Source organism: Lactuca serriola, chromosome 4, assembly GCF_051521515.1.
Source record: "Lactuca serriola cultivar US96UC23 chromosome 4, Lser_US96UC23_V15, whole genome shotgun sequence".
NCBI classification, from domain to species: Eukaryota; Viridiplantae; Streptophyta; class Magnoliopsida; order Asterales; family Asteraceae; genus Lactuca; species Lactuca serriola.
In genome coordinates this window covers 284506815-284578903 of record NC_136411.1, presented here as the reverse complement: position 1 = coordinate 284578903, position 72089 = coordinate 284506815, and the positions used below count along the sequence as shown (strand labels likewise).

Here is a 72089-nt window from a genome sequence, read left to right as displayed (position 1 = left end):
ATGATTCAGTCAATGCATCAATACAATTTCTTTGAGTTGAATGGCTTAGTTTCTCATGCCAATATGCCATCTTTACATCAACAATTTCAAAATTTTCTTAAGACACTTTCTCAAATTGTTGTTCAGCTCCTCCAAGAAGGTGAATCCCTTGTGTTTTTCTCCTTCAAATATTAACTATCACATGACCATCTGACTGGATTTCATTTTCAGTTATTATGGACTTCATGAAGGGGTAGATGTGATAGAAGTCATGGATGGAAAGTTGACTACACTATTAAACTATTAAGTATGGTTACTTAAATTAATTGGTAATGCGTTACAAGGGCTTTCTGGGCTATATTTGCAATTTATGAGGGGCCAAAGATCCTAAAACAAATCCCAACAGGGAATGGGACAAGCAAAAGGAAAGGGTAAAACCGTAAAAGATAGAAACAAATGGAGAGATTAATTTTGAAAGGAAAAGGGTAAAAAAAAAATTAAGTAAAAATAGATTGTGAAAGATAACCATTTCTTAAAAATTCCTTTATATAGGAGTGTCCAAAACGACCGGGTCAGACTTGAGCCCGGAATAACATTTACTTTGCCAGTAAATATAAAATAGATTATCTTTCTTAAATATAATTAAAAAAATATATGGTTAGTTTAATTAATATCCCTAAAAAAACATCCCGTGTTACTAAATAGTAAATACTAACATAGGCACATGAGAGTGATAGCACTCATACTGATTCATCCATTATTGCTTATGGGCTTAAATCCTATTTCGTGGCCCATTAGTTATAAGCAGGCATCATACAAGCATTATCTAGATTCTGTACCCTAAACTCTTGGTGTAGTCACCTAGCAACACATTGAGTAGTTTATTACCAAGAGAATATTAATATACTTGTATTCGACAATCATTTTGTTGCATGACATACAGATTTAAATGGCATTGATCATTATCGATTCATTTGGGCACATTAGTCAGTCTTAATTGTCGAGGGTAAGTATCTCTCATATTGGGTGTGAAAATTATCATTCTAGTAATTATTATAATCAATACATTTTTTTAAGAGGTAACACAGTTTTGTCTACCTACCACAGGGTTTAAACCTTGAACTCAACCAATTGACTGATGAACACATTTCCACCACCTATACTAGTACCTTTAGCATCATAATAAATCTAAAACATAATAATAAAACGATCATATAATCATATGATACTAACACTAATTTTCTCGAATGGGACATATAATTCACATACAGATACAAACATAACAACCCCAGAGATACATTTGCTTAAAACATAGATTTTACTTTTTGTGATGATTGAGGACTAAAGAAATCAGCACCATTTTCCACATCATCGGTTTTGGTGGTCCCACGTTCAGCCATTAATATCCGGTAAATTCTCTTGGAACAAATCTCTCCTAATCTTCTGTTATCTCCAACCACTCCTTCCGTTTTCAAATTCTCAAGTAAAAACTCTTTCTCGTGCTCCTACATATGTTTAAAATGTTTTATAAAAAAACCGATATCAATTGGACAAAAAGTTTTATAAAAAAAAAAAAAAACATTTATTTGATACTGACTGATTTTGTTGGATCCATATACACAGTCAAGAGTGACTTCATGGTTGGATACTTCTTCCATATTGCTATGGCAGCACGTGGTTGTACCTTTGGGATAGCTATTAACGCTTTTAACCTACAAGGAAAACAAAAATTAAAACATTATAAAATAATAACAATCTACATATTACTATTTAATTTAAAGTATAATAAAAGTTGTTACCAAATGTTCTTTTTTATTAGAAATCGGTCAGCATCTTTGGGAATAAGGGTACCATTATTAGCATTGACCGATAAACGTGTAAGCTTCTTCCTAACATTTTAGACCAAAATATAAAAAAAGGACATTAGCATAAAATCAAATGAAATAAGTTTCTAATACTTATATAATAAATAATTTCAATTTTTTGAAAAAAAAAAAAATTTGAAGGAAAAGTACCTAAACTGGCAAGAGGCGAGGCTGGATGTTAGACCTACAACATGTTCAGCTAATTCGGATTCATCTGTGCATAATCTTGAATGGACTCCAACAAAGTGTGTTGTTAGATTTGACAACATCTGTGAAAAGTTTAAAAAAAAAAAATAATGTTTTTTTGTATTATTATATTGTATTTAAAAACTAAATTTCAATTAAAGGAAAGACCTGTTCCACAGGTGGACGCCTCCACCCGCTATGATTTCCAGGGTTCTTGTAGTGTTCTTGTTCCCTTGCAAACACAAAGACATCAAATAAAAAAATAACAAAATTTTTGTAAAAGTATAACTTTAAAGAGGAAAAAGAAAAGCATACACTTGGCTACATTTCATTGGAGCCCACTCAAGGATAAAATATTTTTTTGTATGCAATGGGACTATAATGATGAAGTGAAATACAGAAAATGACAACGTACTTTAGGTTAGGTTTTTTAATTTTTTAAAAAAAAAAATGAATTTTAGGTTAGGTTTGGTTTTTTACATATAAAAATTGGGGTTAATCTCATAAAAAACCTTATATTTTGTTTTTTTTTTCCCGATTAAACCTCAATTTTATTTTTTCCCCGAAAAAAAAAGCGTGTTTTTTCATTTTTTCTAAAAAAAACCCTCAACTTTGTCTTTTTTCCAATAAAAACCCTCAACTTTCAAACTGTTTCCAAAAAAACACTCAATTTTTTTAGTTTTTCTCGAAAAAACCCTCACATTTTACAAGTTTTTTCGGGGGTTAGTCTCATAAAAGACCTTATATTTTTGCGTTTTTTATGGATTAAACCTTAAATTTATTTTTTGCCTGAAAAAGACCTTGTATTTTTTCATTTTTTCCAATCTGGCCTTTTTAGTCATTTTTTTCCAAAAAAATGTAAAATGTAAGGGTTTTTTCACATTAAACCACAAAATTGAGGGTTTATTTGGAAGCCATTAGAAGGTTGAGGGTTGTTTTCGGGAAAAAAAAGAAGACAAAGTTGAGAGTTTTTTCAGAAAAAATGAAAAACACAAGATCTTTTCTAGGCAAAAAATAAATTTGAGGTTTAATCCGAAAAAAAAAAAAAAAGAGGTTTTTTATGAGATTAACCCTAAAAATTGAAGGAAAAAAAAATTCCAGAAACAACCTAGTTTTATATATATGTTTAATTGATTAAGTATGTTAAAAATTAAAACAACAAACAAGCATTTGCGGTTTTCATAAAGAGCATGTGTTTATGTCGCGTTGTATTTTTCTTAATACATCACTTTGTTTTTTGTTAAAATTCTAAATCAATAAATAAAATAGTTCCGCTTCAGCAGCCAATATCCAAATCCCTAAAATGGTGAAAGTAAATTGTGAAATTAATACCTCTTGTTGATGTATGACGTAAGCCTATTTGTGAGGTAACAAATGGTATGAGATGGATACATGGATTGAACACGTGTCACATGATCCATAAATGAAGAAGTTTCATCATCCATCACAAGTTTGCAAAACTCTTCAGCCTCAAAAATCACCAAAACATATGGGATTTCAGTCCCACGAGTCAACGCCTGTTAAATATAATATATTAAAACTTTTCAAATTTTCAAATCATTTACTTTTTTTTTTTTTTTGAAAAATCCATAAATTGAAATGAAGGATTTAATTACATGTGTGATATGTTCTGGAACAGACATGTTCCAAATAATCGACTTTTCAACAGCATTTGAAGTGATACGATATTGAATTCCTTTTTCAGCAAAACGTGTAAGCAGTTGTCCTAAACTAAGAAACAAGGCACATTATTAAATAATAAATACAACTTTATACTTTTTAAAAAATATAAAATATAAAATTCAATCTTTGAATTTACCTCCAATTGAGCCTTGTTCTATTACTTTAGTGTCGATTTGAGCTACAATGGATTTTTGAGCAAACTTTCCTTTTTCATAATTTTGAATGTCTTTTTGCATTTTCTTCATCTCTGCAGCTTGTGCCTTGAGAGCTAATTTTTGTAACTTCTCTTGCTTAAATATTATACAAGATGTATTATTTATCAGTAAGTTAATATATAATATTACATAAACAATTTTTATATTTTTTTTAAGTTAGGTAAAAGTAAAACACGAACCTCCTTTTGTTGTTTCTTTTCATTCATCAAACGAGCCTTTTCTTCCTTAGTAACTCCGCCATTACTCTTTTTCTTATTTACATTATTACCCTTTGGTTTTTTACCTTTTGGACTAATGTTTTTAATTGTCGAATTCTCAATGTCATCTTCTTCTCCAGAAAGACTGGAGACCTGAGTTGACTACCATTTCAAATAATTAATAAACTAGAAAAATATAGTTTATAAATACATAATATAAGAAAAGTCAATAAATTTTGAAAAAAGAAATTACCTGAGGTGGTTCATCTTCTAACATGTATGGGAAACAAGAGTTGTCTGCAAATATATATAGATGTCTTTGTTAATGAAAAAAGAACGATTTTATAAATAAATTTGTAGATCAGAATTAACCTTGTAAGATTGAGGATTTTGGACATGGAAGTGATGTAGATTCTTTTAATTTTTCAGGGAAGTTCTCAAATCCTTCGGATTCATCATCGGATTCTAAACATATCAATCCTGTAATACAATATTTCAAATTTTTAATAATGTGTACAAGGATTAAACTTGTAAACAACAAAGACTTTAGCTTAAGTAAAAAAGAATGATCAAATACACTGAATTTGGAATTTATAACTTTTAGAGAATAAAGATTTCATATTAAGAGTTTGAAAAATAAAGATTAAAAAGAAATGGTTTAGGATAAAAAGAAAAATATATATATATATAAGATTTAATCCAATATTTTCTCTGTAGTGTTTAACAACTTCTAGTCACCAAACTTGTTAATAGAAACAGAGATGCCTTCTTTGGAATAATTTAGGGTTCAAAAATTACATCTTGAAAATACCATATTTGAGAAAAAGAGGAAATTTCATGGTATTGAAGGTATGTTGCTATTTTGGGCTTATGGGCTAATTAAATAATTTTGTATTGGGATTAAATGTTAATATTGGACTTGGTTTACCATGTTAAAAGATTAAGAACTTGTTTAATTTAAGGGAAAATGACTTGTAAGGGTAACGAAGTATCAACATTATACAAAAAATACCATTAAACTTTTTTTTGTATACATATTGCCAACCAACTATAAAGTTTGTATACATATGACCATTAAACTTTATATTTGTTCAAAAAATACCATTGCGTTACCGGTGATAGTAGGTCAACCGCCACGTGTCATGCCACGTGGTTGCTGACATGGATTTTACTGTTTATTATGTACTCATTATACCATTAAACTTTTTTTTGTACACATTATACCATTAAACTTTTTCTTGTACATATTTTACCATTAAACTTTTTTGTACTCATTTTACCATTAATCTTATATAATTTATTCAAATAAAATAACATTTCAAAAAAGACATATTATTACATCAAAATGGGTTTTCCATCATTGTTACTCCTTGATTTTGTAAGGTTTGAGGGAGAGGGTTTGTTTTTGACAATGATACTAAATACTCCCTTTTGCAACAACATTGTACATTGTGTCATGCCACGTGGCGGTTGACCTACTATCACCGGTAACGCAATGATATTTTTTGAACAAAGGTAAAGTTTAATGGTCATATGTGTATAAATTTTATAGTTGGTTGGCGATATGTATACAAAAAAAAAAGTTTAATGGTATTTTTTGTATAATGATGATACTTCGTTACCCTTACAAGTCATTTTCCCTTAATTTAAATGGAAGAATTAGACTTTAGGAGATTTAATCAAGGTAACATGCTTTGTTTATATGATTATAATCTATTATTAGTATGTTTACTAACATTATAAAAAACTTAGGCTTTGAGTTTGCTTAATTGGTAGATAATCGCTTAACCTAGTTGATTTATGTTGGAAATTGACTCAAATGAGATAATTGAGTCTCTATTTTGATGGAGTTTGATAGAAAATTGGACATGCAATGTTATTAGAATGATGTTTAATAACCTACATATAACTTTAGGTCATACTTTTATGCTAAAATCTGTGATTTAAAAAGAAAGGCTTTATGTGTTTGTCTAATAAAAACAAGTGAATGCAATACTAAAGAGCAAAAAAGACATACCAGAGGGCTTAGGATTGGAAGATGACATAGAATTGTTGCATCTCACTAATGGAACATATGCTTTCAAGGATTCCTCCTTTTGTTGTTTCTTTTCATTCATCAAATGATCTTTTTCTTCTTCACTTGTCTTTCCTTCACTCCATTTCTTATTTACATATTTACCCTTTGCTTCACTTGTTGGATCCTCAATATCATCTTCTTCTCCAGAATGATCAGAAACCTGACTAGCCTTTCAAATAATTAAAAAACTAAAAAATATGCTTATAGGAAGAGAAAGAATTGGATATCTTATAGAACTTAAAATAGGTAACAACATTCAAAAGGAGAAAGTACCTTAGGTAGTTCTTCTAACATAGGTGATAAACAAGAGCTATCTGCACATTTATGTCTTGTATTACTTATTCATGACTAAAAGAAACACATAAATTAACAAACAATTTGTTTAGCCAATATTTTGAGAGACCCCTTCATAGAATTCCAATTAATTCTATATATGAAAGGTTAGGGATATATGATAAAGGGCTGGTTACAAAAAAACTAACCCTGTAACATAAAGGATTTTGAACATGTAGAAGGAATTTCTAAATTGTTTTCCACTTCTAGAGTAAGTGATGTTGACTCATTGAGTTTTTCAGGGAAGCTCCCAAACCCTTCACATTCCTCATCAGATTCTAAACATATCAATCCTGTAACACATGTATAAAGGCATTAAATAAAACAACAAACTTACCAAAGGTTCTTATAATACATTTACACCAAAAAACAACACTTAAATGGAACAAAAGGTATGGTTTACAGCATCCTACTCTTACACCTTTGGTTGGATGAAATGTAATGTTTAATGTGATCATCAGGTTTTCCTAGAACTTAATGTTTCAATTTTGAGTTTGAAAAGTATTGTGTTTCTTATAAGGCATTAGTGATTGGTGAGGACAAAGCTGGACAAAACTAACAATTTTATCATCAGATGTTTTCAACCACCTTCGGCTTTTCAAAACAAAGAACCCCACAAGAAGTTGCAGGAATAATTGAACAAATTTATATCAGAAAACAATAACTCAAAGCCACAGCAGGAACCGATTTCCATATATTCAATATCACCAGAAAAATCAAATCCCATGAAGCAAATGATACTCCCTAATTTGAAACCACAAAGGTGTATTCCCCCCCTAAAGGGCCAGAGAGACATACCTGAGGGCTTAGGATTGGGAGATGAAGAGAATCTGGGTTGGGGATCCGACACAGCATTGTTGCCTCTGACTATTGGAACATATGATTGTGGAGATTCCACCATGGGCGTCTCTGGAACAACTGAAGGCGTCTCCGGTGCAACTGATGGCGTCTCGGGTACGACTGAAGGCGTCGAAGCAGCGGAGGGACTTGGCGATGGCTTGCGAGGAGTTGGGTCGTCATCGATAATGAAGACTGTTGTAGCGTTCGAATCAAAACTAATTCTTTGCTTCTTGGATTTAAACTGAACTGGGGTTGTGTCGTCGTCGGAGATTATGTTCACCGGTATAGGGTTAGACATTGAGAAAGAGAAAACACTTTCGAATGGGTCAACTCAGCGGGTAATTTGATTTGTACAGAAAAGGTGTGGTTACATGAACACATTTACCCCCTATATTGTACTAAAGTTATATATTTAGTCCCCAATTTGAAGTTACATTTTGTTTTTGATTATTTATCGGTATTAGATATGGGTAGGGTTGTAAACGAACTGAACGTTCCGCAAACTGTTCGTGAACCGTTTGGCGGGAAATTTGTTTATGTTCGTTTATTTAATAAATAACGAACATGAACAATAGTCATGTTCGTTCAATTATGAATGTTCGTTTATGTTTGTTCATATAAATTCCTTTTATGTACTTATATGATTAATTCTGTTTAATTACATTACTATATAATATGTTCGTTTATGTTCATATATGTTCAATTATGTTTGTTTATCTTCGTTCATTTAAATTCGTTTAGTATGTTCACGAACATAGATGAACGAACATCAACAACGTAATTTGTTAAACGAACGAACATGAACAAGAAAGCTCGTTCATTTATCCGTTCGTGTTCATTCATTTGTTTGGCTACCTTAAACGAACGAACATGAACAAGTCAATGTTTGTGTTTGTTCGATTCGTTTACAGACCTAGATATGTACAACATGTTAAGGCATGTTATAACATCATTTTGATATCACATCATCCTTGGTGTTATAACACCAATTGAGAAAATGATCAATATGTTATAACACCCGCTAATTTTCACATTATAATTTCTTTTTTATTTATTTTTGTCGATTATTTTTTTAATATTTATAAAAACAAATGTAATTTAATAAAACATGTTATTTAAATAAAACCTAATTTTTAAATTAAACATAACATTTAAAAACTAAAAAAAACATTACAAGAAAGAAAAAATGTCATAAATCTAATAACTAATAAAAGACATTACAATAGGAAAAAAAATACATCCCCCCCCCCCCGCGGCGCTAAATTCACTATTTTTCATCTTTGTTACCGTCGTACATATAATCCGCAAAGTCTTCTCGAAGTTGCGTGTGTTTTCATGTAACTTTAATATCAATAACTTTATGTAAATATTTCATTGTCCTTGGTTGAAATTGCATATGTCTAGGTTTTGTATGCATATACTGTGCAATATTTCATCTTTATCTATAATCATTGTGTTATACATTATGATACATGCATCCATAATATCTTGTAGAGTGCATATCTCATATGGTCGCTCCACATGTTCACCTATATTTCACTTCGGCTTTAAAACTCTAAAAGCATGTTCTACAATCTTACATGCTCCTTGTCTCCTCTTGAAAAAGTTGTCTCTTGGTTCTACTAGGTGTCGAAATGTCTTCACGAATGTGGAATATGCATGATATATTCCATCTGTAAGGTAATACTCAAACTTATATTCATTTCCATTCACTGTTAAATGAGCATTCGGTGCCTTTCCTGACAAAAGATCGTTGAATATTAGTGGTTGATCAAGAACTTTGACGTCGTTGTTGGAACCCACAACCCTAAAATAAGCATGTCAAATCCATAAATCTTGTGAAGCAACAGACTCTAATATCAACGAAGGCATTCCATGATAACCACTTGCATACTGGTCTTTCCACACCACGGGACAATTGATGGGTTTTATAGGTTATAAACTGTCACACCCCCGGACCAGAACGGCGGAATCGTCCGGAGGCGGGTGACGTCATTGTGAAGTATCATAACGATTGTATATAATTGAAGCATAGCAAAATCCAAACATCATACATCAATATAACAAGCTTACATTGTTTTACATCATGTTTATGTTTTCAAGTTTATACAAAAGAAACATCAGTAAGCAAATTTCCAAAATACAGAAAAATAATCTTGAGTCCTCGATCCATAACCTGCTTATTGATTTCCTAAGAATACAAGTCGTTTGAAAAGCGTCAACATGAAATATGTTGGTGAGCCCATAAGCATTTGCGTATAAAAACTTTGATGATAGTTTAGAAATCCAGAAAATCCAATATTTTCTTATCAAATAGTTGTAATTCTTGTTTCAAATCGAGTATAGTTGCATGTGTGTCTTAATTCATTGTTTTCGAAATCGTACAAATCGTTTCCCCAGAAAATCCTATATTTTCTGATGGGTAAAATAGTAGCTTTGGTAAAAACATAACACTGGTGTGGAAAAGTCTCATCGAGATAATAAAAAAAAAACAATAGTTGATTTTCAACCGAAAGTGAAATTTGTATAAATACGTTTCTGATGTATTCTAATGAGTCGTTATAACCATACTAATACGACGGAGTGCATGTTATGACGTTCTTCAGGCGTCGGTTTTGTTTAAGACATTTGTCACCTTAGACTGGCCGGTCTAGCTGTAGCGAACAGCGAAGGTGCGGGGTGTCAATCTCGTATAGATCTATACACAAATTCCTGCCCTCCCTCTAGGAGACTGTAGTTATAACTCTTACAAGACTTAAAGCATACAATATTGTATTAATATATGTACTGTGAAGATTTGTCTGACTAGAATACTAACCGATCTTTGAGCAAATCGTGAAAATCATTATTTACTAAATAAATAATAATAATTGTAGTCGTAACTAGATATTTCATTTCGTTCGTTTCGTTTGTTGAAGTCAATCTGCTTTGAAATATTGATCAAAATGACCCAATATTATCAAAGCCGACAAACAGCCCCTTTTCTTTATAAAATACTACGTGTGACTCAATTTGTCGGAAAAATGTCAAGTTTTGATATATATATATATATATATATATATATATATATATATATATATATATATATATATATAACTTTGACTTGTGTGAGTTCATGACGGCAACTTTATGACATGCAATTTTTTTTTCTGTCATAAAGGCTTCATTTATGTATTTCCTTGGTGAAATTATTTATCAATATTTATAAATAATCCCTAATAGTTTGTAAATAGTCACAAAGTTCCCATTTTGGAAAAACTCTAGAAATAGTGTCAACTAAGCAATGTCCCTTTTTATAACTTTTACCTTTGAACATTAAAGCATACATAAAGGGGTTAAGTTGGACACAATCAAGAGTTGTGTAGCACCTGATCCCTGGTACACATTTAATTCAAAGTATTCTTATATTTTTCTCTGAGACTCGACAAGTTGGAGGCCCGACTTGTCGAGTAGAGTTGGGATCCGCAGACAATTTAAGTAACCTACTCGACGAGTCGGGAGACCGACTCGGCTAGTAGGTGTTGTACGAGTAAAACCCTAAATCTGAGGGTTTGCATCCTATTTAAACCACGTATTCAACCTCCGTCGTCCCTTATGCCCTTAGAACACCTCATATTGAAACCCTAATCATTTTTGTGAAGATCTAAGGCTTTTTTGGTGCATTTTGGTGACTTGTGAAGGTTGAGAAGAAGAAGGAGACTTGAGAGTTCAAATTGGGGCTTGGGGATTCAAAGATCTAGTACCATCTTCAGCCTAATCAAGGTAAAATACCCCTATCTTGGTCTTCCATTTGATTAATCATCTTTAGGGTTTAGATTTTTGGGTGCATTTAAGGCTTTTCAAGCCATTTTCGGGATTGTGAAGTGATTCATGGCCTACTACTTGATATGGGCATATTTAGTTATAAAATTCATGCATTATCTTAATACTTTATGTTGATTTTATCTCATTTAAAGAACAAAAGGTTCTTAATTAGTTTATAATTTCATTTTTCAGCAAAAACGACATGCTCGGATGGAAAAGGAATCAGAACTAGCGATTGGAGACCTGGATCATGGATTTTGAAGAAAGAAGGATGTTGTTGGACAGCTTGACCCCTCGTCATTGTTTTGGTCATATCTCATGAACCAAAACTCCGATTGACAAGATTCAAAATGTTTTGAAAACTAGACACAATTTCGGACGACTTTCGTGTTTTGAGAAAATGTTGATTCCAAACGGACTCGACGAGTTGGGCCTCAACTCGACTAGTCACTTCGAACTTTCGCGATTCTGGACTCGCTGACTTGCCGTACACGGGTTTTAAGTGACGGACTCGCCGAGTAGGTCACTGGACTCGACGAGTCACCTCTGTTTTGTGAAAATCTATATAAAGGGCATTCCTGCCCAATACCCTAGCATATAGATAAACCCTTGGGGGCCTATTGTCGACTAAAGGTGCTGTTGGAGCGTGGGAAGCAAAGGAATCAACCCTACATTCAATTTTAAGGAGAATCAAGGCAAAATCAAGTTTACTCTTTACCTAATCTCTTGTTTGAACTATGTTTTTACTAATTGATTTCGTTTTTGAGCTTGTTTTTGTTGTAATCATGAACTAAAACCCTTATCTTCTGTTTAGGGTAGATGATTTTGTGAAAATGGATTGATTTTATGGTTAGGATTAATTTTAATTGGTGATATTGTTTTGTTAAGTTTGTTAAAGAACCTCATATGTTAATAACAACTATTCTCTGTTAATAAATCAGTAATTAAGTTGTATGAACATCTATTAGTTATTAATTTCATATGATTTATGTGACCACATAGTTATATGTCTAGGAATAACGAATGTGAAACTAAAATTAACTAGAAGATAGGTAAGTTAATGTGTGAGCTTGTGTGATACACCATCAACAAGAGGTTAACTGAATCACCAATTTGATTAGCTAAGTACAAGTCTTACTTAACCTGAATCAATAAACTAGGAAATTCATTAATTTAGACAACTGATCACTACTTGAATTAATTTGTTTTCTAAGGATTAGTAATAGCGAATGTGAACCTAATCACACTAATCGATAGCCAATGCCAATTAATCCATTGCACTTGTCATAAAATCAACCATAAGAATAAATGATTCAAACCTAAACAGAAGTCTCCTCTATTATAGAATTTAGTTGATTTTTATTTGCTAGTTGCTTAGTTTGAGTGTTAGTTAAGTATTTAAGTTTCTAGTTTTGTAAAACTAGAGAAAACCCTTTTTTACTTGTTTTATTTAGATAATATTAGCATTTATTTTAATTGTTTACCGTTCCCTATGTTCGATACCCTACTTGCTTGAACTATATTACTAATCGATAGGTACACTGCCTTTCGTGTGTTTATTTTGTGTCTAAGTTAGTAGGATTAAAACTAGTTCGTTCCACACACATCACTACTTCAGATCTAAGTCATTGGAGGGGCCTCATGGCATAAAGGTGCCAACCTTATGGCCATGAGACCCCCATGCACCTCCTAGATCACTTTTGATAGCTTTTTGGGCCAAAGACCCCTTGTATGTGCACCAAGTTGGAAACTTTACGTGCAAAATGGACATTAGGGGACCAGATCTATAGTCTTGATGTGTTAAGACCCCTGATAATCGACTGTATGAAGTTGGACAAGGAGGGACTCGGCGAGTCGGACGCTTTTCCCCAAAATTGTCTTATGGAAACAATTTCGGTTGAGTGGATGGAACACTCAGCCTGCTAAGGGTTTGTTTTGGACCTAGAAATCATAGGACTCGGCGAGTGTATGAACAGACTCGGTGAGTCCAAGGCAATCTCCTAACTCTTGAAGATAGACTCGACGAATTGTTCATACAACTTGGCGAGTCGCAGACTGGACATGTTCTTAGGATGAAGGTGAACTCGATGAGTTGTTCATACAACTCGACGAGTCGGATGAAGGTCCATCTGATGTCGTTGTAGAAGGAGAACTCGTCGAGTCGTTGCTAAACTCGATGAGTAGAGTCGGGTGGGGGACAGATGAAAGAATAGGGACTCGGCGAGTTGGCGGCCCAACTTGGCGAGTCAGGTTAGCTGGAAGTTGACTCTGACCAGGATATTGACTTTGGCCAGGAGTAAAATAGTCATTTTACCCTAAGAGTAGTTGTCAGATATAAGCATACAGTCAGACATATCCGGGTACTGACCTACCCTTGGGTCCTAAGGACCACTATCAGGGAAACTAATCCCTACTATTCACATAACATTGATGGGTTTTATACAAACAATCTTATGTGTGCATGCAACCCTAGAGTTGGATCTATGTTTTCATTATTAGTTATACAATTTTTCGAACACAAAAAGAAACCTGGCATGCTAATACTATTTTCGAAATCCACATAGAAGAATAGAATACATACCTTTTGTTGTTATATAGTAATAACAACTAGTTCCTTGAATCTTCTTAGCTTTGAAAGCAAGTACCATAAGTGTAGTACCTCTAATGGCTCACAAACACCAAGAGCAAAAGGATGACTTAGGAAAGGAGGAGAAGCACCCAAAAACGTCTAGAAACCCTAAGGAAACTCTTGGCCACGTTTTTGGTGCTCTAGGGGTCCTTAAATAGTGAGGCTATCAGGGTTATCAAACAAGGAAACCCTAATTTGACTGCTTAGGCCCTAAGCAGCCCATGGACTCCCTTCTTAGTGGCCTTGGACGATTTCTAATGAGTTTCCCCATGAAATTCGTACACCACTCTAATATGGAGTCCATTAGCCCAATATTCAACTATCACACAATTGACAGTTCTAGTCCCCTTTATTTAATTAATGTCTTTTAGCCACAAAATTAATTTTTATTAATTATTGACTATTATTAATTAAACAATATGATTTCTCTTTTAATATATTATTCATATAATATATTAATAAATCATAATTAATCTTCTTTCTCCATAAATCATCCTATCAAGTTGCTTTGGTGAAGGCAACCCAAAATGACCATGCACTATCGGGTCAAGTACATACCAAAATAGTTATGGACTTAGACACTAATCCAACAGTCTCCCACTTGGATAAGTCTAATAACTATTTTGTGTATAACTTCAGATCCTGATTAGCAATCATAGCTTTCAAAAGTCGCTGTCAACTCTGATCTTATCAGAAGCATGTCCTTTAGATAATGGATCAATATTCCTCCATTCGAGATATCGTATAGACATGAGACATGGATTTTGATCATTCTCTCAGTCTATGTTCTGTTTCCCGATTTCCGATTTATGACGACTAACAACAGACTACAATTGAACACATCAACTTAAGCCCGGCTTGGCCAAGCGCTTAGGTGCCATCACTAAATCATCGAGGGGCCCACATATATCGCTTTTATCCCACTTTGGGTAAAAGGAATGGATAAACTTCAACTCATATGCTCGCTTGCATTCACTCATCGAATTACACATAACAATAAGTTTTATGACACCAAGTTACTGGTGCGTTTACTTATTATCAATGTGCAACCGACCAGCAAATAACAACTCATATGTCTCGGTTTCAAGAATATACAATATTACCGACTCACAATCACTCGTGATAAAATCCATGAAGTGATTCTTGTGAGCTTGGGTTTAATCCAATGCTCAAAATCATATGCATAAGCACTCACGAACGTTGCAACAAACCTTTGCTATGTCTAATACACTTTAGACAATCTACAAACCAGTTCATGACAGTCTTCATTCATACCTACTTCCAACATATGAACGACTGTGGACCATTCGAATAATTTGATTATTCTGAAATAATTAATTATTCAGGAAGTCAAAACATGCAAAGTGAAACACAAGAATAATACTAATCCTATATGGTCCCAAACTTTTGAGTATAAATAAAACACCTTTTATTCATCACCATATCGATTACTCATTATTTGGTGTTTCTGTTAATTAACTTATTACTTGAATTATTACTACAATTGTCCCATGCTCTTAGCATGCACACAATGTTTACCTATGGTCCTTACATTGTGAAATAGATCAAATAAACACATTTCCAATCATACTCATTTCACAACTCCCAATCCTTATCACAAGTGTAAGAATATCAAATTCTTGCCACTTATAGAATATGTTATATTCTAACGTTCATGCAACAATCCTTTCGTAATGTCACTGCACTAAAGTCACAATGACTATTGCCAATGAAATTACAAAGTCCTCTATTGGAGATTGTTACAAGACAATCCCATAGACGTGATGTCTCTCACTCAAAGTACATTCCTTTGAACATCCTTTTGCATAAAATTTTCTAATCTAGAACTCTCAACATCCAACTCCCAATATGGAAACATTTCCATATTTGCCATATGACAACTCATTCTTAATAGAATCTTATCTATTCATAATAATGTCGATATGGTCCATCCAATACCATACTTCCAACTACTCACAAGCGACCAATCCTCAGCGAACTTTGGATCGTCCTTTGATAGTTGTTTAATTATCTTAGTCAAAACCGATTGTTGTCCTTTTTCCCTCTTAATGCGCTAGACATTTGGAAAATTTTAGAATGGTCAAATATTATAGCACTTGCAATCAATCCTATACCCGAAGTGTATGGTACACGATGCATAATGTCTTACATAAAGATACAATATTCTATCAATCTTCTGCCATAATATTTTATCAATTCGAACTATGAAGAGGGATGTCGTAATCATAATCAAAATTTAAGAACACACTATGTATCCTTTGACTAAATTTATTAAAATTTCTCAATCTAAGCTTTAGATTTTGAAACGAAGTACAATATTCTCTCCCTTAATTATAGCAAAACAACTTTTCAACCCTTACGACTTTGCAAAGTATAACTCTTGTTTTCTATAATTAATATTGCTAACTTACAATACTTGACTTAATAATCCTACAAGCATAACAATTATGCTCCCACTATCATGATGATTATTATCATATAAGCATAACACTTATGCTCCCACTAGCTTTGACATGTATTCAGAAAACAGCTGAACTTCCAGAAAACAATACCTATTGAATTTCTTAAGTTCATATTTCTAATACCCAATTGCCAAATCTCATAATTTGAACTATGGAAAGGGATGTCGTAACCATAATCGAATTTGAGAATACAATTTTCACAATTGCTATCTTCTTAAAATCTCTCTTAGTGAAAGCATTTCTTCACAGTCATTTTCATGAAGGAGGGAATCTTATGACACTTAGATTTTATGGTGTATGTGTTCCTATCCATGTGAATTTGCCAAAACCAAAGTTTGCGACAAATCCAAACTCATATGGACCGAACTTTCTCAATCTTGATTTCTTGCCTTATGGTAACACGAGTGCCCACCATGTCTTCCAAGTAGTTTAACAACTTACCCTTACATATCAATGTACTTTCCATCGATCAAGGTGCTTTCTCTTTATGCATTCAAATGAGAACTCATAGAACTCACATGCATAATTAACTCAATTGGAATGGCACAAAAACAAAATAGTGTCAACACGATAGGTTGTAAACCTCAAGTCGTATGCTAGTGATGATTGATAAGGTTTATTCTTGATTTGTTCTTGAAACTTTTCAAGACCATTAAGACTCCCACTGACTCCTTGACATATAAGATTCTCTTGTCAAGAAACATTTCTTGACAAACAAATATTCAAGAGTTAGTGTAGCTTTTATCAAGACAAAACACTTCACAAAATTGGTCCTAGTTGGTCTTTGTCTTATCCAAGACATCACAACTTACCGATTTCAAATGTGCAAGAATAAGAAAACCTTTTTTCAAATTCCACATTTGATGAATGTTATAAACATTCTTTAGCCTTGTCACTCAATGTCACAATCTTAACTCTAAGACTTGTTTTTGGAACGAAGTATGATTGACTTCTTGATTTAACCATTTCTTCGATTCTCGATTTCTCTTCTCAGACATACAATTGCACTAAGACTCACTTAGAGGATCAATTGAGATATGGCTCTTAATCATTAAGACCTGTCATAAAACATAATCAAAGGTACTCTCCCTTCTTATTAGAATAGAGAAACTTTTATCTTTCTGCCTACTTAATTCTTCTTATTCGTTCTGCTATTGATTAAAACTCTTTCAATCAACTCAGGATTATACTCAATCTTATAAGTATAACCATATTCACTAAACTTTAGTAAATCATGACGACTATCTTTGTTACTCTTGTGGTAGACTTGATCAACGTACGACCTAGTGTATTCGATCTCCTAGTCCTTCAATTGACACCTTGTCAAGGAATTAGTCTAAATTTCCCAAATATGAAAGTTTTTCATTCATCATAGAATACTCGTTGCATGATTCCAAGTTTCTATCCAATTGAAACTTGGGCGATGAGAAACTCTCCTTATTTGGTAAATTCTTGTCATTTCCACAAACAACATAATTAAGAATCAAATCCATTATTGCTAATAATAGAAACCTTCAAACATCAATTTTTCATACACGCCATTGCAAGGATAAATAAATAATATAAAATCAAAATTTATTTTATTGTGGAATAATTTGTCCTTACAATGCAATTCAATTGAAAAACTATGTTAATACAGATTTCTTAGCAATCTATTCTAACTCCAAGTAGTAGCTCAAGAATCTAATCTTCAAGCAATGCGATCGAAATCCATTTCTTCACGATTAGATTCAGCTCACTTCTTCCCTTAAGCTTCCTCTCTTTTCTTCGATCCTTCAAAACATCAAAATGTAATCTTATCACATCATGTATTAAGAATCTATAATAAGAACTTAAAAGAGTTAGTTAATGGATCTTACCTGAAGTAGAGCCATACGTCTTGATCTCCCATCTCTTAGATCTCTCATGTAGTTAGGGCAGCTTCGTCTCCAATGCCCCTTCTCTTGGCAATAAAAGCAAATGGACTCCTTTGGCATAGCACATTGAACAATCATAGACTTAGTTCTTTCTAGACTTCCGATGTTGCCAGTGTCCATTGCAGTTTGGGAGTTTGACTCACCAGACAAATTTGCTTGACCAGCACGCCAAATCATTGCTGATTCAGCAGCTATAAGCAAATAGGTGAGATCAATGAGGGTCACATCGTGATCCATCATATAGTACTCTCTAACGAACTCACTATATGATTCAGGAAGTGACTGAAGAACCCAATCAACAGCCAACTCACTTGAAATCTTGACACCCAACATCCTTAACCTATCAATGTGTGACTTCATCTCTAAGACGTGTGCACACACACAGGTTTCCCATCTTCGTGTTTACTTGTCAAAAGGGCTTGAGTGAGCTTGAACTTTTCAATCCTTCGAACTTGTGGGTTAGGGAGAACAATTGGAGGAGGTGGAGGAAGTGAAGCATGATCTCTTGTTCCTCGATCATATCGTGGAACATCATCTTCATTTGGAAAGCTTGTTCCATGGGATTTGGGAAGACCATGATTGTCATAACTAGACATCTACAAAACAGGAGAAAATTCAAGTTAAGTTGATTAGAATCCTTGATGTGACACCCAAAGGAAACATCAAGCTAGGATCCAACACAATACTCTACAACCTAGAAGAGGGATGCCGTAATTTAGTTGCAGAATATTTGAAGGTAGGTAAATGACGATTTACCAATTTCCACCATGAAAAACGAAAAGGAAATTTAGGTTTCAAATCTATTGAAAACTCCTAGATCTTTTGAGATTCATTGAACTTTACAATGGCATGTTTAAATCTCGATATGCCCCTCGATTTGTGACTGGGATGCCGAGGATCACAAAACAGGGTGTGAATAACCATGCAAACTTACATGGTGCCCCCAATGCTACAGTCACCTATTCGATGTGCCGGTTAACCACACACGCTCCACCGAACTATGACAAACATTAAGTCGCCCTTTGCTACCTTTGCTTAGAACCATTTAGTGTGCCGGTTAACCACACATGCTCCATTAATGTCTTCGCAAGGGCACAAAGTGTAATTTCATGGAATTGCATCAATTCACTTTTGCCTAAAGTAACTAAGATTGGGAATTTTGTAAACATTTAGTTACTTTATTATTCATTATACTTTTAATGAGGAGAGGGTTTGCCCTATCCTAGCCGTTTGGCTAACGACCCTCCACCAATCAAGGAAGCGGTGGGTGAGAGTGGACACCCATTAAACGGCCATTTTATAGGCCATAACCTTATACCTCCCTTATAGATCGGCTTCGTGAATGAGGCCTACTAACGGTAAGACTAGCAGTATAAGTTATACATATATGATATTAAACTTTTAATGTTATATATAATATAAGGTGTATTTTACACTTTTAAAATACTAGGTAGTTTAAACTATTAATTATACCTTTAATTTAATTAGTCTTAAACCTTTTAATTTATGGCTTATCAATTCTTTCTTTTAATTAAACTTGTAATTAAATCAATAAACCACAAGGGTGTAAATTTGAACCTTTCAAAATTAGGGTTTTTAGAATTTAGACTTTCAAAAATTAAACTTTTAATCAAAATTTAAATTCCAAAACGTGAGGGCAAGTTTTGAAACTTTTTCAAAACATAAGCAAGAACATTCTAGATCAAATTACAAATAATAACAATTAACCAATTAATTAGTAATTATCTAAATATGACCTAATTCAATTTCTTGCAAGATAATCTATCAAATAATTCAAATAAATCAAGTTTATCACATAAGGAAATGATTATCTAATTAATTTGACAATTATCTTTTATTTTGGTAAGGATATCTTTTAAATTAAACAATTAATTTAACATAATCCCTTAAATCCCCTAAAATTCGAAATTATGGGATGGGATAATTCAAAATCTTTAATACCAAATTTAAACATTTAAAGGATAATTACAAGATATGGCATTATCCAAATACCTAAAATTTAGGATCTAATCTTAGGGAAGGAGGCAATTTCGAAATTCTAGGGTTAGACAACCCTAAAATCGAAATCTTGGGGCCAAAGAAAAAGGTTTAGGAAATCTTACCAAAAATTTCGAAATCTAGGGTTTAGAACCCTAATTTCGAAAATCAAGCCTCCAGGGTTTATTAGCCATAAACCTTAATTGTCATATTTATACATTTGTATCAAATCTAATTGAAAACAAAAACCAAAGGCTATAATACCACTGATGGGTTTTATACAAACAATCCTATGTGTGCATGCAACCCTAGAGTTGGATCTATGTTTTCACTATTAGTTATACAACTTTATGAACACAAAAAGAAACCTCGCATGCTAGTACTATTTTCGAAATCCACATAGAAGAATAGAATACATACCTTTTGTTGTTATATAGTAATAACAACTAGTTCCTTGAATCTCCTTAGCTTTGAAAGCAAGTACCACAAGTGTAGTACCTCTAATGGCTCACAAACACCAAGAGCAAGAGGATGACTTAGGAAAGGAGGAGAAGCACCCAAAAACGTCTAGAAACCCTAAGGAAACTCTTGGCCACGTTTTTGGTGCTCTAGGGGTCCTTAAATAGTGAGGCTATCAGGGTTATCAAACAAGGAAACCCTAATTTGACTGCTTAGGCCCTAAGCAACCCATGGACTCCCTTCTTAGTGGCCTTGAATGATTTCTAATGGGTTTCCCCATAAAATTCGTCCACCCCTCTAATATGGAGTGCATTAGCCCAATATTCAACTATCACACAATTGACAATTCTAGTCCCCTTTATTTACTTAATGTCTTTTAGCCACAAAATTAATTTTTATTAAATCTTGACTATTATTAATTAAACAATATGATTTCTCTTTTAATATATTATTCATATAATATATTAATAAATCATAATTAATCTTCTTTCTCCATAAATCATCCTATCAAGTTGCTTTGATGAAGGCAACCCAAAAGGACCATGCACAATCGGGTCAAGTACATACCAAAATAGTTATGGACTTAGACACTAATCTAACAAACCTGTCATACAGATAAATCTCATAACCAGAACACATAACCAAACCAAGATAATTATCACAAAGACCATTATCTTCTAATTTCCCCTTTTTGGTGGGCCGACATTGTGGCCTTAGACCCACCCCTACTGGAAGGTAACTCACCTTAATGTCGTGCAGTGTCTAAACTATCCTCGGCATACAAGTCGACTCCCTTCAACTCCTCGGTCCCTACACGACAACCTTCAAGTCATTACATAGAACATATAACCCTAACCAGGGTTAGCTCAAGTCCAGTCAAAATCAACATTGGTCAAATTCAATCATCGGGCAAAGTCAACATTCAGTTGACGTGACTCGCCGAGTTGGCCTACCAACTCGTCGAGTCCATGCTTCTTTAATCCGACACAAGGTCTGACCCCACTCGTTGAGTCTAGCAAGAACTCGACAGGTTCTCCTTCAGCCATAACATCGGGACCATCTTCATCCGACTCGCCGAGTTCTCCATGAACTCGTCGAGTTCATCTCCCATATAAGAACTTGTCCAGTCTATGACTCGCCGAGTTGTATGAACAACTCGTCGAGTCTATCTTCAGAGATTGGGAGATTGCTATGGACTCGTCGAGTCTGCTCAACCTACTCGCCGAGTCCTTTGAGGTCTAGGTCCCACTACGCGTCTAAACCAACAAGGGACTTCCTTCCTAACACTTACCCATTCACAAAAAGGGTTTGGTGCACAATGGTCACCGACTCGTCGAGTGCCAAGAACGACTCGCCAAGTCCAATCTTGACCAATTCCATACAGTCAATTTAAATGAGATCTAACACACCAAAACCATAGATCTGGCCTCCTAATGTCCATTTTATTAGTAAAGTTCCAAACTTGATGCACATGCATGGGGTTTTTAGCTCAAAAATCCATATAAAGTGTCCTACAATGTGCATGGGGCTCTCATGGCCCTAAAGTTGGCACCTTTATGCCATGAGACCCCTCTTAAGGTCCAGATCTGAAGTCAAAACCCACTCAACACTTCCAAATCCGAAAAATGACGTAGAAATCCATAGAGATCCCAAGTTAAAGATGAAGAAACACATAGATGAGTCAAGACAGGGGAATTATACCTTGAAGATGCTGAAAATGAAGTAAGATCTCTGGATCTACAAGCCCCAACTCGATTTCCAAGCTCCTTTCTTCCTTCCAAGCTTTACAATCCACACAAGAACACCAAAAATGGCCTTAACACACACACAAACGGCTAGGGTTCGATATGAAGCTTCCAAGAGAGTGTTACGGACAAGGGAGACTGAGTTAAGTTGTTTATATAGGGTGAAAACCCTCAGATTTAGGGTTTCACTTATCCATCACCTACTCGTTGAGTCAGTCACCTGACTCGTCGAGTTGGTCACTTAAGATGTCCATGGCCACAACCCTACTCGACGAGTTGATCCTCCAACTCGTCGAGTCCCAGCGAAAATACACATACTGAAGAAAACATACCAGGTGTTACATCCGGTTTGTGTTTTGAAGCATGGGGTGACGATTCCAACTCTGGAGAAAGTTCTGAAGCGCGATCCATTTATGATTAGTATCCCACCGGTTCCAACCCTTGTCAAGATTCTCGGGTTTTATGAATTCAAGCTCGTTTGGCCAATTTTTGAATCAAAGAGCCAAATTTTACAAATTGGTCCACCAAAGAAGATATTCAATGCAACGGATGGATTGGCATTGAGTTTATTGGAAGTTTGTTAAGTTGAGAGTCCAGCTAAAGACTCACACAAAAAGAAGCGCTTGCGGGAGGCAACCCGTCATTAGAGTCCGCTTTTCTTTTTCTTTCTTAACTTCTAGTATTTAGGGATAATTTAGGATTTTTATTTTGATGTTTTTTTATTTGTTTTTGATCTTTTCAGTTTGAGTGTAAGGATGCATGCGAGAGTCTAGAATCAAGGTTAACCAAGGGAAAAATCAAGTCCAGGCGAGAGAGAAAACGAAGTTTTGAGTCTAGTTACGACTCTGATGATGAAAGAGGTTATTAAGAACTCATTTACTAAAGAAAAAATGTGGGAAAATATCAATTTAATATTCCCCACAAACATCAAAATTGGACATGGAGCAAAAACATTTTTTCCATACAGCGATGGACTCGGCGAGTGCACTTACCTACTCGACGAGTCCCAGTATAAAAACTCGACTTCTGCCAGTATTACGCTACAACTCGGCAAGCCACCCTACAGAATCAACGAGTTGATCTTTATTTTGTCTCTCAAGCTGATGATTTGATACTATTTGATACCGCAATTGGCTGCACTTTTGAAGAACATTTTCCGAGCGTTTCCGAGAGTTTTTCCGTCTACATTTAGAGCTGACAACCACTCGAGATTTGACACCCAAGGCATGGACGAGTTGTTCCCATGCCAAAGTCAGCTGAAGATGGAGCTTTAAATGAAAAAGATCAACCTCGCAACTACTATCCCAGGGGAGTTTGTTCCAATTCCATCTTTATTTTATTGTTATTTATCATGCATAATATGCAATGGGGACATTGCATAAATTAAGTGTGGGATAAAGGGTTGGTTACATTAGTCAAAATTTTAGTTAAATTTTGAAAATTTTGAAATTTTTGCATTAAAATTGCTAGGGCTAAATTAGAAAATTTTGGTAAAAAACAACTAGGATTCCATGTTAGTATTATGTTTGATGATTTTATGAAGACCCAAATGTTTAGTTGAGCCTATATACGTTATAATGCATTTGTGGCCCCCTTTGTTCTAGTGAAATCATGGGACAAAAACACAACCTCGCTTAGTTTGAGGGACGCAATATGTTTAGCATCGTGTACTAGAAATGTATCGAGGAAAACTAATATTTTAACCAATAAAGGTTGAAGTGGAGCACCCTTGCTTAAGCATGTAGGTTTTGAGTGAAAAAAAAGTGAGATACATCTGAAAAAAAGAGAGAGAATTACAAGAAAAGTTTGAAGAATTTTGAAGCAATCAAAGTAAAGATCAAAAGATCAAAACTCTACAGAAAAAAAGTGAAGATACCAAATATCAAAGAAGGTGGTGAATTCAAAGAAATCAAGATCAAATTATCAAAGAAGTGAAGAATTCCAAAGAGGTCTATAGTGGTATCGAAAAAAGTTGTAAATTTTTCTAGATTATGTATGCTTGGGTTGCTTTACTAAAAATACCTTGAGGTTAGGAAGTTTTATGCGGGTGGATTCGGAAGGATGCATAAAATGAGCGTTGTTCAAAAGAATTGGGCGAGTGTTTATGAGGATTGTGCGTATTTAGAGTATGGGGGGTTCCTTAGGAAAAATTTTAGACACAAATGCATGTGTTGCAGTCTTGACATAATGGATGGGTTCGATTGGGATTGTCTTATATGATATTAGTGTGCTAAAATTCAGTTTTGCTTGGGGGCAAGCAAATGTCAAGTGTGGGGTATTTTGATATGGGCATATTTAGTTATAAAATTCATGCATTATCTTAATACTTTATGTTGATTTTATCTCATTTAAAGAACAAAAGGTTCTTAATTAGTTTATAATTTCATTTTTCAGCAACAACGACATGCTCGGATGGAAAAGGAATCAGAACTAGCGATTGGAGACCTGGATCATGGATTTTGAAGAAAGAAGGATGTTGTTGGACAGCTTGACCCCTCGTCATTGTTTTGGTCATATCTCATGAACCAAAACTCCGATTGACAAGATTCAAAATGTTTTGAAAACTAGACACAATTTCGGACGACTTTCGTGTTTTGAGAAAATGTTGATTCCAAACGGACTCGACGAGTTGGGCCTCAACTCGACTAGTCACTTCGAACTTTCGCGATTCTGGACTCGCTGACTTGCCGTACACGGGTTTTAAGTGACGGACTCGCCGAGTAGGTCACTGGACTCGACGAGTCACCTCTGTTTTGTGAAAATCTATATAAAGGGCATTCCTGCCCAATACCCTAGCATATAGATAAACCCTTGGGGGCCTATTGTCGACTAAAGGTGCTGTTGGAGCGTGGGAAGCAAAGGAATCAACCCTACATTCAATTTTAAGGAGAATCAAGGCAAAATCAAGTTTACTCTTTACCTAATCTCTTGTTTGAACTATGTTTTTACTAATTGATTTCGTTTTTGAGCTTGTTTTTGTTGTAATCATGAACTAAAACCCTTATCTTCTGTTTAGGGTAGATGATTTTGTGAAAATGGATTGATTTTATGGTTAGGATTAATTTTAATTGGTGATATTGTTTTGTTAAGTTTGTTAAAGAACCTCATATGTTAATAACAACTATTCTCTGTTAATAAATCAGTAATTAAGTTGTATGAACATCTATTAGTTATTAATTTCATATGATTTATGTGACCACATAGTTATATGTCTAGGAATAACGAATGTGAAACTAAAATTAACTAGAAGATAGGTAAGTTAATGTGTGAGCTTGTGTGATACACCATCAACAAGAGGTTAACTGAATCACCAATTTGATTAGCTAAGTACAAGTCTTACTTAACCTGAATCAATAAACTAGGAAATTCATTAATTTAGACAACTGATCACTACTTGAATTAATTTGTTTTCTAAGGATTAGTAATAGCGAATGTGAACCTAATCACACTAATCGATAGCCAATGCCAATTAATCCATTGCACTTGTCATAAAATCAACCATAAGAATAAATGATTCAAACCTAAACAGAAGTCTCCTCTATTATAGAATTTAGTTGATTTTTATTTGCTAGTTGCTTAGTTTGAGTGTTAGTTAAGTATTTAAGTTTCTAGTTTTGTAAAACTAGAGAAAACCCTTTTTTACTTGTTTTATTTAGATAATATTAGCATTTATTTTAATTGTTTACCGTTCCCTATGTTCGATACCCTACTTGCTTGAACTATATTACTAATCGATAGGTACACTGCCTTTCGTGTGTTTATTTTGTGTCTAAGTTAGTAGGATTAAAACTAGTTCGTTCCACACACATCACTACTTCAGATCTAAGTCATTGGAGGGGCCTCATGGCATAAAGGTGCCAACCTTATGGCCATGAGACCCCCATGCACCTCCTAGATCACTTTTGATAGCTTTTTGGGCCAAAGACCCCTTGTATGTGCACCAAGTTGGAAACTTTACGTGCAAAATGGACATTAGGGGACCAGATCTATAGTCTTGATGTGTTAAGACCCCTGATAATCGACTGTATGAAGTTGGACAAGGAGGGACTCGGCGAGTCACTTGGGTGACTCGGCGAGTCGGACGCTTTTTCCCCAAAATTGTCTTATGGAAACAATTTCAGTTGAGTGGATGGAACACTCAGCCTGCTAAGGGTTTGTTTTGGACCTAGAAATCATAGGACTCGACGAGTGTATGAACAGACTCGGTGAGTCCAAGGCAATCTCCTAACTCTTGAAGATAGACTCGACGAATTGTTCATACAACTTGGCGAGTCGCAGACTGGACATGTTCTTAGGATGAAGGTGAACTCGATGAGTTGTTCATACAACTCGACGAGTCGGATGAAGGTCCATCTAATGTCGTTGTAGAAGGAGAACTCGTCGAGTCGTTGCTAAACTCGACGAGTAGAGTCGGGTGGGGGACAGATGAAAGAATAGGGACTCGGCGAGTTGGCGGCCCAACTCGGCGAGTCAGGTCAGCTGGAAGTTGACTCTGACCAGGATATTGACTTTGGCCAGGGGTAAAATAGTCATTTTACCCTAAGAGTAGTAGTCAGCTTCTGACTAAGTGTCTTTATGGGAATTATAGTCGGAGAATCGCCAAAGCAGCAGATAGAGACTTCCCACCCGGATTGACAGCATTCATTCATAAGAGGTGAGTTACCTTCCAGTAGAGGTGGGTCTACGGCTATAATGCCGGCCCACCAGTAGGAGTTGTATGTTAGATGATTGTCTTTGTGATATTCATCTAGGTTTGCTAGTACCTGATATGTTATATGCTGGCATGATATGTTATATGTGATAGCGGTAGTAGGGGGAGAATAGTCCCCAAGTTCGGTTGTTAGGACCGAAAGGTAGGTCGGACACCCTAGATATGTTTGACAGTATGTTATGATATGTTTATATGTTGGCATGATATATTATATGTGATAGTGGTAGTAGGAGGGGAATAGTCCCCAAGTTCGGTTGTTAGGACCGAAGGGTAGGTCTGACACCCCAGATATGTCTGACAGTATGTTTATGTTATGATATATGTGATAGTAACAGTAGGGGGTGGAATAGTCCCCGAGGTTCTGTTGTTAGGACCGAAGGGTAGGCCAGCACCCCAGAACGGCTTGACATGGATAGGTCAGTACCCCATAATGGCTTGACACGGGTAGGTCAACGCCCTAGAATGGCTTGACATGGGTAGGTCGGCACCCCAGAATGGCTGTATCGGGTAGGCCCGGCACCCCAGAATTGCCCGGAAGTATGTATGCTATAAGATTATGTGGTACGATGGGGGGAACTCACTAAGCTTCGTGCTTATAGTTTTCAGTTTTGTTTCAGGTACCTCTTCGGCGATGGGGAAGGACCCGGCGCGGTAGCTGCACATCATACGCACACATTGGATTTCCGCATTACGAGATTTCTTGGGATTGTACTTGACAATGTTACTATTTTTATGATATGATTTTCAGACATGAGATTATGGTTTACAAAATGATATGACTTAATGATGTTTTCTGATAAATGTTTTCAAAATCGTTATATTAAAATTGAAATTTTTGGACTTGAAATTTGGGACGTTACAAGTTGGTATCAGAGCCATGGTTTGAGGGATTCAGACACACCCTCGGGAGTGTCTGGACTCAAACCGAGGGATTTAAAAGATTTTTACAATGAAAATGGTTTTCTAAAATCTAAGTTAAAGAGTTTTGAGAAAGAACAAGGTGTGTAATGTATGCGACCGGCCGAGCTCAAGTAAATTTTCCCCAAAGTACCCATACAAGTTTATGTTATGATTATCAGCTAGTAGATCAGCATGCTAGATTAGGACTAAGGATCTAGGAGGATATGATGCCGGCGTGTGTTTTAAAATCCGGAGGTAGTTGTGATACTTACTTTCCTTCGGAAGAATTCTCCTATAATAACAGCTATCACGCGAGTATCGACCGTCCCCCTTTCGAGATGTTGTATGGGAGGAAGTGCAGGACCCTGATATGATGGGGTGAGGTGGGTCCAAGGGAATAGGGAGTACCAAAGTGGTACTCAAGACTACAGAGAGGATCCAACAGGTTCAGAGCAGGCTCCAGACCGCTCAGCGTCGGTAGAAGAGTTACGCTGATAGGCGTCAGTCGGACCTAGAATTCCAGGTCGAGGATATGGTACTCCTGAAGTTGTTGCCTTGGAAGGGCGTCATCCGATTTAGGAAGCGGGGCAAGCTGGGCCCCAGGTATATTGGACCCTTCAGAGTTGTATCCCAGGTGGGCAAAGTGGCATATAGGCTGGATCTGCCAGCTGAGCTCAGTCAGATTCTGAGCACTTTTTATGTCTCCCAGTTGCGGAAGTGCTTGGTGGACGATTTGGTAGTGGTGCCTTTGGAGGATATCCAAGTTAACGACCGCCTGAACTATATCGAGCGACCATTGGCAATCCTTGACAGGAAGACGAAGGATATGAGAAACAAGAGGGTGGAGTTGGTGAAGGTGCAGTGGAAGCACCGCAAGTGCTTAGAATGGACCTAGGAGCCAGAGGAAGAGATGAGGGAGCATTACCAGGGGCTTTTTCAGGACGCAACAGTAGACTTCGAGGGCGAAGTCTAAAATAAGTGGGGGTGATTTGTAACACTCAGTTTCTGGTATGCATTTAAGTTAAGTAACTCTTGTATTTTCCTCTTGGACTCGACGAGTTGGAGGCCCAACTCGTCGAGTAGGATCGCGATCTGTGGGAAGTTTAAGTGGTCTACTCGGCGAGTCGGGTGACCGACTCGGCGAGTTGACGCTGTTTGGGTAAAACCCTAAATTTGAGGGTTTGCACATTATTTAAACAACTTATCTTTCCCTATCTCAGCCTCCATCGTCCCTTATACTCCCAGAAGACGTTAGCCTGAAACCCTAACCCTATTTGAGTGTTCTAAGGCCATGTTTGTGCATTTTGGTGGATTGTGAAGTGTGAGAAGAGGAAAGAAACTTGGGGGGTTCAAGTTGGAGCTAGGAGATCCAGAGATTTCATCCCATTTTCAGCTCATTTAAGGTTAAAAGCTTCTATCTTGACCTCTCATGTGTTTATTCATCTTTAGGGCTTGGACTTTGGCAATTTTAGGGTTTTCTAAGCCATTTTCGGGTTGTGGAGTGTAATGTAGAGTTATGGCTTCTAATCTTGGACCTTAGAAGGGTCTCATGGCATAAAGGTGCCAACTCTATGGACATGAGAGCCCCATGCACCTTGTAGGTCTCATTTTTGGTCCTTTTTAGCTTAAAGACCCATGCATGGACGTAAAGTTCATGACTTTACGTATTATATCGACCCTAAGAGGTCAGATCTACCCTTTAGACGAGATGAGCTCAACAAAGATTGAGTTTATGGACATGGACTTGGCAAACTCGGCGAGTCCAAGGCAATCTCCCAACCCATGAAGATAGACTCGACAAGTTGTTCATACAACTCGGCGAGTCATAGACTGAACATGTTCTTATGAAGGAGATAAAATCGAAGAGTTCAAGGGAAACTCGGCGAGTTGGTTGAAGATGGTCCCAATACTAAGGTTGAAGAAGGACCCGTCGAGTTGTTGCTAGACTCGACGAGTTGCGTCGGGAGTTGGATCATTTTGGGGGAAAGAAGACTCGACGAGTTGGTAGCCCAACTCGGTGAGTTAGTTCAGCTGAAGGTTGGTTTTCCCTAGGGTTGACCTTGACCATGAGTTGGGTTGACTCTTGTGGGGATCAGATTGATAACTTAGTAGGTTTTTCGTGTAGGGAATTGAGGAGTCGAGGAAATTTGCTTTGCACATCGAGGACAGTTCAGACGCTACACGACATTGAGGTGAGTTACCTTTAATTAGAAGTGGGTCTAAGGCCACAATGTGATACGAATATGGAGCTCTGATACCACTTATGATATGACTATGGCGCTTTGATACCACTTATGATACATGTATGGGCTGGTTTTCTTTTGAAGTGTTTTTTTATTGCAGCGAAATGATAACAAACAAAGAAGAAACAATGCAAATGGGGCTGTTTTTGATTATATTTGGAACAGTTTTGCAAGGGAATAAGATGAACGAGTAACAAAGGATAGTATGATGATCAAGTTAGACATATAACTTGAAATCGGTGAAAACAATCCAAGACCTATTGAATTGAATTCAAAAATCACGAATGAGATCACGTCCCAAACAATGATACAAATATGAATTATAAGCAATAATTCAAGAAAGGGATGAACAAAGTTCTGATTTTTCTTCATAAGATAATTGATTTTCAAGTACAACTATGAACTCTATTTATAGTGCTAATAACATAACTCTGGAAATATCAGAAGTCTAAAGTAATTAAATAACTATTAAAGTCTCCTTATTAAACTAATTAATGACCCATTATTGAAATATTAAAGATCCATTATGGCAACAATTAATAAGCCGATTATGAAGATTCTTCAACTCATTTAATCTAGTTATGATCATTTTCATGAAGCCCTTCTTGCCACTCAATCATGGAACTTTAGAAAACGTAAAGGTTGGGTAATCCTTATTGCAACAATTAATAAGCCGATTATGAAGATTCTTCAACTCATTTAATCTAGTTATGATCATTTTCATGAAGCCCTTCTTGCCACTCAATCATGGAACTTTAGAAAACGTAAAGGTTGGGTAATCCTTATTAAAGCACACATCATTCTCCCCTCTTAAAAAAGACTTGTCCTCGAGTATTCGTCTTTATTCTCAAGTCTTCATCTTTAATTCCTCTTACCCACGGTTTCCAAAGGGAAAACGATTTCCAAAGTTTAAAACGAACAAAAACGTACCAAACGGGGAAATAGTCTTGATCACATATATTTTTGGTAGACTCGTTAGTTTCCTTGATTTTGATTTCTTGAGTGGCCATTAAAAGTAGATCATGGTTGTAAAGAATATAAAAACATGAAAACTCTTCGTAGATATTATCATGACCAGTTTCCTCAATTAAGAATTTTGGAAAAGAAATATTATTTTCAACATAAACTTCTTCTTCAACGAACTCGCCTTCATCTTCAGTGTCATAGACAAGTTCCATGTCATAAAAGGAATCGGTGTCACGAAAACGACCATTGTTGTCTTTATCCACCACATCCCAAAAGAGTGAGGCAGTTTCAGAAAAACTTGAAAGATATGCTTCTAGTCCCACAAATTCAAGATTCTCATTCGTTGGAGACATGTTGAACCAGGAATTCGGCTTTAATACCACTTATGATACGTGTATGGGCTATTTAGTATTGAGATTGAATAGTGTTTGAGACAAAAACAATAAAAGGATAGATTTGATAAACAAACTAGACCTATAGCTTGTAAATCTGAAGACAAACTAAGACCTATTAGTTTGAATTCGATCAAATCAAGGATCATGTTCGAAAGATGATAATTTGTGAACTATGAAAATAATTCAAAGTGAACAAAAGGGTTGTTTTTTATTAAAATTTGTGTATTACTTTTTCCATGCATAAACTTGGCTTTATATGAAGCCGTTATTACAAAGTTGGTGGTTACAAACCAACCAACCAACTACTCATTAAAACTAGTAAATGAAAATTAAGGAAACTCTTGAAATAACACAAAAAACGTCTACCACACTTAAGAATGACAAAAAAAACGTCTAAGTCTTCAATTAGTCTTCAATTGCTAGTAACTGGTTATGAGGAGATGTAGAGAGTGTAACTCCCAAGGATTAAAGAGAGCCATTAATGATAAGGGTGTAACTCCCAAAGTTTAAAGAGAGTCATCAATGATAAGAGTGTAACTCCCAAAGTTTAAAGAGAGCCATCGATGATACCCTTCTAAATGCTTCCATAACCACCCAAGATTTGAATCAAACAATCAATGAAGTCTTCACCATGCACACCTCATAGGCCATTAAGGCCAAACAACTTTCTAGCCCAATATTAAGCTACCCATAACCTTTTAGGCCTTCATTATCCATACACGGATCACAATGTCGGCCCACTAGTAGGAGTTGTGTGATAGATGATTGTCTTTGTGATTATTATCTAGGTTTGCTACTACTTGTTACATTTTATGTGTTCGCATGATATGTTATGTGATAGTGGTAGTAGGGGGAATAATCCCTAGGATTGCCGGTCGATAGGGCCGAAGGGGTAGTTTAGTACCCAACTATGCTAGACAAACTATGATATGTGATATGATATTATGTGGTAGTAGTAGGGGGTGAAATAGTCCCCGAAATTCGGTTGTTAGGACCGACGGGTATGTCAGCACCCCAAAATGGCTCGACACGGGTATGTCAGCACCCCAGAATGGCTTGACATGGGTAGGACGGCACCCCAGAATGGTCAGACTGTGTAAGTCGGGCACCCCAGAATTGCCCGGCAGTATGTGATTGTATGGTATGTGGTATGATGGGGGAACTCACTAAGCTTTGTGTTTACAGTTTTAATTTTGGTTTCAGGTACCTCTTCATTCAAGGGGAAGGAGCCGACCGTGTAGCAGTGCATCACACACACACATGGTTTCCGCAATGAGTTTTCTGGGATTGTACTCTGATTTATATTACCGTTCGATGTTTGATTTTGAGACATGATTCACGATGGTTATGGTTTGATATGATTTCAAACTTGTTTTCAGTAAACAATTATATATATTTACTTAACTAACACAAAATTTTTAGACTTGAAAATTTGGGTGTTACACATTATGTGTTGGCATGTAACTTATAATACAATACTCGATGTAAACAATGACAGTTGTACTATGAATGTATGATGATGGTGTTGCTATGTTTCATTTATATTCACTGTGATGATATTCCAAGACAAAGTCACCCAACCTCCGAATATTTCTGCCGATGGTTCTTCAGTTTGGGGGTGTGACACGAGAAAAGCTTTGGAAGGGCTTGACGGAGGAACGGAATATGAAAAGTTAAGCATATGCATGGAAGAGGGAGCATGAGGTGTCGATTCATCGGAGGGGAAGGTAGTAAAGGACAATTTCATGGATCTAGGGAAACTGTAGAGGAAAAGGAAGGCGGGGTGCTTAAAAATTTGAGTGATTTTTTTCTCCCTTAGTTATTAAACGCACATTCTTCAAAATTTATAAAATGCAGAAATTCTAGGACATGCAAAAAATTCATGACCTAAATCCTTCAAATTTCCAAATAGATGACATTATTTTTAGGACATACATTTTTGTGTATCATAAATCACTGTGTGTCATGGTTTGCATGTCATTAAAGTCATATATTCTAGTAGTGTAATACCTTAAGGTTATGAAGTGAAGAACTCACCTCTGATAGAAAAATACTCTCCAAAGTAGCCTGAGACACCCTTTACACCAGGACCCATGTCAACCTTCAACCTTCCTAATAATAGCAAGATAGAGTAAAGTTATGACTATTTTGATACCCCAAAAATACAAATGGCTCATGGGTTAAATTCTAGATTTTTACATAAAATATATGGTTTGTTCGGAACCTCTTTTGTCCTCCTTAAACTCTGAATTTTGCAAAAATGTATTACATGTATGTATTTTATGTAACACCGAAAATTTCAAAGCAATTTTTCATTTAAAAATAATCGTTTAATTCTTAAAAACACTTTGCTTAAAATCTCATTCATAATCGAATTACAAAACATAACTCCAGTTTCACTTGCATAATGAACCAGGATCCTCAAAACATGACTCTTTCTCTGGTGTGTACAATCAAGCCGGTGCCGTCCCGTGATCCTGAGAGAAACCTGAAACACATAACACAAAACACTGTAAGCACGAAGCTTAGTGAGTTCCCCAAAATACCGCACATAACACATAGTAGCCACTCGAGGCTATAACTCTGTGGGTCCGTGGACCCTACTCTGTGAACCTTCCGGTTCTAACTCTGTGAACCCTCCGGTTCTAACTCTGGGAACCTTCCGGTTCTAACTCTGTAAACATGCACAGCATAAATCACATAGAAATAATGCAGTACAACACATAACATACATAGCATACAAATACTCTGTCACATAACTCTGGTTACCTACTCAAGGTAAAGTATAGTGAGAAGACTCACCTCGCGTATCTCGATAACTCGAAAATCCCGGTAGTCACTCGCGCTCGATCCTCCGGGCTATAATCCTCCTATAACACAATATACCTCTAATTAGCACTTTCTCAACTAGGGTTGACTTCCCCCATCAAGTCAACACTGGTCAGCTCTGGTCAACGGTCAACTTTGACTGGACTCGGCGAGTGCACTAGAGCGACTCGGCGAGTCTATACGTGTTCACCAACTCTCTAGGATCCTCTTTTGACTCGTCGAGTACTCCCCTGACTCGACGAGTTCCACCTGGCATGAATCGCGGGGCCACCATGACTCAACTCGCCGAGTCTCAAGAACAACTCGGCGAGTTCCAGCTCGACTCAGTCCACCTGTCAACCCTCTCTAACTCTCCCTGACTCACTGAGTCGACCCTTAACTCGGCAAGACCACTCGCTGAGTGGTTAAGGACAAACTTCATGCTACTCGCCGAGTCTGTTCTTCGGACTCGGCGAGTCCATGCCATGCACCAACTCAATCTCACTTCTGAGGTCAGATCCGCTCCAACAACTCATAGATCTGGCCCTCCCAAACACATTCATCACGTAAAGTTCATGTCTTGGCGCTCATAACACACCCCATGACTCATAAATGGTGTTTTGACCTCAAGCACAAGGACCCCAATCCAAAATCCCCCATGGATTCATAAAAAGCTTGGACAAAGGGACACTCTGGACCTCCAAGGGTCCAGATCCAGAACCTAACTCGTTTATGGAACCAATTGGGCACTAGATCTAGCCACAAAAGGGCTCAACAAACCCTAAATCAACATGAACATCAACATAACAGAGAATGGCTCGAAAATAGTACCTCAACGTGATGTTCTGGACCTCAAATCTTCAGGAAGTTGATCCTCTTGTTTCCTCTTGTCTAAAACTTCCTTTCCCTTGCTAAATAACACCTCCAATGGTTGATAATGGCTCCTTCTCTCACTCCACACGCTCAAATGCGCTACGGTTTCGCTCTGGAGCTGGTGAGCACAAATGACAGCCATAAGGCCCTTTAAATAGACCCCAAACCCGAGAAATTAGGGTTTCATTAAACAGCGCGGACTCGCCAAGTCCATTCCTTGGACTCGCCGAGTCCAGGCGCGAACCCGTGTCCAGATCCGCGATCATACTCGGCGAGTCTAGGCTCCAACTCGCCGAGTCCCCTCACAAATCATCAAAATAAATAAATGAATAATACCTGGGAATCCGGGCTGTTACATTTTAGGTCCATACCATTTCAGGGACTACTCCCACACCCTCATACGATTTTTCTACAATTTATGGCGAATTTTACAAAACTGCCTCACATAGCAGCTCATTCCGGACTAGTCTTCGTAAATGGTTGATTTCACCCTAGTTAGAGGCATTTATGATATTTGGTCAAAACTAATGAAATAGAGTAGACTCATATGAAACTTTGGGAAATAGTATCGACCCAAAATGAAGTCCCAAGATTTTTCTATGATTTTTATAGTATAAGGGCAAATTATGTAATATCATAAAATCACAGCGTTGAGTCTTTTGGCTTAATTTTGGTTTCTTAACCTAATGACTCATAAAGCTGTAAAAACAACATCCTAACAGTAGCACATTTCATTGAGTCAAAATTTTCATTTACACTTCAAACCCTAACCCCAAAGTATGTTGTTAAAAGAGAAATTCAAAGTAGAATGCGTTCATGATAAATCATGAGTTTTCTAGGGTTTATGCATCTATCCATGAACCAAGATCTCAACATAAGAGACAACAATCCTCACCCACTACCACCACAACAAGCTGGCAGGTGGTGGTCGATGTTGGCAGCTACCATGGTGATTAATGGTGATGATGAAGGTTAGGGTGGGATGTTCGAATCCAAAAGAAGTAAGGATGAGCATATGTAGGTACCCGCCTCGTTTAGCGAGAACCGGAACTGGAAGTTCCTAGAAAGTTATAACTAGAACCGGAACTGGTCTAGGCAGTTCTTAAACTTTTAGAACCAATCCCGGAACCGACGGTTCCGGTTCCAAGAACGGGTAACCCGATTACATCAACTTTATTAACTTTTATCAATAAAACCACAATTTAGTTCGGTCCAAATCAAATCAATCCGGATGAAATATGAACAAAATCGGACCAATATATTGCAAGCCGGTCTAAATAACACACATATTCATACGAAGTACACACACACTCACTCACACACACACACACACACACACACACACATATATATATATATATATATAGAGAGAGAGAGAGAGAGAGAAAAAAAAAAGTTCAATAGAGAACCATTATTAATTAAGAAACTAAGAAACTAATCCAAAGCGTCAAAATTTAAAGCGATCAACGACCAAAATAAGGATTGTAGACTTTTACAATGGACGTACTTGCACCAGATTATAACAAAATCCATTTTCTTTTTTTTAGTTTAATTTTTTAGGCCATTTTTTTATGAAAAAACACGAATATAAAATTGTTCATGATTTTTCATCATCTTTCCATAGAGATCCATATTGATATATAACAACGATTTTTTTTGAAAAAACCTATTTCATTTTTTTTGTTTGTTGAAAAGTTGAAGTCCATTTTTTATAGAAAAAAATTAATAAATGTATCAAAATTCATACATTTTGGTACTCTTTAAACATAGATTCATCTTGATGTTAATTTTTTTTTTTGATATTTTAGTTCAGATTCACATTGTAAACCTGTTCAGATTCACAGTGTGAATTATAGTAAGTTAGATTCACAATGTGAATAAATCAATTTTTTGATTTTACAAAACTAATTTATGATTAATGAAAACGTTAAAATATTATAAAACTACATGAAATATATTTTGATTCAAAATTTCACTAAGTTAATTTGCGAATGATCAAAGAGTTGAATAGCAAGTCAAATTTACATTGTGAATGTTACAAATTGAAATATTTATAGTTTAGATTCATAGTGTGAATCTGAAACTCATCGAGCTTTTTCACATTGTGAATGTTAAAAATTGAAATATTTATAGTTTAGATTTACAATGTGAATCTACACTGATTGAGTTATTTTTTTATTACTTTTTTAATCGGTGTTGATGTTTATTAATAGAGTACAAAAAATTAATGTTTTTTGGTATAATTAGTTTTTTTTTTGGATAAAAATAAACTTAAATATTGAAAAAAATAACAAAATGAAGTGAGTTTTTTTTTGAAAAAAAAAATCGTTTTTTATGTATCAACATAGATCTCTATGGAAAGAGGATGAAAGATCGTGAACAACGGTATATTCGGTTTTTTTTTCGATAAAAAATGTGGCATAAAAAAAACTTTAAACGGAAAAAAGAGGAGTATTTCGGTAAGGATGTAGATTTTTTGGTATGATTCGGTGTGTGTCCGTCAAATGTACAAGTGTACATCTATTTCCTTGGTCGTTGATCATTATGATTTCCGACGCTCACGATTGGTTCGTTGGTTCCTTGTCAGGGCCGGTCTATTGGTTTTTCATGCCCCGACGAAAGAAATTCGATAATGCCCCTATATATATATATATATATATATATATATATATATACACACACACACACACACACACACACACACCAAACTCATACACAACATAAATTTATAAACAAAAATAATAATAAAGTTTTTATTTAGAGACAATTTTTATTTAGAACTTTCAAAACAAAGTGACCGAAAAAAAAAACAGATTTGAAGTTGGATGATACCAAGTAATTTATAAACGTGGCTCAAAAAGTAAAAAAGAAAAAAATAGCCCTAAATCCTAATCCTATTAGCTTAAACAGATTAACTAATCCTATTAACAAACAACCAAATTAAAAACCAAAAAAAATAACCCAAATACTTTTGCTTTTCAATTCCATATCAATATTTAGACTATTATTCAAAGACTAATTTCTAAAAGTATTCCAATCTTATTAACAAAGAACCAACTAAAAACCAAGCAAAGTGGAAAAACATTAAAGAACCATTTTAAAAATAACATTTTTAACGACAATGACTTGTACAAATAGATGAACACAATGCTAAGAACCCTGCAAAATAACTTTATCTAGTTGAGATAACACCTGCTAGCATAAGAGCTCAACAAAATTAAAAGCAACACCTATATCCACTTGAAGTTGCAAATACATCTTTAGGGGCAAAATCGTCCAAATTGGATCAAAAGTACATTCGAGGTCGGCAGCTCTAGATAAAGTCCTCAACCAAACTCATATCAAGGGCAAAATTGTCCAGTTTAAGCTATAAAAATAAAATACAAAAATCATCACATTTGATCAACATATAAAATCAAAATCATAAAACTAGAAGAGTTGCCAAGATTCCTATTTCTAGATTTGAGATTACACAAACCGCCATAGACTAGCCACACACGACTACACTTGACAGTCTACCAACTATGCATTCATAATTCTTGAAAGAAAAGAATCAAAACATAAAGAATAAGATTTATGTTTCTGATTTCGGGTTATAATTTCAGATATGATAGTATGGGATTTAAGGAATTTGATTTATAACCAAAGAATAAAAACGTAGTATTTTTTTTACCGTTAGCTTGCAAGACTCGGGGCAATCAATTTCTGATTTTAGGCGTGATTATTTCGCATGATCGACTCCTTGTTTTCTGATTTTTGGGCATGATTCTGGAGCTGCGTTTTGCCGCTTCTGTCCTTCTATGTATCAGATGCCTCATGCCTATGGAGCAAAATTTGTGCCGAAAGTTTATATGCCCATAAGAGCAAGACAAATCGTTATGCCCCTCTTTGTAATGATGCCCTGGGCAGTGGCCCAGCTCGCCCTGCCCTTGGGCCGGCCATGTTCCTTGTTAATTATGGATCTCTATTGAATCTCACTATATATATATATATATATATATATATATATATATATATATATATATATATATATATATATATAGTTCGTTCTTCAAGACGAACATCTAGAAGAGAGGGTCTATTCCAATAGTTCTTATTGTTGGCTTTGGATTCTTTCCAAAAGTGCATTGTTTTGATTGATGAATTTTATTAAGATTTGAAAAGTCATTAGTGAGTTGATTAATATCATCATTGTTTGTAACACCTGGTTCTTGGTACGTATTTGTAAATAAAGTATTTTGCATTTTGGCCTGGGACTCGGCGATCGACTCCTTGTTTTCTGATTTTTGGGCATGATTCTGGAGCTGCGTTTTACCGCTTCTGTCCTTCTATGTATCAGATGCCTCATGCCTATGGAGCAAAATTTGTGCCGAAAGTTTATACGCCCATAAGAGCTAGACAAATCGTTATGCCCCTCTTCGTAATGATGCCCTGGGCAATGGCCCAGCTCGCCCTGCCCTTGGGCCGGCCATGTTCCTTGTTAATTATGAATCTCTATTGAATCTCACTATATATATATATATATATATATATATATATATATATAGTTCGTTCTTCAAGACGAACATCTAGAAGAGAGGGTCTATTCCAATAATTTCTTATTGTTGGCTTTGGATTCTTTCCAAAAGTGCATTGTTTTGATTGATGAATTTTATTAAGATTTGAAAAGTCATTAGTGAGTTGATTAATATCATCATTGTTTGTAACACTTGGTTCTTGGTACGTATTTGTAAATAAAGTATTTTGCATTTTGGCCTGGGACTCGGCGAGTTGGTGGCCCAACTCGTCGAGTAGAAGCGCATTGGACACAGGAGTTAAGTGGATGACTCGACGAGTCCGTGCTGTCTGGACAAAAACCCTAATATGAGGGTTTGCACCCTATATAAACACATTAACTCAGCCTCCCTTGTCCCTAACACTCTCCCAGAAGTTGCATAACGAAACCCTAGCCGTTTGTGTGTGTGTGTGTGTTAAGGCCATTTTGGTGCTTTTATTGACTTGTGAAGCTTGGAAGAAAGAAGAAGAGCTTGGGTATTCGACTTGGGGCTTGTAGATCCAGAAATCTCATTCCATCTTCAGCTTAATCAAGGTAAAATGCCCCTGCTTTGGTCTTTCATTTGGTTGTTCATCTTTAGAATGTGGATCCTGGGTGCATTTAGGGCTTTTCAAGCCATTTTCGGATTTAAGGAGTGTTATGTGGACTTTAGCTTCAGATCTGGGCCTTAAGAAGGGTCTCATGGCATAAAGGTACCAACTTTAGGGCCATGAGAGCCCCATGCACACCATAAGTCACATTGTATGGATTTTTGAGCTAAAAACCCCATGCATGTGCATCAAGTTTGGAACTTTACGTATAAAATGGACATTAGAAGGCCAGATCTATGGTTTTGATGTGTTGGACCTCATTTAAATCGACTGTATGGAGTTGGTCAAAACTGGACTCGACGAGTTGTTCTTGACACTCGACGAGTCGGTGACCATTGTGCACCAAACCCTTCCTGTGAATGGGTAAATGTTAGGAGGGAAGTCCCTTGTGGGTTTAGACGCAGAAAGGGGGACCTGGAAGTCATGGGACTCGGCGAGTGGTATAAGCAACTCGGCGAGTCCATAGTAATCTCCCAATCCTTGAAGAGGGACTCAACGATTTGTTCATACAACTCGGTGAGTCATAGACTGGACAAGTTCTTAAGTTGGAAATGAACTCGACGAGTTCAAGGAGGAAGTCGGCGAGTTGGATGAAGATGGTCCCAATGTTACGATTGAAGGGGAAACCCGTCAAGTTATGCTAGGCTCGACGAGTAGAGATGGGTTTTGTGTGGGATTAGAGGCGCATGGACTCGACGAGTTGGTAGGCCAACTCCGCGAGTCATGTCAACTGAATGTTGACTTGACCAATGCTGACTTTGACTGAGCTTGGACCGACCCTGTTTAGGGTTGTATGTGATATGTGTTGACTTGAAGGTTGTCGTGTAGGGATCGAGGAGTCGTAAGGAGTCGACTTATGCGCCGGGGATATTTTAGACACTGCACGACATTGAGGTGAGATACCTTCCAGTAGGGGTGCGTCTAAGGCCACAATGTCGGCCCACCGAAAAGGGGTGTTTATAAGATAATGTTCTTTGTGATAATTATCTTGGACTGGTTATGTGATTTATCTGGATTATATGTTATGTGCTTAAAAGGGATTAGTTTCCCTAACAGTGGTCCATAGGACCCAAGGGTAGGTCAGTACCCGGATATGACTGACTGTATGCTTATATCTGTTGATTGCATGTTAGTAGTAGGGGGTGAAATAGTCCCTAGTTACCGGTTGAAAGATACGGATGATGGTTACCGATTGAAAGATACCGATGACGGTTACCGGTTGAACGATACCGATGACGGTTACCGGTTAAAAGATACCGACGAATGTTACCGGTTGAAAGATACCGACGATATTATGTGATATGTGGTATGATGGTGGAACTCACTAAGCTTTGTGCTTACAGTTTCGGTTTTGGTTTTAGGTACCTCTTCGTCGAAGGGAAAGAGCCGGCGGCGTAGCAGCGCATCACACACACTTATGTTTCCGCAAGAAGTTTTGGGACTGTACTCTGATTTTTCTACACTTTTGATGTTATGGTTTAAAATACAGTATTATGATTTTGTAATGAATGTTTATTGATAATGTTTTGGTAAAAATGTTTGCTGAACGTGTTAATTCAAAAACAAAATTTTTGGTCTTGAAATTTGGGTCGCTACAAGTTGGTATCAGAGTCCTAGTTTGAGGGATTCGGACACACCCTTGGGGATGTCTGGACTCAAACCGAGGGACTAAAAGGTCTTTCAAAAAAAAATGGTTTACTAAAGTTTAAACTGAGAAATTTTTAAGAAAGACGAAGTGTGTGATGCGTGCGACCGACTGGGCTCAAGTAAGTTTTCCCCAAGCTAGCCATACTTGTTATGTTATGTTATATGGTTTTGATTCAGAAAATTGCATGCTAGAATAGGTCTAAGGATCTAGGAGGATGCCTTGTGTGCCTGATATATGATTTTGAGAATTGCATGCTAGTTAGGGCCAAGGATCTAGGAAGGATGCCTTATGTGCCTGTTGTATGAGCTGTATGCTAGGACTGTTTAGTCAGTAGTAGGATGGCATGTATAGGTTATGCCTAGTTTGATTACTCAAAGCCCGAATGCTGCTTGCTTTGTGCTATGGGGGTTCTGACCAGCTTCAACTAACTAAGGAGTGGATATGTAACAGTATCCGCAAGCTAGTTAGGGGAGGTGGCAGGGACTCCCAGTGTAGCTGATGGCAGAGAGTAGGTCGGAGAGTGCCCTAGGGAAGCCTAGGATGAGGTCAGTGGAAAGGGTATCAGAAAAAGGGACTTGGTGAAGTCGAAGCAATTCTTGAGGAAAGTACGGATAGATGTGGAAGGTAGTATGGGCCCGTACTACTGAAAGTAGAGGATCCGTACTCAAATCAAGGAGTGCCGAGATGGAACCGAGAAACTTGGAAAGTGTGTGTGAGATCTCCAAGAAAATATATGTGACCCTGACATTCGTATGTTATTGTTTCAGAATGGTGGTCACGCGACATGGAGCAGGAGGTTCAGGATCCGGATCAGGATCGGGCTCGGGGGCAGGATCCGAGCATGTGGATGATGGGTTACGCGAGTTCATTGCGTCCGAGATCACGAGGGGTATCCTTGATGCGACGCCGGTTATCTTCGGGTCGATCAAGGAAGGGATCATTGAGCTGATGGAGGATCGCCTCAGTGCATTCCGGAGTGACATGGCGGCTAGCCAGTCAGGACCATGCACATTGTCCTTTAAGGACTTCAGGGGGAGTGGTGCGCCAGATTTCCACGGGGCGAAGGACCCCATTGCTGCCAGACGATGGATTGCGGACATTGAGTCTGCACAGCTGACCAGCTTCTGCCTCGAAGGGTCGAAGGTACGATTTGCAGCAGGGTGTTTGAGGGACCGGGCTAGGGACTGGTGGGAGTCGGTTGGTGACTCTTTGGGAGCCTCGGCTGTTGAGGCTATGACATGGTCGGATTTTGTGACCTGGTTCAGAGCAGAGTTTGCGCCAGCTGTAGAGCTTCAGCAGCTGGCCAGGGAGTTCTTGGATATGAGACAGATGACAGAGACTGTGGCGGAGATCACCGCCAAGTTCCGAGAGAGGGCTTTGTTGGTGCCCCAGTATGCAGGTGATGAGGACATGAAGAGAACCTGCTACCATGACATGCTACGAGCTGACATCCGGGAGCATGTCAGTTTTTCAACTTGCCCTACCCTGGACTCCATGATTGCCAGGGCTAGGGAGAGGGAGATTGATCTGGAGCACATCCGGAAGAGGAAGGCAGTGGAAGGGCAGACGACGGGGGCTTCGGGGAAGAAGCCCAAGGGATCCGATGGTAGGCCGAAAGGCCAGTTTGGGCGGGACCGCTGTGCAAAATGCGGTCGGTCACACGATGGAGCTTACCGCACTGGGTCGGGGTCAGGCTGCTATAAGTGCGGCAAGATTAGGCATTTTGGCAGGGATTGTACTGCCCCTACTCCTGCGATTCAGATATCTGACCTGATTTGCTTTCATTGCAATCAGAAGGGCCATAAAAAGGCCAATTGCCCTAGATTGACAGCAGCAACGGCAGCGGCGCCGGTTGTGACGCCGACTCCAGCAACGACACGGGTGGTAGATGGCCGGAAGGCCAAGGTGGAGGCTCCAGTGGTTCAGAGCTTAGCATTTCAGCTGACAGCCGAGGAGGCACGCGCTGCACCCGATGTGGTGACGGGTATGATTTCTTATCCTTATGCTTTTGTATTACGTCACTGTGATTTTGATATATCATATGCCTCGTTTAGGATCGTTCCATGTGAACGCAATCCCAGTTCAGGTGTTGTTTGATTCGGGTGCCACCCGATCTTTTGTCTCTCTTGCGCTTAGTAAGAAGTTTCCGGAGTCTTCTGGCATGTTGGATTGCCCACTAGAGGTCGAGATTGCGGACGATCGGTCGGTGCGAGCGTCGGAGGCCTATCGAGATTGTGTTTTGAGGCTGTTCGAGGAGCGTTACCTGGTAGACCTGGTTCCCATTCCGTTAAGGGGGAACAAGGTGATTATAGGCATGGATTGGTTGAGCCCCAATGGGGCAGTGATAGATTGAGCGCACCAGCTGGTTCGGATCAGAACCCCAAGTGGGAGAGAGTTGGTAGTTCAGGGCGAGAGGCCGCAACGAGGACCAGTAGTATGTTCAGCAACGAGAGCTAGGCATTACCTTCAGCATGGTTGCGCAGGATATGTCGCCTATGTTATGAACACCCGGGATGCGGGTAAGGCGACGGTGGGCGAGGTGCCCGTGGTGTGTGAGTTTACGGACATATTCCCCGAGGAGTTTCCTGGGATACATCCAGAGAGGCAGGTGGAATTTAGGATCGACCTAGTCCCCGGTGCGGCTCTGATAGCCAAGGCACCGTATCGGCTGGCTCATCTTGAGATGCAGGAGTTGTCTGTACAGCTGCAGGAGTTGTTAGACAAAGGATTCATTAGACCGAGTAGTTCTCCCTGGGGAGCCCCGATCTTGTTTGTGAAGAAAAAGGACGGGTCACATCGGATGTGTATAGATTATCGGGAGCTGAATAAGGTAACGGTGAAGAACCGTTACCCACTTCCGAGGATTGATGACCACTTTGACCAGCTACAGGGAGCATCTTGGTTCTCCAAGATTAATCTGCGTACCGAATACCATCAGATGAGGGTCAGAGAGGAGGATGTGCAGACGACTGCGTTTCGGACACGCTATGACCATTATGAGTTCGTGGTGATGCCTTTCGGGCTCACCAATGCTCCTGCCGCGTTCATGGACCTCATGAATCGCGTGTGTAGACCGATGTTAGACCGGTCTGTGATAGTGTTTATTGATGACATCTTGGTTTACTCCAAGACGCAGGAGGAGCACGAGGAGCATCTGCGGGAGGTTCTGGTGATTTTGAGGAAGAACTTGTATGCTAAGTTCTCCAAGTGTGAGTTCTGGTTGCGCGAGGTGCAGTTCCTAGGGCATCTCGTCAACCAGGACGGGATTTCAGTGGACCCGGCCAAGGTAAAGGCTGTGATGAGGTGGGAGGTTCCGAAGTCTCCATCCGAGATTCGGATTTTCCTAGGATTAGCCGGCTACTATCGAAGATTCATCCAGGATTTCTCCAAGATAGCCGTACCCCTGACCAGGCTAACGAGGAAAGTCGTGGTCTTTCGTTGGGGGCCTGAGTAGTAGGTCGCATTCAAGACTCTGAGACAGAGATTGTGCGAGGCGCCAATCTTAGCCCTGCCAGAGGGCATGGAGGATTTTGTGGTATATTGCGATGTGTCCATCTCAGGTTTGAGCGCAGTTCTGATGCAGAGAGGGCATGTCATCGCCTGCGCGTCAAGGCAGCTGAAGTCTCACGAGGCGAATTACCCGACGCATGATTTGGAGCTGGGGGCTGTCGTGTTCACCCTCAAGATTTGGCGTCATTACCTCTATGGGGTTCGTTGTACGATTTACACAGACCACAAGAGCCTGAGGTATCTCATGGACCAGCCGGATCTGAATGTGAGGCAGCGTCGGTGGCTTGATGTAGTAAAGGATTACGATTGCGAGATCCTTTACCATCTGGGAAAGGCCAATGTGGTGGCCGACGCGCTTAGTCACAAGGCAACGCTGATCAGGGATATTTGTATGAGGATGACAGTGGTGACTCCGCTGTTAGAGCGGATCCGGGAGGCCCAACAGGAGGCCATGAAGGAAGAACATTGGAAGAGCGAGTGGATTGTGGGTCAGGTTTCCTCCTATGACAATGACAGTCGGGGGTTGTTGACTCTGCACCGTAGGGTGTGGGTCCCGTATCATGGGGGTGTGCGCCAGGTATTGATGGAGGAGGTGCACAAATCTCGATTCTCCACTCACCTCAGGGCGACGAAGATTTATAGGGATCTTCGTCTGAAATATTGGTGGCCTTGCATGAAGCGGGACGTGGCATGGTACGTAGAGCGGTGCTTGACCTGTAGGAAGGTCAAGGCCAAGCATCAGAGACCTCACGGCAAGATGCAGTCATTGGATATCCCGCTGTGGAAATGAGAAGACATCACGATGGATTTTATCACAAAGCTTCCCAGGACCGCGTGGGGAGCGGATTCAATCTGTGTCATTGTCGATCGACTGACCAAGAGCGCCCATTTTATCCCAATTCAGGAGAGTATTTCGGCCGAAAAGTTGGCCGACATTTATATCCGGGAGGTGGTGGCGCGGCACGGGGTTCCATTATCGGCGATTTCAGATAGAGACGTTCGGTTTACTTCCAGATTCCGGAAGAAGTTCCATGACGAGCTGGGAACTCGTCTGCATTTTAGCATCGCTTTTCACCCGCAAACAGATGGACAGAGTAAGCGGAGCATTCGGACCTTGGAGGATATGTTGCGGGCGTGTGTCTTAGACTTCGGAGGTAGTTGGGATATTTACCTTCCTTTGGCTGAGTTCTCCTACAACAATAACTATCACACGAGTATTGACCGTCCTCCCTTCGAGATGTTGTACGGGAGGAAGTGCAGGACCCGATATGTTGGGGTGAGGTTAGTCAGAGGGTTATGGGGAGTACCGAGGTGGTACTCAAGACTACGGAGAGGATCCAGCAGGTCCGGGGCAGGCTTCAGACTGCTCAGAGTCGGCAGAGAAGTTATGTCGACAAGCGCCGATCTGACTTGGAATTCCAGGTCGGGGATATGGTCCTCCTGAAGGTGTCACCCTAGAAGGGTGTCATTCGATTCAGGAAGTAGGGCAAGTTGGGTCCTAGGTATATTGGACCTTTCAGGGTTGTAGCCCGAGTGGGCAAGGTGACATATAGGCTGGATCTGCCAGTCGAACTCAGTCAGATTCATAGCACCTTTCACGTTTCCCAATTGCGGAAATGTTTGGTGGACGATTCGGCAGTAGTGTCTTTAGAGGACATTCAGGTTGATGACAGCCTGAACTACATTGAGCGGCCAGTGGCGATCCTTGACAGGAAGTCAAAGGATCCAAGGAACAAGAGAGTGGAGCTGGTAAAGGTGCAGTGGCAGCACAGAAGGGGCTCGGAGTGGACCTGGGAGCCGGTGGACGAGATGATGGAGCATTACCTTGAGCTGTTTCAGGATCGGTCCGCAGACTTCGAGGACGAAGTCTAAAATAATTGGGGGAGATTTGTAACACCTGGTTCCTGTTACGTATTTGTAAATAAAGTATTTTGCATTTTGGCCTGGGAATCGGCGAGTTGGTGGCCTAACTCATCGAGTAGAAGCGCATTGGACACAAGAGTTAAGTGGATGACTCGACGAGTCAGGGACCGGACTCGACGAGTCTGTGCTGTCTGGACAAAAACCCTAATATGAGGGTTTGCACCTTATATAAACACATTAACTCAGCCTCACTTGTCCCTAACACTCTCCCAGAAGCTGCATAACGAAACCCTAGCCGTTTGTGTGTGTGTTAAGGCCATTTTGGTGCTTTTGTTGACTTGTGAAGCTTGGAAGGAAGAAGAGCTTGGGTATTCGACTTGGGGCTTGTAGATCAAGAAATCTCATTCCATATTCAGCTTAATCAAGGTAAAATGCCCTTGCTTTGGTCTTTCATTTGGTTGTTCATCTTTAGAATGTGGATCTTGGGTGCATTTAGGGCTTTTCAAGGCATTTTCAGATTTAAGGAGTGTTATGTGGACTTTAGGTTTAGATCTGGGCCTTAAGAAGGGTCTCACGACATAAAGGTGCCAACTTTAGGGCCATGAGAGCCCCATGCACATTGTAAGTCACATTGTATGGATTTTTGAGCTAAAAACCTCATGCATGTGCATCAAGTTTGGAACTTTACGTATAAAATGGACATTAGAAGGCCAAATCTATGGTTTTGATGTGTTGGACATCATTTAAATCGACTGTATGGAGTTGGTCAAAACTGGACTCGGCGAGTTGTTCTTGGCACTCGACGAGTCGATGACCATTGTGCACCAAACCCTTCCTGTGAATGGGTAGATGTTAGGAGGGAAGTCCCTTGTGGGTTTAGACGCAGAAAGGGGGACCTGGAAGTCATGGGACTCTATGAGTGGTATGAGCAACTCGGCGAGTCCATAGTAATCTCCCAATCCTTGAAGAGGGACTCGACGAGTTGTTCATACAACTCGGCGAGTCATAGACTGGACAAGTTCTTAAGTTGGAAATGAACTCGATGAGTTCAAGGAGGAACTCGGCGAGTCAGATGAAGATGGTCCCGATGTTACGATTGAAGGGGAAACCCGTCGAGTTATGCTAGGCTCGACAAGTGGAGATGGGGTTTGTGTGGGATTAAAGGGACATGGACTCGACGAGTTGGTAGGCCAACTCCGCGAGTCAGGTCAACTGAATGTTGACTTGACCAATGTTGACTTTGACTAAGTTTGGACCGACCATGTTTAGGGTTGTATGTGATATGTGTTGACTTGAAGGTTGTCGTGTAAGGATCGAGGAGTCATAAGGAGTCGACTTGTGCACCGGAGATATTCTAGACACTGCACGACATTGAGGTGAGTTACCTTCCAGTAGGGGTGTGTCTAAGGCCACAATGTCGGCCACCTAAAAGGGGTGTTTATAAGATAATGGTCTTTGTGATAATTATCTTGGACTGGTTATATGATTTATCTGGATTATAAGTTATGTGTTTAGAAGGGATTAGTTTCCCTAACAGTGGTCCATAGGACCCAAGGGTAGTTCAGTACCCGGATATGCCTGACTGTATGCTTATATTTGTTGATTGCATGTTAGTAGTAGGGGTGAAATAGTCCCCAGTTACCGGTTGAAAGATACCGATGCTGATTACCGGTTGAAAGATACCGATGATGGTTACCGGTTGAAAGATACCGATGAAGGTTACCAGTTGAAAGATACCGACGAATGTTACTGGTTGAAAGATACCGACGATAGTGTGTGATATGTGGTATGATGGGGGAACTCACTAAGCTTTGTGCTTACAGTTTCGGTTTAGGTTTCAGGTACCTCTTCGTCGAAGGGGAAAGAGCCAACGGAGTAGCAGCGCATCACACACACTCATGTTTCCGCAAGAAGTTTTGGGACTGTACTCTGATTTTTCTACACTTTTGATGTTATGGTTTAAAATATAGTATTATGATTTTGTAATGAATGATTGTTGACAATGCTTTGGTAAAAATGTTTGCTAAACGTGTTAATTCAAAAACGAAATTTTTGGTCTTGAAATTTGGATCGTTACATTGTTATTAATAAATTGTTAAGTAAGAGTTTCAAAATTTGTTTCACTATTAATATCACTATTTTCATATTCATCATTTGTAAGAGTATTAATATTGTTGGTGTTTGAGATATGAAGTTTTGAAAGTCTTTTTTTTTAATTCGTTAATTAAATATGTATTTCCTAGATTAAAATTGCTATCGATTTGGCAACGAATAAAACTTATATTACTGGTGCTTGCTATATCTTGCTTATTAACACTTTTATATTTGAAATTTTTTTCTTCAATTTTAACTAAATGCTCAGTAATACTAGATAAGGTTTTGTTTAAATAATTATTTTGGTAAATAATTTTTTGAAGACCATTTTCAGTAGTTAATTGATTTGGGGCATGAACTAAAGGAGTTGTAATAAACATATCGTTAATAATAATTTCTCTTTTTGGTGGGAAATTAGCAACAATTTCTTTATTAAAAATAATATATCTATATTTTTTCTCTAAAATAGAAGTGATGGAATCATTTTTAAATGGGTAATTTATTTTATGTTTAGGGGCATAAATTAATTCAAACCATTGAAAAAAAAAGGAGAATGAATTTTATTTGATAAATCATAAATGGAGAAATCTTTAGTATGAAAAATTTTCTTCATGCCAAGCTCGTCTTTGTTATTGCAATCTTTATAATACTCAATATCTCTTAAGTAATCAAAATCAACTTGATATTCCAAATTTTAGAAATTCATTTTAATAGGTTGTTTTTGTTAGGATTGAAGAAATATGTTTTATTGACTCTAAATTATAACTTCGTGATTTCTCGTATTTTTTATTCCTATTGTTAGTCTAGAAATTATTTCTATTTGTCTATTATACTTACTAGTATATGGAGGTATTTTGTATAAATTATCATTTTCTTGAGTTCTAGTTTATTCTAAATGTTGAATGGTTTTGCATATATTAGTAATTATTTTCCAATGTCTTTTTAACATATTAGTCCAAAGCTTATTATCTTTTGAACAATTAATTTGTACTTTAGAACTCATACATGTTGTTTAAAATTTTGAAGTTTATCAATAAAATCTGATTTAGTAAGACTAGGAAGACTATTTTCACTATTTTGATCATCTTGATATAAATGTTTGGGAATAAAATTAGTATAGTCAACAGTTTTTAGTTTTAAAGATCTTGACTTTGAAAATGAAGATTTTGAAGAGTCTGTTTCTGGGGTAAAAGAAGTTGATAATCTAGATGATGAAATATTTAAGGAAGAAAAAAATTTATATTTACTGAACCATCATTATATTCAATAATATTTGAGATTTGTTTTGAAGAATCTAAAGGTTTTGGATCGATAATATTTTGTAAGTTTCAATTACATGATTCAGTTATATCATACCATTTTAATCTTTTTGGTGTGTGTACTTTGGTATGGTTAGTATTTGCTTCAAAAATAATTATTTCATTTTTAGGACTTGACAAACGAGTTTTCGGTTTAAGTGTAGTTGTTATAATTTTTTAACAAACGCGATAAATTATTACTAAAGGTTTTGTATCAGCTTTAATAAGTGTCTAAAATAATTTTATCAAATATTCCTACAAAAAAATTTAGATAACAATTGAAATAAATGAGTCCGTTAGCAATATTTGTTTCAGTCATAACTAAAATAGAATTTTGAAAATATTTATGTCTCTTGTCTCTTAAAAGGAGGAGAACATGAGCATCTATTCCAAGTCTAAAGAGAGGTTTGATAGCAATTTGGACTAAACCTACATGTAAAAATTTATATTTTGTTCTATGCTCTAGAATAGATCGTGATGATAACAAATGTAAATTTTGTTGGTTTTGACCAATAGACAAAGTTTGTTCTGTTATTTTAATAGAGTAACCTTGAAAATAATCAAAAGTTCCTATTCTATATATTGTATTAACATTGGTTTTAGGTATTGTCTAATTATTCAAACTTTGTTCTATGTTATTAACGGTTTCTTCAGTAGAATTTATTTGATTATCATCATTATCTTATTCATTGTTGATATTTTTACAATGAATATATTTTTGGATAGTATGCCTCAAAATTTACTCATATTTAATTAATTTTGCTCTAAAATTCTATAAAAAACTTACTTGTTTTAATAACGATGAACCGAAGGGAACTGTCTCGATGATGATTGCGGTCCGACACCGCGACTTACGTCCTTATCCGTGCGTTTTACGCTAATCCAACCAATCACTGGTCTTGTCTCTAAATTATACTTATTAAAACTTATAAATTTCTTAAAGAATATTAAACCAAAATTAAATAAATTTGAAATAAATATATCATATATAACCACCCCGAAAACTTTTTTTGGCTCTGATACTCTCTCTCTCTCTCTCTGTATATATATATATATATATATATATATATATATATATATATATATATATATATATATATATATATATATATATAACCAGTTCTTATTGGCTCCATTTTCGAAAAGTTGAGAATTGAAAACTGGAATCAAAATAAAAACAAAAAGAGAAATCAAAAGTTACCCCTCTCTCTCTCTCTCTATATATATATATATATATATATATATATATATATATATATATATATATATATATATATATATATATATATATATATATATATATATATATATATATATATATATATATATACCGTACTCATCCCCAAAAAGAAGAACAACAAGAGGAATCAAAAGTTACCTATGGATCAAAAACCACCAGCGAAGAGCTTTCCTGATCAACCTTCTCCCCCACTGCCTTGATTCTTCGTCGATCGCAATTTGTTCCTAGCTCTCTCCCTCTTTTTGCCGACGTCGTACCAGTTAGCAGACGAACACGCCTAATTTTCTTCTTTTCCTTGGACTCCTAAGTTAAGTCCGCTTTGTATAAAAATGAGGCTGACCAAAAAGAAAAAGATAGGCCGATTAGCCCTCTTTCTCACGTCAATATGAGCTTATTTCAAAAACATTTCGATTGGTCCTCTCTTGCTTTACCGTAATGGCATATTCATCCTCCAAACGATTCTCTTTATCATATTCTAAATTTTCCCACTTCGCATATATAGCCCCTACAGTTTAAAACACTCGCATTTTAGGTTTCTTAAATGTTTTCAACTTATTTTAACTATTATTATTTTACAATTATTATTATTATTATTATTATCCCTATTTAGGTTTAAAATTTAACTATATGAATGGACGAGAAACAGGGCGTTACAAAGATGGTGTTTAGAGCGAAGGCATATGTTAAGTGCTGACAGCAATGGCGTGACCGGTGGCGGCAATGTCGAATCGATTTCTCAAGCATGTGGAGTGACCTTAATTGTAGGTGGTTTTTGTCGTTTTCATTTTCTAATGGTTGAGTGTTAGTTACATAGAAGGGTATCGATAATAAGAAGATGGTTTTCAGCGAAAATGAACATAACATAAAATAAAATGTATTAGTGTTTTCTTAGTTTAGACAATAAGTTATCGTAATTTATTAATAAAAAACATAACATACTTTTTACGAAACATTTTCTAATGGTTGAGTGTTAGATACGTAGAAGGGCACCGATAATAAGAAGACGGATTTCAATGAAAATGAACATAAAATAAAATGTATTCAGTGTTTTTTTAGTTTGGACAATAAATTATCGTAATTTATTAGTAAAAAAACATGACATACTTTTTACGAGACATTTTCTAATGGTTGAAGGACATTGATAATAAGAAGACGGTTTTCAGCAAAAATGAACATAAAATAAAATGTACAGTGTTTTTTTTTTAGTTTAGACAATAAGTTATCATAATTTATTAATAAAAAAACATGACATACTTTTTACAAAACGTTTTTTGTCTGTCATCTAATTGTTGTACATCGTAATTCGTCTGTCATTCAAAATGATTTTTCTAATAGTGGTGTTTCTTATAAATAACCGACGAACCAAAAGCATACCTCTTCCACATAATTCCGAACAAATTTTGAACTTATATCCCATGTTTATACTCCCTTTGTGCTTGCCTCTTATAACTGAACAAAGATACATGTTTTGTACAAAATGGATGACATGGGAGAAAATGAGAATAGAGTTTATTATTAAACAAGAGGAAGGAATGATGCAACATATTTATGCACCAATACACTCAAAGATCTAATTAATTAAACTTTTTATTTACACTACAATAATTTAATTTGACGACATTTGCTTCCCTCGGAGCGCCCGTTTAACCTTTTCTTCATCTAGCCCATAGCAATAACTGAAATCAATGTCTCGAAGAGATGGCATGTTGGTTAACCACATTGGCACCTCCGAAATTCCGAATCTAACAATGTTTAACTGAGTCAGTGAAGTGAGGTGTTGAATTTCTTCTGGTATTGACTTCCAATGATCCTCTCCATATAATGTTAACGAGTGAAGGTGGTCCTTTAACTTTTCGATGCCTTGGAGACTTGGAAAAGAATTGAGCTCCTTCGAGAATGAACCAAGTGTCAACTCATTTAAGAAGGCAAAACAGTCAAAAATTCGGTGGGGCAAGGAAGTCAGTTTTTCACAATGGAAAATTTGCAAAGTCTTTAAAGCATGACACTGGCTTGGCAAATCGGTTATTTCTAAAAGACTAGGACACAAGAAAATTTTTAAAGATACGAGAGATGTGAGGCCTTTCATGCTTTTAATGGACATCAGACCTGTACACATCCATATCTCTAAGGAAGCAAGAGGATGGGGATGACATTCATCTAAGAGACTAATCTTTGGGCAATGAATAATCACCAACTTCTCAAGGACAGGCGAGATCATTATTGAGCTGTTGGTTTCTCCATCTATCCACTTTTCTAGTCTTTTCATACGAAATAGTCTGAGGGATCTCAATGATGGAGACAAAGGCATCGTTGATCCAGTAACATCGTTGCATTCGACTAAGTAACTCCTTAAGCATGTCACATTGTCCATTTTGCTTAACTCAAGATCCCGAAGATTTGGTAGGTGTTGAAGCTTTGGAAGAGAGAGACAACTCCTACAGTCATTTAATGTGATCTCCACGAGCTTGTCAAGGGGTGTCCCTTTCCCATCAATATATATACACATATTCATTACCCATTCTGGAAAATTATCACCAGAAAATTTGTTAATTTTCAATATTTTCAAATCTTTTGGGGGTTGTAAACCTTCCAATACATCCTTGTCGTTTCTGTTGTCACCTTGATTGTCCGTATTCCATTTGAATTCAATCTCGTATAAATTTTTCTTTCCAGATAAATCTGCTTTGATAGCATCATCTTTGCTACAAACATTTCCTAGATTGGAAATACAGAGCTTTCCACTAAGGTTTTTCAAACGACCTAGCTCTTCAATTCGATAGCCCTTCTTTTTATGTACATCGAAGGAAGGCAATGTTCGAAGAGAAATTAAATGTCCCACAATATTGGCTGGAAGGGTTCTCCCATATTTGAGATATTGTAGACTTATCAAATTTCTCATGGATTTTGGAAACTTGAGATCATGGCAACTTAGCAGCTTCAGAGTTTGCAAATGGTATAATCTGCCAATAGATTGTGGTAGAACACGAATTTCGGTACCTGACAAATCAAGATACCTGAGGTGCACCAACCCTCCAATTGAATTGTCTATCTTCTCTATTGTACAACCTTTGAGTTTTAGGATCCGAATGCTCTTAAATTGCTGAAATGAAATTTTCTTCTCAACTTCACCGTTGAAGAACAATGTATGCAAACTTCTAGCCACAGTATCCCTTTTAATGAACATATAAACATTAGCTTCAAGTTCATTGTCCTTGTTCTGTGCTTGGTAAAAAGCGAGATGTTTAACCTGAGGAATATGAGATATATCATCATTGATTGCACCCACCACACGTAAACTTTCATGTTTGGAAAGTGATAAGGAAAGATCATGCACTAGATCATGCATTCTACAACCAGTGACATGACCATACTTATCCCTTTCAACATCCTGGAACAATGAATTGCTAACCAAAATCTGGAAAATATCATTTCCCACATCCTCTGTTCCCTTGTTTCTTTCCTCATCCGCTTGAACCAACCCCAAAGCCATCCAAAGTTGGATCAATTCTTCCTTTTCCATGACCATATCTTTCTTAAAGATGGAACAATATGCAAAGCATTTCTTGACGATAAAATTAGGGAGATTATCAAAGCTTAGTTCCAAACTCTTTTGAACTCTATCCTTTTCTTCTTCTAGATCCCACACCTTGCTATTTTTTATGGACAACCATTTCTCCATGTCATTGTAATTTGCCAACATTCCACCTATTACATTTAACAATAATGGTAAACCACCACACTTTTTTACAATCTCGCGCGCTATAACCTCTATTTCTAGCGATGGTGATTTTCCTGCCACAAATGCTTTTTCTCTGAAAATTGACCAACACTCATCATTGGAAAGACCTTTTAGATGACATGAATCCTTGATCATATCATGAGTTCCGATTTCAAGCTTCCTTGAAGTGACAAGAATTCCACTTCCATTTTGTGAGTTCACATTTAGCATGCAACTCCTAAACTCTTCCCAATATGGCCTCTGTTCGACCCAAACGTCATCCAAGACAAGCAAATATCTTTTTGATGCCAACTTCTCTTCAAGACTTTTTATTAAATTGACCCTTAAGTCCGAGGTAGGTTTCTTCTGGGAAAGACATTCATAGATCTTTGCGAGAAGTGTGTTGATGTCAACCTTAACCGAAACACACAACCATGCTTTAACATTAAAATGTTTGTCAATCTTTTCATCATTGTAGACCAACTTAGCCAAAGCAGTCTTCCCTATCCCACCCATTCCCACAATCGGAACAATCCTAAGTTTTTCTTCTTTTCTTGCTTGGGTTAAAAGTCCAATGATAAGCATTTTATCATCATCCCTACCAACAATTTTAAATTCTTCTTGATTTGGAATAGTCTCCCTCCAATAGAGACGATCTATAACAGGGCCAACAGGGTGTTCATTTTGTAGTCCTAAACCGTTTGCTTCTGTATTGATCTTAAGCAACTTTTCATTGATGTTTTGGATTTTATGACCTATTTTATAACGAAATGAAAACCTTTTCAAGCTTGGAAGGCACACTACCTTTCTTGCCATCCGATCTTGTTTCTTTATCTGACACCTCAACATTTCGTAATCAACCTCATCCAACACATCATCAGCTTCTCCCACTACATCTTTTAGCTGCTTCAGCCACACCATCACAGCCTCTGTCCCCTTTTGTCTCTCTGCATCACGCAGCTTTGCACGAATCAGTTCCAATGTCTTGTGGAGGCTGGTTAGCTTTTCTTTGTAACCCCAAGAAATGGCGAGTTCGCCAGCAGCGATGGACAAAACCTTTTTCAGTATCCCCTCGGCAGCAATAGTGACTAAAGCTTCGGCCATTTTCACTGTTGAAAAAAGAGAGGAGGAGTGGAAGAATGGCGGGAAAAAAGAAAATGATAAATTAGGTTTATGAGATGGTGGACCAAAGAGATACCAATTGAATGGAAAAGCAAATCCATATGTTGGCGTGTGGAGTGGAAAATGTTATCGAATCCGAAGGTGTCAAGAAATTGAGTTATCTCTTTCCTAAGTTACAAGTTTAGAACATATCCTTGCTTTTTCCTTCCTTTTCTTTTTACATTGTGTCATTAATTATTTCTTATCTAACATATTAATATATCATAATATTTTATGTTTAATTTAATTAGTTAATATTAACGTTTTATATGAAGTAGAATTGATCTTTGTAGCTAGGTTATTTTCATTTACCTTTTGATATTCCTTTATTGTAATATGATGTGTAATTAAATATATGTTTCGATTTTAATCCCTATATTTCTTTACATGGGTGGGATAGATTTTTCTTACCCATTTATATGGAATATGGAATTTTTGTAACAATTGTATGAATGAGAATATAATTAAAGCAAAATTACATAAATGGTTCCTGTATGATTTGCATATATTGTCCCACACGTTTTTGCTTGATGAGGATATATAGTCCTTTTCGTTTTAATTTCTTGTGTAGCCGGTCGGTATGATTTCTTTTTGTTACAGATTTAATCAAAATTAGTTTACCCCTTTTCATGGGTTTTTATTTTCAATATTTTAATTTAAATTAATAAAAAAAAATCTCATTAAAACTATCCCTAACCCGACCCCCTCTCACAGCCCAATACCACAAAGAAATCAACCCCATCAACTACATTCTTCTTCTGTTGGGATGGAGAAATATGAAATAGAAGTAAACAAAACCGAAAATAAAGAAGTTTTTGAAATCAATTGTCGGTTTGAAGAAATCAACCCCTCGACTACCTTTTTACAAAAACTGAGGAGAAAGATTGAAGAGCGTTGTTCAGCTAGATTCTAGTTCACCAACTATAAAAATTAAGATGCTTTGAAAATAGATCCAAATGATTTTTTTAAGTTATATTGGTGAGGTTCCTGATTTGGAATTCTATTTATTTTTTCTATCAATCATAAAGATGATAATGGTCTTGATAATGAAACCTAATGCTAATGGATGGTTAACAGTTAGTCACAACAACTATCTTAGTGTATCGGTTTGTATACGTTTCATTTTCTTGAAACTCATATCTATCTAGATATTGTTCCTGGAAAAGAGGATGGCAATGGAGGAAGGAGAGGGGTAGAGAGTGGGAAGGATATTATTAATATAAACTAGTAGAAGATCACGATTTTTGCATTTTTTTTTTGTTTGTTGCATGACTGGATATTTTGAGAGTGGATACATTTAAGGGTTCGTTTTCATTAGTTTATTTGATTGGATACAATAAAAGGCAAGTATTCGGAAGTAGTAACACATACAGATAATGGTATACTTCTCAAAGCTCAATGCTTCATTAAAAAAGTACAGTGTTGCAATAGGAAGAAACAAAAGTAAGATGTTGTAACAAACAAATAGATAAAATTACATTCATATTTCTTGCATTTAGCCCTAACAAATGTTAGAAATTCAGGGTAATAAAGGCACTTGGATATTCTGAGAATTGTGATTTCATTATCAAATAAAATTATTGGGTGGTACTCCCTAATCTTTGATTGGATAAGACTCAAAAGAGAAAGAATATAGAATGAGATCTATGAATTTCGTAAGTACCAGAAAAACTAACCAAAATTGGTTAAATACCTCCTTTGTCTGAAAACTGTCATAAAACAGTTTGGCAACAGTAAAAAAACTGTCATAAATCCGGGTTTTCTATAAGGATTAATACCAAGCCAAAAAACGGGGCTACCGCCAGGGGCTGCCGCCCCTTGGACCCCGCTCCCAGGGGCACTGCCCTCGGACCCCCATTCGTTCAGGGGCTTCGCCCCTAAATGGCAGTCTACTTTTAATCTTGAATAAACTTAAACAAGTGTGCACTCCACACTTTTCTTACTTGTTTAATATTTATCAAGACACTTTTGGTCAACAAAGTAATCCCATTACACTTAAATCACATTAGTGAAACAAATCACCAACAAACCTCCCCCATTTAAGTGTAATCTTGATTAATTTAAAACAAAAAACATAACAACAAACTGATGCATAAATGAAATATTGTGACGACTGAATTTCACATTAGTATATTACTCATTCCAAATATTCGAATATCAGGGTGTCACTAAGGATTGAACCCTTTCTATTCTAAGTGAATACATGAAGATAATAGACACAACAATTTACATTCTCAAAGTTCTAACTTGACACTATATTTTACTAGCTTATGTCCCATCCTTCAATAAACATATAAAAGTCAAGTCCCAACTTCTTGAAGCAGCTAAACTTCATGCTTATATAGGTAGTTCTTTTGTTCTTGCACCCGTAAAAGCAAATTTTCAAAGAACTATTAAGAAATTAAATTTCACCCTCCTTAACTTGCAGTATTGAACACATACCTTAGGATGATGATAATAATGTGTTCCGATCTTCAAATATCAAGCTTTCCACATTGAATTCAACATCTAATATTACATTAGATGGGAATTGGGTATCTCGATATAAAAGATTTTAAGTGGACTTTAAACCCATCCCTATAGCCACCTTGTGCACAAGATTTCTTGCTAACCCTTTGGTTAGATGATCGGCCAAATTCAACTGAGTTCTTACAAACTCCACATATATCACACCAGTCATGATGAGCTCACGAATCATGCTATGTCTAACACCTAAATGTATAGACTTCCCAATGTACACTTGACTATAAGCCTTAGCCAAGGTTGTAGCACCATCACACCTGATAGAAATGTTAGATATCGGTTTTGGCCAGAGTGGAATTTCATAAATCAAATTTTGTAGCCACTTAACTTCTTTACCAGCAGCAGACAATGCAGCAAACTCAGATTCCATGGTTGAGTTAGTAATACAAGTCTGTTTCTTGGATGCCCAAGAAATAGCACCTCCTCCAAGAAGAAATACCCAACCACTAGTAGATGAGTGATCCTCTAAGTTGTTAATCCAGTTGGCATCTAAATAACCTTCCAAAACCAAAGGATATCCACTATAAGTTAAACCATAATTTATGGTCCCTTTCAAATACTTGAATACTCTAGTCACAGCTTGCCAATGATGTGAACTAGGATTACTAGTATATCTATTAAGCCTTCCCACATCATATGTTATATCAGGCCTAGTGCTAATCATGACATACATTAAACAGCCAATAGCCCATGAGTATTCAAGTTGAGACACTGGAGATCCTTTATTAGGTAGAAGCTTAAGACTAGGATCTATAGGAGTGTTAACAAGAGAACAATTCTCAAAGTTAAACTTTTTCAATATCTTCTCAATGTAATGATATTGAGAAATTGAAATCCCATTGTTTCCTTGTTTAATTCTTATACCAAGAATTACCTCAGCCTCCCCCAGGTCTTTCATTTCAAAACTAGATGATAAGAATTTCTTGGTTTTATCAACTTCTTCTAAATCAGTACCAAAAATCAACATATCATCCACACATAAACAAATCATGACTCCTTTACCAGAAGTATCAAATTTTCTATATACACACTTGTCAGCTTGGTTTAATGCAAAACCATTAGACAAGACAAGATCATCAAACTTTTGATGTCATTGTTTTAGTGCTTGTTTCAAACCATATAATGATTTCTTCAACTTGCACACTTTGTGTTCATTTCCAGGCATCACAAACCCTTCAGGTTGTTTCATGTATATTTCCTCATCCAATTCACCATTCAAGAATGCATTTTTCACATCCATTTGGTGAATCACAAGATTATGTATAACTGTAAGAGCTAATAAAAATCTAATAGTGGGAATCTGGCAATAGGAGCATAAGTATCAAAAAAATCAATGACTACCTTTTGTCTAAAGCCTTGGATAACCAATCCGGCTTTATACTTATCAATTGTGCCATCCACCTTCATTTTTCTTTTGAGGATCCATTTACATCCTAATGCCTTGCAACCAGGAGGTAAATCAGACAATACCCAAGTATTGTTATGCATGATAGAGTCAATTTCATCCGCAATTGCCTCTTTCCATAAATGAAGATCCCTAGAAGCCATAGCTTCACTAAAAGTTTTTGGACCCTCCTCAATATTAAAACAATACTGATGTTGACATATAGTCTCATTCCTTGTTCCTTCAACAAGATAAAGTTGAAAATCAGATCCAAAAGACTTAGGTTTTCTAGCTCTGGTGCTTTTCCTAGGTTCAGGTACAGAACTTGCACCACCAAAAACATATTCAACTTAAGTAGTACTCTTGCTGGAAGATTGATGATTCATGTCCCTTGGTCTAGGTATAGATGTAAATCTTTTGTGACAACCGTCAATTTTCCGGTCAAGTCAAAGTCAACTGAAGTCAACAAGTCAAACCGTTCGACTCAATTTGCCTGTGGGTACTAGAGTTTATGATATGTAATCTCTAAACAACTCGCTATTCTAATGAGAGATCATAAATCGAAAAGTACGTACATCTAGATCTCCTTAACCTAAAATTGTGGTAAGTGACTAGCCAAACCGATAAAACAATGTTGCATACTCATCGGGAGTGTGTCAAATCCTTAAACAAGGCTTAACAGGATTTAAGGACCTTGCATTGCGAAGCCGGACACTCACATTTGTCACCCACAAAACCTATCTCAATCGTTTTCACTCTATCTCACTTTAATCGAGGATCTCTCCTAAATCTCCCCAAGTATGTGAAATCTCTCCCAAATCTCTCTTTGTATGAGAAATCTCTCCAAGAATATGAAATCTCTCCCAAATCTCTCTAAGTATGTGAAATCTCTCCCAAAACTCTCTTTGTATGAGAAATCTCTCCAAGAATATGAAATCTCTCCTAAATCTCTCTAAGTATGTGAAATCTCTCATAAAACTCTCTTTGTATGAGAAATCTCTCCAAGAATATGAAATCTCTCCCAAACCTCTCTAAGTATGTGAAATCTCTCCCAAAACACTCTTTGTATGAGAAATCTCTCCAAGAATATGAAATCTCTCCCAAATCTCTCTAAGTATGTGAAATCTCTCCCAAAACTCTCTTTGTATGAGAAATCTCTCCACGAATATGAAATCTCTCCCAAAAGTTCCCATAACTTTTTGAAGTCATTCGGGTCATTACGACCCTTAACCGGGTCAAAAACGGCTTGAATCAGGGTAAAAACGAGTAAAATAGGCTTAAGGACCCGAAACCCCTCTTAAGGAGCCGAAACCCCTCCTAGGGCCGAAAGTCCTCTTAGGAACCGAACCCTCTTGGACCGAACCCGAAGGTCCTCTCGGAACCGAAACCTACCTCTCAGGACTGAACCTCGCACATGCCCGAGCTCGAAGTTACTGTTCACTTCGGTCTATTTCGCTTCTTGCTGTTCCGCTTTTCTTCACCTCATTTTGCTTCGGACCCAGCACCAGAAGGGACCGAACCTTCGGCCCCCTTACGAGAAGCCTCGCAGGAAGAGCATTTTCTCCCGGTTTTCGACTACGACTTCATTTTAGCTTCGTTTTTAATTATTTTAACACGGGATTTTCACTCAAAACATTATTTTAACATATAAGCCCCCATGTTTATTAATTATCCACGTTTTTGGGGATAAACCTTATCCAAGAAGAGTGGGTGAAGTACAAGAGGTGGAGTGTTGACTTTTCTTTATTCTATGACACAAGCAACCATTCTCATACCCACTCCATGTCACTATTCACCATCAGCCCATACCTAGTCATTTCATGGTACTTTTCCCACAATTTTTCAGCCACACACTTGGTCAACGGTAAGAAAACCCTCCTTTTTCCTCACACTTCTCTCATTTTCTCATTCTTTCACCAAGAAGACCGAACTCTTTTCCTCTCAAACTTCCTCCCTCAAATTTGAGATTCAAGGCTGATTATCAAGCTTTCTCACACTCTTGGTAAGTATAATTCATCCTCTCTATGATTATTACACTTCCGTCTTTCTCAAATCAATGATTCCTTACACAAACATCATCACATTCTTGTTAGATCTTCAAATCTTCAAGTGATTCTTCAAGTGTTCTTGAGTTGGACACTTCTCTTCTTCAACACTCATCTACTGAAACTACTCAAGGTGAGTTCATACCCCTACATTTTCATGTTTTCTCAAGTTTTTAGGGGGGGAATACAAGTTAAAACACCAAGAACATAACTAAAAATCTTCTAACAGCTTTCATCAGAAATGTTGTACTCCATTCACGGACTGTTTTGAACAACTTAAACATTTTTTTTTCAAAACTTTTTTAGGTGCAAGTAGTTCCAGCTCTTAGCTTTAAAATGACTACTTGCACATCTCCATAAGATTTTTCTACGATTTATGGTGATTTTTACAAAACAGCCTATCTTTTCAAACACAAATCCGGACCAGTCTGTGAATATAAGCATTTTAAAACAAGTTAAAGGCTTCCAAAAATCATGATAAAAATTATGAGTAAACTAGAATCATTTTAGGAACTCTTAGAATTTACGGATTTAGTTTTCAACTTCGTATGATTTTTCTATGGCTTTTCTAAAACAGCACAAAAAGCTTAAATTTAGTTAACAACATATAACTTTCATAACACTTTGTATTATGTTGAGCAAAGTGTATAACAATAAGTTATAAATATTGAATGTGTTTCCCTGTTATTTTATCATCATAAACTGAAACCTAGCCATTCATGATAAGATTATTCATTCATTTAGAACACGTATATTAAGCTATAATAAGCATAGTTTATGGATTCATAACACAAATGCGCTTTCATAAAAGAGTTCTTATACATTACAAACGTTTTGGGATAAACTATAATAGGTATGGTTTATGTTTCCATTAACACAACAAACACATTTCGGAAGGTTTTATTCCCACAGAAAAAGGTTTTACACTCATGCACACCACACGTAAACTTGTTAACCTAAATTGTGAGACAATCTCTTTCCATACGTCCGAGTGCGGAATCTAAATTCCTGGTAGTTATAATCAGAGTCTCCTAGAGGGAGAACATGATAGTTGTGTATAGATCTATATTGGGTTAGACACCCCACACCTGAGCTGCATGCAACAACTAGACCGGCAGGTCTGTGGTAACAAGTGTCATTTCAGTTTCGCGACGCCTGAGAAACGCCGTGCCAGGTTCATTCAGTCATTAGTATGATTATAGCGGCTCACATAGGGATTTAACAACATAAAGTTTACAGGGATTTTCATAAATCAAAAGGGGTTTTATGTCGATTTAAAATCACTTTGTATATCAATAATTACAGATATTATGGTATATTTTCAGTCTTGGTATTTAAGACTACAAATCATTCATTTCGGGATTTTTCTCAAATCAGAAAGGGTTTTACGCCAATTTAAAACCACATTTATATCTTTAAGTATGACAAATACTTGTTCATTTTCGGTCCTAGTATTTAGGACCACATAACTTTTATAAGGAAAATATTGGATTTTTCTTGGTAACATACATCTCTTTACAAAGATCGATTTTCAACCTCTTACTGTCAAAAGCTTATGAACTCACCAACCTTTGTGTTGACACTTTTCAAAACTACTTGTATTCTCAGGAATTCAGTGAAACAGGAAATCAACAACGTTTTGAGGATGGGACGATAAATCGTCAAACAGTTCATTTTGTATCATAATGTAATTGACTCGAATCATGTAAACGTATACTTTGGTGTAACTTTTTCAAATATATTTATGATGGTTGTATTTACTTTGAGCACTTTATACTCGTTGTTGTGATACTCTACATGAAGTACTCCTCCACCCCCGGACGTTTCCGCCATCCTTGGTTTGGGGGTGTGACAGATTGGTATCAGAGCATTGTTTATAGTGAACTCAGTATATCGAACCACATAAGATATACAAACTATAAATGCATTAGGACTAAAGTCTCTGATTTAAAGTTTTCAAAACAATTATACTTTTAGAAATAAATAACTTCCTATTAAAAGTATACATGCATGCATACATATTAAGGTTAGCATCATTCTAGAACAAAACAAAAGTAACGATTGTTGAATATCACTGGTAAGCTCGGGGATGTATGGTCAGTCTTGGGAGTGGCATAGCCTGATCAACTATGCTGGTCCGAGGAGTGATTAGCACATGCCTAAGAATGGTTGTGATATTGCAACAAGTCTAAAAACTTACCAACACAACCACAATGAGAACATTAGAACAGAACATGAGTTTAAAATACTATAGGAGTATTTTGTAATATCATAACTTATATGAAAACCAAATAGATCCTTAATAATAGGTCTATAGTACCTAAGTGGATACTCTAAGGTTATATATAACTTAGAAGTCATGGACTTAGAATTTGTGGTCATTGCCTTACTTCCTTTTCCTTGTTTGGATGTGGACCTAGGGTAGGATCACTTATTCGAAGGTCTATCATAACTTGTTATATGTAATTAGTATGCACTATGTCATTATAGAAGTAACTAATAAGGATCACCCCCTATAAATAATTAATTATAGAGTTAGACGCCAAGTAATTATCTCTTCCACTCCTATTCTTGCACGTACAACATAGCAAGATCCTACTTACCGGACGACCCTTACTTTCCCAATCCGAACCCGAGAAATGGTGAATGGTTATGAGAAGAATCAGAAGCGGAACCGGAACCGGAGGTAATCAATCCTCCATGCATAGCAAGGGTTTCGGCGAACCGTTTCGACTACATCGAACCTGTCCCCCGTTGGGCAATCGTGATCGAGGGTTAAATGTCGACAGCAATGACAACAACCACCATGTGGAGACTAACGAGGGTGCTATGACCTCAACCACAGGGGACCAACTGACAGAGCCCTCCCGGCGAAGACCCGGCAGATCGCGAACATCGGGGAATAAAGCAGGTAGACTACAACCCGAGTTCGGAAACTGCGCGCTACTACAGACCCTACTGTCTCACGTACCCGAGACTCGGAAAGAGACTACTATTTCGGAGACCAACTCTCTGTTTAGGACCTTATCGCCACTCGGGCAGAGGCAAGAGAGTAACGGGGTAGACACACGACATTCAAAGAGAGGAGGATTGCAGCCAAGCATCGATTGACAGAGCTGCAAGGTGCATCGACTTTGCCTCAGGCATCGCAAGGGACGGATCGTCGTAGGTAGAGTTCATACCACTCACAAGACCTTGTAAATTAGGTTCGTGAGTATGCGTTGGTGCTACTCTATTCTAGGTGTAAGCACGACACTGTGATTTAAGCGCTCATACTAAACGAGAGATTTAGTTGCTATCGAAACTTTTCCATGCACGGATGTGAGGTAAACCTACATCTAGGTCAAAAAAATTCGCTGAAACCAGAATTACTAGAATCATATTAACAAGATGGGCTTAGGATATACCTAACAGACTCGAAGGTCTATTTAGTCTTAGTTATATAACTAAGCATACTTCAATTGGTCATAATAAGGACCTAGCTTGGGTCAAGTATAAGGTTCCACTTGGATACAGAACCACTGAAATACATGAGTTTACCATATAAAGACTCTCGTTATGAATTGTTTTTAGAACACCTTTAACAACCGAATTACGTTACAAATCGATATAAGGTAAACTTAGTTAGAAAACTCGCGACGTATAGCCATTCTAAAAACTCATTATCATCTCACCCTTAAACATTTTATTGAGAAGTTTTGCAACATCCCAAAATTCAAGACTAAAAATTTCTTTTAATAAAACATCACTTTAAGCAAATTCATCTTTTCAAAACATAAACAGAGTAATAGTTTCCAAAATACATGATCGTTATCAGAGTAAACATTCCCAGGCTGACTAGTTTATGGTGTGTGCCATGCGATCACCCCGAGCTCTTTCCTCCGCTACCGGAAGTACCTGAAACCCAAACTGAAAACCGTAAGCACAAAGCTTAGTGACTTCCCCACCCTACCACATACCATACATAGCCACATACTGCACATAATGGGCCTTGCCCTCTATTCTGGGCCTCGCCCGCTACCTCGGGCCTCGCACGCTACAACAGCCCCGCCGCTCCAGGCCCCACCTGGCTTCGAGCCCTGATCGGATACAGATCTATTTCACTTAGGCCTCGCCTGTCATAGGGCCTCGCCTGCTAACATATAACAACACATAATCATACTGCAAAACATAAGCTAAACATATACAGTGGATCATGTCCTAAGGCCTCGCCTATCCTGGGCCTCGCCCTTGTCCTGCTACTGATGAGACATGGAACCCCGTTCATGCTCCTTCTGATAGTGAGATACGGGCCCAGCCCACACTCACTCCTTCCCTAACTTGGGCCTCGCCCCTGCTCTGCTGCTAATGAGATGTGGAACACCATCCACACTCTGCTATTGGTGAGATATAGGACCTCGCCTACACTCACCTCCCTACCAAGCACATACATGTATCACACAGACAACAGGTATAAACTATCATATAAACCAATCCTTGGGCACCTGCCCACTATCATTGGACCTCGTCCTGAATATCATACTAGCATACTATGCCTAGGGCTAACCCCCGGGTCTTCTACTCATAACTACATGGGCCGACATTATGGCCTTAGACCCATTCACACAAAGGGAAACTCACCTGCACTGGTTGAACTCGCTGATGATCCCACTAGCTGCTGACTGGCAACTCTCCGAGCTCCTGCTCCACTAGTTCCCGAGCTATCAAAAGCAATGCAACACTTAGTCTAGCTGACCCCCGACAGTCAACCAAGTCAACTCCGGTCAAAGTCAAAGTCCTGGTCAAAGTCAACCTTCCAGGTCAACCCTACTCGCCGAGTCACCCTATTGACTCGCCGAGTTCATATGTTCAGAGTTCTTCCATTCGCGTCTCGACTCGCCGAGTCAGTCCATGACTCGCCGAGTCTACCGATTTTCGAGTCCTGACATGTGTCCAGCTCACCGAGTCTCCACTCAACTCACTGATTCGAGTCTCAACTCGAAGGGTTTGGGGTTTCACGACCTGACTCGCCGAATCCAAGAACAGACTCGCCGAGTCCAAGACATCCTTCAACAGACTCGCCGATTTGTTCTTCCAACTCATCGAGTTCCTGCCCAACTTCATCTGACTCGACGAGCTGTTCATCCCACTCGTCGAGTTCCTCCAAATCTTCATGCTACTCACCGAGTCCACTCAAAGGACTCGCCGAGTCCATTCAGATCTCCATACATGCAGAGGACTTTTGAGTCATGCATGGACTCCAAACTGTAGATCTACCCTTCCCAAGCCTATTCCTCACGTAAAGTTGCAAACTTTACGTGTAGAGAATGAGATCTAGTATAAATACACCATAAAATAGGGTTGAAGGCAAAGAGGCTCCATAATCAACTCAAGGGCAGATACTTTATGCTTCTCAAGACCATAATAGGCTTAGATCTGAAGTAGCAACTTCAGATCTGGCTTCTAACTCAAAAGGGTAGCTAATCATGGCTAAAAAGCCACCAAAACTCACAACCAAAATATATCTAAAGGAGGGAAACGACTTAATACCTTCAATAACTCTGAAAGTTTCCCCAAACTTCAGATCCAAGGCCAATCCTTGAAGCTTCAATGTTTCCCCCCTTCTTCTTCTTCCTTCAAATCACTCTAAAATGGCTTGGAAACTTGAATGTACAACAATGGAGACTTAGGGTTTGTATTCTGGGTGAGAGAGGCAGTAAAGGAACCCTAGGGGAGAGAATGAGACGTTTAAATAGGCTCCAAGTCCCGGATTTAGGGTTTTCCTCGCACAGACCAGACTCGCCGAGTCCACTTGGCCGACTCGCCGAGTCGGTCACTTACTCCTCGACCCGGATCCCGCTCGGACTCGCCGAGTTCCTCCTTGGACTCTCCGAGTCGCCCCTAAAAATTAGGGTTTTCTTTCCTTTCTTGGCCTTCCAGATTTTGGGTGTTACAACTCCCCCCCCCCCACTTAAACTAAACTTCGTCCTCGAAGTTTGCTATAGCCCACCGCCTGCGATCTGCCTCCAATTCCCCACCAATTATACCAACACCAGCTGTCTACCTTCGCTGGTCTTCCGCCTGGTCATTCTGAATAGCATCAATCCTTGCGGAAAATCATCTCGGGTCAACCCTGACCTTGAACATTCTGGAAACACAACTTACTTAACCGACAATCCTTCTGGTACTCACCGAGTATTGCACTGAACCCATAGGGGTCCTCCCCTTCCTTCCTTGCACGATTTCGTTTCCTCCCCAAGGCAATGCTCCATAACCAACTATTCCCTCTGCCACTGTGAAGACCCTATCTTCACCAAATCTATTACTCCCGCTACTTCCAGTACGGGTCATTGTCGCCAGTATCCACTGGGTATTTCTTCCTACTATAATTTGGTGTCAAGCACCCCACGATCAACTAATTGAATCCCACCATACGCTGCATACTCGCACTGCTACTGACTGGAAATTCTGCTATACAAGCACTACAATTTCTGGGATCCCCGATCCCCTATATGACACTACGATCCCTACCAGGTCTCACCTGTGCTACTAAACTCACGGGCCTCGCCCACGGGTCTCACCTGCCTCTATCCTTATAGTTTCACTAGTCTAACCACTCTCGCACGGGCCTCGCCCACGGGTCTCACCCAACCATACTACTGAGCAACCCTGCTCTCAGGTCTCACCTATACTGCTACTCTCATACGGGCCTCGCCCACGGGTCTCACCCAACTATATCCTGGAGCGGCCTTTCCCAAGGTCTCACATCTCTAGGGCTATATAGGCAAACTCCCTATCATTCTCATCCACTACCCAATCCTGATCCCTGACCGATCACTAGGAGGTAAGGGCCTCGCCCCAACTCCGCTAACGAAGCTACTAAGGAATGCTACGACCTACCCGTAATCTTACATCACCACCCATTGCTGACTGTTAGTGAATGCTACGGCTGCCCCGTACTCTTACAACACTTCCACCACTAAGTGCTAAATACGAAGGCACCCATGTGCCATTAGCTCTTAAGATCCTCATTTCGACTCCCTCGAGTCCTACGGGCGGTTCACAACCTGAATTCCCAACCCTGTGCTAACCATTTCCATCACACGCACTAGCTGGTGGGGAGTTTCTCAAACTCCCAACCCTGAAATCCTCAATGCATCAAACGCTGAACCACTTCTTTTCCTTCTCGGAGGTCGCGCACTCATTGTGGGTCTACGTGCCCCTACCTTTGCACACTCGGAGGATTCTCCCCCACTTCGATCTTGCTTACCCCTTGTTGCTCAATAATCAAAAAGAAATCCCAATCCTTGCTACCATTCCATAATCAGTTTGCTGAGGAACCCAAGCTTACCATAGCTAGGGATCTAACCAATCCATCTCTAACACTATACTACTCCGATCTAGCGAGACATACCAAGTCCCTCCCAAACATGCTACCGTTATTGCATCCTACGTAACCTTCTCCAATAGGGCACATCCCCTCGCTACCATTCGAATATCCAAGGGTATGCAGATGACATATAACTCGATCACAATCAAATGCTCAAAAATAAAATACTCATACCGATAATGATGCAGAACCATAACAATATAATCATGCACATATAAAGGAACTGAAAACAGAAATCACATACCTGCAACGTCCGGTGCTGCTCGCGCCTCTAAGGTAGTCATCTGAAAGGCTCTGCCTCCCGCCGCAGGTGCCTCTGCACAGCCCTTACGGCCGTCTGTGATCCTCAAAGTTGCAGGGGCAGGTGTCATCACCCGTCCTGCTGAAAACAAACTGGGGCACTGGGCCTTCTTGTGGCCCCGCTGATGGCAATGAAAACATAACAAGTCTGATCCCTGTCCGGTGGTAACAGTACAATCCCTGCTGAAATGACCAGTCCGACAACACTTGAAACAGCCAGACTCACCACCGCTACCACTCCTGCACGCGCCCCCATGCGCCCTGCCACACTTCCTGCACCGACTGCAGTCCTGATAATCCCTCGATCTCGAATCCGACCCCTTGGGCCTTTTGCCCAAACCTGCAGCTACCTGAACCTCATCCGGCTTCCTCTTCCGGATCTGCTCCAAATCAATTTCCCTCTCTCTAGCCCGAGAAATCATATCTTCCAGCGTCTTACAGCCGGACCGGCTCACGAACTCCCTGATGTCAGCCCTCAACATCTGGTGATATCGGGCCTTCTTCATCTCCTCATCCGCGACATACTGCGGTACAAGAAGAGCCCTCTCCCTGAACTTGGCGGTGATCTCCGCCACAGTCTCAGTGGTCTGTGTCAAATCCTGAAACTCCTGTGCCAACTGGTGCACCTTAATAATCGGCGAAAACTCCGCCCTGAACCTGGCTGAGAAATCGCTCCAAGTCATCGCGTCCAACGCGGCATCATCCCCCAAAGCATGACCAATCTCCTCCCACCAATCCCTCGCTCTGTCCTTCAGAAGACAGGAAGCGAGTCTGACCTTGTCCCCCTCAGGGCAATGGCTCGTACGGAATGCATTGGCAACATCAGCCAACCATCTGCTGCTAGCGATGGGGTCCCTAGCCCCATGATAATCTGGTGCCCCGCAAGCCCTGAACTCTCGAAATGTCAAGGTACGCGCTCCCATCAAAGCCATCATCTCGGTACGGAAGGCTCCCAGCCTCTCATCCAAAATCTCCAATATACCCTCCTTGATCGTGCCAAAGATCACAGGAGTCTGATCTAGAATACTGCACGTAACCTCGGTGGATATCAACTCCCTCATTCGCTCCTCGAGCTGCTCGGCCCATGAACCCGAGCCTGATCCCTCTCCGGCGCCTGATCCGCCCGCTGGTCTCTCTCGTAACGTCACCATGCTGAAAATATAATACATCCTCAATCAAAATACTGATCACTACTGCGGGACCGAACACACCCTACCAGGTTCCCGGTCTTGTCTTGGCCTTTCTCGAATCGAGTACGGATCCTCTGCTTTCAGTAGTACGGGCCCATACTACCTTCCACATCTATCCGTACTTTCCTCAGGAATTGCTTTGACTCCACCAGGTCCCTTAACCACTACTACTGCTCCCACCACTATCTCATCCTAGGCTTACCCTAGGAAAACCTCTGACTCAACTCAAACCAGTCCTCAGCTGCTGAAGGTCTCCTTGTGATGCCAATTAGCCATCACCTGAATACTATCACATG

The 72089-nt window shown here is 38.1% G+C and overlaps 2 protein-coding genes, 1 long non-coding RNA gene and 1 pseudogene across 5 annotated transcripts; all 4 read right to left on the bottom strand.

The window, feature by feature from the left end:
• Positions 1–1001: 1001 nt before the first annotated feature.
• EME1B (essential meiotic endonuclease 1B) lies at positions 1002–7705 on the bottom strand. 3 transcript variants are annotated; one of them, XM_079034596.1, is made up of 15 exons: positions 7334–7705; positions 6685–6828; positions 6476–6516; positions 6143–6371; positions 4498–4605; positions 4379–4422; positions 4108–4287; positions 3850–4003; positions 3647–3756; positions 3363–3547; positions 2199–2262; positions 1995–2113; positions 1779–1868; positions 1577–1691; positions 1002–1484 (listed from the first exon to the last, which is right to left on the bottom strand). In XM_079034596.1, exons 1-15 carry the CDS (start codon positions 7671–7673, stop codon positions 1284–1286), a joined length of 2124 nt encoding a protein of 707 aa, XP_078890722.1. In that variant the 5' UTR covers positions 7674–7705; the 3' UTR covers positions 1002–1283. The 3 variants fall into 3 exon arrangements, with proteins under 3 accessions (XP_078890722.1, XP_078890725.1, XP_078890724.1); XM_079034599.1 differs by having other exon boundaries at positions 4108–4278; XM_079034598.1 differs by having other exon boundaries at positions 6143–6362.
• A 30662-nt stretch (positions 7706–38367) lies between these two features.
• Positions 38368–52537, bottom strand: LOC145100627 (uncharacterized). Its single transcript, XR_013705169.1, has 3 exons — positions 52242–52537; positions 51651–51768; positions 38368–38672 (listed from the first exon to the last, which is right to left on the bottom strand). It is a non-coding gene; the product is annotated as an uncharacterized LOC145100627 (long non-coding RNA).
• A 1011-nt stretch (positions 52538–53548) lies between these two features.
• LOC145097096 (putative disease resistance protein RGA4) lies at positions 53549–56937 on the bottom strand. The gene has a single exon (XM_079034595.1). It carries the CDS (start codon positions 56923–56925, stop codon positions 53710–53712), a length of 3216 nt encoding a protein of 1071 aa, XP_078890721.1. The 5' UTR covers positions 56926–56937; the 3' UTR covers positions 53549–53709.
• Positions 56938–59536: 2599 nt separating this feature from the next.
• Positions 59537–60178, bottom strand: LOC145099395 (secreted RxLR effector protein 161 pseudogene; annotated as a pseudogene).
• Between the last annotated feature and the right edge of the window lie 11911 nt (positions 60179–72089).

What these genes read in the sequence shown, in the direction of transcription:
- LOC145097096 (XM_079034595.1), bottom strand. Translation starts at nt 56,925, where the DNA reads ATGGCCGAAGCTTTAGTCACTATTGCTGCCGAGGGGATACTGAAAAAG.
- EME1B (XM_079034596.1), bottom strand. Translation starts at nt 7,673, where the DNA reads ATGTCTAACCCTATACCGGTGAACATAATCTCCGACGACGACACAACC. An exon ending in TCCCAATCCTAAGCCCTCAG is followed by an intron (nt 6,829 to 7,333) that starts GTATGTCTCTCT and finishes CATGTGTTACAG; the next exon opens with GATTGATATGTTTAGAATCT. An exon ending in AAAAGAAACAACAAAAGGAG is followed by an intron (nt 4,004 to 4,107) that starts GTTCGTGTTTTA and finishes ATAATATTTAAG; the next exon opens with CAAGAGAAGTTACAAAAATT.